The sequence below is a fragment of the Leucopleurus acutus genome, assembly GCF_964270905.1.
Source record: "Leucopleurus acutus genome assembly, chromosome: 12".
NCBI lineage: Eukaryota > Metazoa > Chordata > Mammalia > Artiodactyla > Delphinidae > Leucopleurus > Leucopleurus acutus.
In genome coordinates, this window is record NC_139154.1 from 29,650,433 (window position 1) to 29,722,139 (window position 71,707).

General features: G+C 47.2%; 1 protein-coding gene across 1 annotated transcript; it reads left to right on the forward strand.

The window, feature by feature from the left end:
• Nucleotides 1-1,111: 1,111 nt before the first annotated feature.
• Nucleotides 1,112-47,130, forward strand: LOC309969575 (doublecortin domain-containing protein 2C-like; the record flags this gene model as incomplete). Its single annotated transcript, XM_082851421.1, is given in 12 exon segments — nt 1,112-1,214; nt 3,893-3,930; nt 3,934-3,972; nt 4,859-4,960; nt 4,964-4,990; nt 14,138-14,526; nt 23,929-23,980; nt 37,360-37,436; nt 42,138-42,207; nt 42,211-42,266; nt 46,757-46,827; nt 47,081-47,130. Coding segments are annotated over 12 exon segments (1,074 nt in total).
• Nucleotides 47,131-71,707: the final 24,577 nt, after the last annotated feature.

A 71,707-nucleotide genomic window follows, 5' to 3' on the forward strand; every position in this document is an offset into this window, starting at 1 on the left:
GATATGGAATGATGTGGCCATCAGAACCTGAGCAGGCTGCCCACGCACTGGGACAGAGGTCCAGGCAGGCCATGTGTGCAGGAGACATGCTGGAAAGGGTTCACGCCAACCGTAAGGCGGGGTGTCTGTGGGGAGCCGGGCTTGGGGAAGTTGGCGAGAGAGAGAATGGGCCTTATTTCCTACACTCCACTCTAGTGTGTATATATATATATATATTCTCTCTATATATACACACTTACATATGTTCACACTTACAGACCACTTAAGATGTGTATGTATGTATATATATGTGTGTATATATATATACACACACACACACACACATTCTCTTATTTGAAAAGAAAAAGGATATTACAGGTAAAGCTAAAGTCCCTTTCACCACCAATTCAATGCCGATTGGCTCCTTCCCTTTGTAGAATTAACACTCTGATAAGATTGGCACATTCTTCTAATATATTATGTACTTTTAAACACACAATATGTGCAAGGGGCTTCCCAAGTGTTACTTCAACTTGGAAACAGTCTTCGGGGGATGTGCTCACCATTGCTGTCCTCCGGTTAAGCGGTGGGACGCAGCCGTTTGTCTAAGGCTCCACGAGGGGCCGAGCTGAGCCTCCCCCGGGCCCGCCGCCGGCTTCCGTGATGTCAGAGTGTTCGCTTTCACACGTGGCCACAGAGCAGCTCAGAGCGCGGGGCGCTGGGTGCTCAGCTGGACCCCAGCATCGAGCCTACTTTTCCTCTGACGTCGGCTGAATTCCTGGTTACGTGGTCTTTTCGGGGTTGCTTTGGGAATCCGACTGCCCTTTCTCGCTTTGCTCGACAGCCTTTTGGGAGGCACCTAGGTTGCAGTCGGGAGTTGCACCAGTGACGGGGCTCGTGGAATGAATCCTATGTGGTCTTACCTTTTGCTGTCAGTGGCTAATTCTGTGAATAAAAGCCCACAGAGAAGTAGGACTTCTTTCTCTGAAGGCAATACAGAGATAAGGAGGCACCCACTGATTTGGAGCGGGTTCCCTGGGCGTGAAGGTGGGGCAGACACCACTGCGCCTGCTAAGGTCTCGCCTAGAGCCCGTCTGCACTGCCCATCTGTCCCTTTAGCCTGGGCTCTCGCATGGATGTTAGCGATCCTCTGTCACACGTCTTTGCTTTACACGAGCACACGGAGTTTAGGAAGTGGATGTCTGGACGGCGGACCAGAGGGAAAAGGATCCCAGGTAAGATGATGATGACTGTTCATTCACGCTTGCGAAGTTTAATACCAGGGGCTGTTGGAAAGCAGTGTACGTTTGGGGTCGATTTTAACCTGGGGCCCTTGGAATGCTCTGTCGCCTCTGATGTCCCTTCTGACCATCAGGCTCTAAGAATTCAGGAGAGGTCGTGCGAGCCCTGGTCATCTGTGCAAATAAGAGGGTGTAAACGCTTCGTTAGGAAAAGGAAAAGATGATGAGGGCTGTGGATGAAGGATCTGAGCCGCGCAAACATCATTTGGTACATGCGCTGCATTCGGCTTCAGCATCCCTCTCTGAAGCAGGTGTTCTTGTCCCGCCTGATTGCCATGGAAACAGCCTCATTCACTTAGCCCAGGTCACATCACTGGTAACGTAAACTGGGAACTGAGCCAAGTTCCATCCTGTCTTTTATGTAACCTGAAGATGCTGCTTTCGCTCATCGCTACTCATCAACCAAAATACAGTGAAAGAAACGCCTGTAAGAGGAAACCAATCCGGCATTGGGCTAATTGGGTTCTTTTCGCTATCATCTCAAGTATCACACAAATACTGGATATTTCTAATTTTCTATATTTCTGTGGTCCTCCAGACCTTATGAGGTTCTAATACGTCTGGACGTTTTAAGGTGGGTCTGTATCTGACGGCCAGGAACCAAGAACAACACAGCGACACACTGATCAAGAGTTCTTAGACTTAGCTGATGCCAAGGAGGGTGCCTGGCTGGGGCTGTAGGAAACCCCTGAAGCTTGAGATGGCAAAGAGCACGATGTTTCTAGGAGACCCAGCTCGATACCGAGCGCCGGCCGAGCTGGGCTGCGTGTTCCCTACGTCAGAGTCACAGCTAAACTTTTTGTGAGTTTGTTTTGGCCATGCAGCTTGTGGGATATTAGTTCCCGGAACAGGGACCGAAGCCGGGCCCTCAGCAGTGAAAGCGCGGAGTCTTAACCACTGGACCGCCCGGGAATTCCCACAGCTAAACCTTTTGGAAGCCAATCTTATCCTCGATTCACAGTGGAAGACCTGAGACTCAGAGAGGTCGATTTGCCAAAGACACACACAACTCAGGAAATGATGAGTTTGGAATCAGAACTGCTCTCAGAATCCAAGGCCTCTTCACGTTCTGGTCGGATTAGAGTTGAGGATTCACGCGGGAACGGCGGTCATGTACGGCCACGTCAGGAGAGATCTTGAAGTCACGGTCAAGAAGGAACCCACACACGTTTTTCTGTGACGGGAGGAGTGCGTTTCTGGTGTTTTATTTTCATTGTCGTTTTGCTCAATCATGTGCTTCGTCTGCCGAATTCAACCTGAGGTGGGTGTTGCTGCTGTCTCCAGGTCTCGACTGGTGTATCGTCCAGCTGGGAGTACAGGGGGTCACCGGGGCTTCTATGTGGACACTTCTCACTTCACATGAGGAGATTATGCTCCTCGAGTGTCGACTCAAGTGGCAAACTTTGAAGAAGGTGCCTCGGGAACCAGTGGCCCTACCCCGGGAAGGAGCATTGTGGGGTGGTGAGGCCCATCTGCCCCCGACCGCACACTTCCCACTCAGACAGGCTCAGCAACTTGTCTAGAGGCCCCTTTATTGCCACGGGAGCTTTACAATGAGATTCCCACTCAAGTGCTCTGTGAGTTTTGATTTTTAGCTTAACAGTGTTCTTCAACCTGATTTAGATTTCATTATTCCCACGCTCTGCAAGCCACGCCTCCCCACCCCATGGTGCCCCTGCACGTCACTGTGAGGTTTGGTGAGCAGGTTGCTGGGGCAGGTGGCAGGAGTGGGCTGCCCGGACCACCTGGACGATGTGAAGCCAGGTCTAAGCCACCTGTGGGACCAGCGTACCTGCCCCCTTTTGGCTGCCCTGGTCTGCGTAATGACACGGCAGCCGTGGGCTTTCCAGAAAGGGTTCCTTTCCACACCCTGGAATAATGGGCCATGTGACTCATAAGGCTCTTTAATTGGCATCCTCCAAGGTTGGTCCCAGAGTTAATTTTTTGGAAACATGTACCATTAAGTGCATGTCTATACATGTACTTGGGAAAGAGAAATCATGTCAGTTAGCAAACGTATTTTGGAAGCACTCTGTGCACAGCACTGTATGAGGCTCCTTGGACATGAATGGGCTCACCTCCTGGAAGACAGCTGGGGAACCCAAAAAGTCACATGATGATAGGAGGGATGCTCCTTTACAAGCAGGAACGACTAGCAGACAATGACTAAGATGCCTTCAGCAAGCCCTTCAACTGTCCACGAGTGCTTCTATTTCTGAATCGCCCATGTATCAATTCTAAGGATGCCTTTGGGGGAAGTAGTGTCTCTGGAATTGACTTACAATATTCCAAAACTTTACTAATCAAGCTTTCTGAAAACTCTACTCATGTGATAAATTTGTTGAAGTTTGAACTTGGAAACGATATTTATTATTTAATGAACAGACGTACCACCATATGTTCTGCACCTCTTTTTGAAGTTACCATCGGTAATTTAAATACTGAGGAACTTTAACATGTGTGTCTGTTACTTTGATCATCTGATACATTGACTTAAGAAACAATGTCTTTAGTGTTATTTGGCAAAATGAAAATGACCACACAATCCGCTAAGAGGGTATATATATCCTCTGATTTTGAACACGTAACCCTAACAGTCACTCTAACTTCAGATAAACAACCAGAAATCCCACAACGAGAAGTCAGGACATGAGCCACAGCCAGCCCTGAGGAGTCTGAAGCCATTGCTAAGGTATGTCTCCCCAAGGAACGGGGTCTTGTCACGGGCTGTTATGACAGCAAGGGAGCAGCCCTCCTTGCCCGGCCATGCACTCAACCTGGCACAGCTCGTGCATGTGTACTTGCCCTGTGTGACCCTGAAGATGTATCTGGAGAGGTTTGTGCAACCCCTGTACCACGGCCTATGCGAGGTCTAGGGCTCTGCTTCCCACAGGGCGGTCTGCTCACAGGGACCCCGCTGCAAAATGATGCCCGAAGAGGTAAATACAGAAATTGACGCCTTAAATAATTTGATAGCAATTGGACAAAGTAACGTTATACCTGATGAATTTAATACAATAAACAATTTGGCTTGTGTTTCGGTACATTCTTGTTTTTCCAAGTTTGTCTAGTAATTAATTTATATTGTGTTTTACGAAAGCGTTGATCCAGCGCTGGCTGGGAAATACATAATGGTAACAGCAAATGGGCCCTTCCAGTTGAGGAGCACTGATCTAGCGAAACTGTTGAGAGGTTCAGGCTGACCCATTTAAGCCACGGTCCATGGGAAGAGCCCGGGTTTTATGTGAACATTCACAGCACATTCCGGCTGCTTCTTTCTGTGAGCCCTCAAGGTGAAGGCCTTTGGAGGCTCTTTCCCAGACCTCCCTGTCCATCCCCTTTCACCACCACCCAGTGGCTATTTTGACCAGGGTGAAAAAAAAAAAAGCAGGCCTTTATTCTGTTTATTAAAACTGACACTTGATCCTTATTAGTATTTTTATTAAAGTGTTCCATTAGGCATCCATCATTAATTTTTATTACAAAATGTCCTGCCCTGTAAGCCCCACACGGGCATTAGAATGAGAGAATTTATTGTTGCCTAGAGCCATCACTAACATTTTTATATTTACTGCTAGCTGAAGTCCAATGATTGGAATTGTTTGGTTCCCATGACAGAGCTTAAACCGGGAAATCCTGCTTCCAGCTACAGTTGTTTTCCTGTCAACTCGCGGCAGAGGTGAGGTCACATACGACTCAACCTTTCCCTGGTAAATATGATGTGGACCCCTCTACAGCGCTGTGGCTTCTTTAGTTAATGTTGGCAGGTTTTAAAAATACAAAATGAAGTCACCCTTTCCTTCTTGCTCTAGCATTTTAGGGTTATAATTTGCCCTTTTAGTGCGCTAGGAAATCCTTGTCTTAGTGTCCCCATCCATAGGGAGTTAGGAAAAACTCTCAATTAAATTAGGATGTGATGGGACTAAGTTGTATGGGGCTAGATATCTCCTAACAATGTCTGTTTCACAGGTCCATTAGTTGAAGTGCTATGTACAAATAACCTTCAGCTTTATTGTAATTCACATGACATGCGATTCACCCATTTAAGTGTACGATTTAAAGTCTATGTAAATGATATATATGTGCAACCACCACTGCAGTGCACTTTAGGACAGTTTTTATCACCTCAGAAACAAATCTGATACTCTCGGCTATCAACCTTCCTCTCCCCCAGCCCTAAGCAGCCACTAGGCTACGTTCTGTCTCGATACATTTGACTACTCGGGACGTTTCACATAAATGGTCTTTTGCGACTGTCTTCTTTTACTTCGCATAACGTTTCCAAGGCTCATCCGTGTTGTAGCACGTGTCAGTACTTTATTCCTTTTCGTGGCCGAATAATGTTCTGTTGTATGGATAGAGTGCTCATTCATTCATCAGCTGATAGACACTTGGGTTGTTTCCACCTGTTGAATACTTATGAATAATGCTGGTAACATTCCTGTACAAGTTTTTGTGTGGACATATGGTTTGCATTTGGGTATACACCTAGGGTTGGAGTTGCTGGATCATATAATAACTCTATGTTTTTAGTTGTTTGAGGAATTATCAGACTGTTTTCCAAAATGGCCGCACCACTTTACATTCCCACTAGCATCGTGTGAGGGTTCCAACGTCCCCACATCCTCCCAACACTTGTCATTTTCTGAATTTTTGATTACAGCCATCCTAGAGGATGTGAAGTGGTATCTCACTGTGTTTTTTTTTTTTTTTTTTTGAGGTACGCGGTCCTCTCATTGTTGCGGCCTCTCCCGTCGTGGAGCACAGGCTCCGGACGCGCAGGCTCAGCGGCCATGGCTCACAGGCCCAGCCGCTCCGCGGCATGTGAGACCTTCCCGGACTGGGGCACGAACCCGCGTGCCCTGCATCGGCAGGCAGACTCTCAGCCACTGCGCCACCAGGGAAGCCCCTCTCTGTGGTTTGGATTTGTATTTCCCTCATGACTAATTATGATGAACATCTTTTCAGTTGCTTACCTGGCCATTTGCATATTTCTTTGGAAAAATGCTTCTTCAGATCTTTTGCCCATTCTTAAATTGGGTAAAAATCCAATGTTATTATTTTATTATTAGTCTTTTATTACTGAGTTGAAGAGTTTTTCATATATTCTAGGTACAAACCCTTTATCAGATATATACTTGCAGGTACTTTTTCCCTTTCTGTGGGTGTCTTTTCACTTTCTCTAGAAAGCACAGACAGTTTCACTGTCTCTTGAAGCACAGCAGTTCTCAATTTTGATGAAGTTCGACTATGTGTTTCTGTTGCTCATGCTTTTGGAGTCATACTTAGAAAATCATTGTCAAATCCAAGGTCATGAAGAATTACCTCTAGATTTTTTTCTAAGAGATTTATCATTTTAACTCTTAGATTTAGGTTTTTGATCAATTTTGAATTAATTCTTGTATATGGTGTAAGGTAAGGTTTCAACTTCATTCTTTTGCATGTGGATATCAGTTGTCCAAGAACCATTTTTTTTGGAAAAGACTCTTCTTTCCCAGTTGAATGATTTGGGCACACTTGTGAAAAATTAGTTGACCCATACATACATGGGTTTATTTCTGGACTCTCAATATTATGTGTTTATCTTTATGCCAGTCCCACACTGTTTCGACTAATGTTGCTTTGTAGTAAGTTTGGAAATCAGAAAGTTCGTCTTCCAAATTTGTTCTTTTGGAAGATTGTTTTGGTTATTTGGAATCATTTACAATTCCGTACGCAATTCTGTATTTCAGAATCAGCTTGTGAATTTCCAAAGAAGTCAGTTGGGATTCTCATAGAGATTTTTGCATTGGATCTGTAGATCAATTTGGGGAGTATTGCCAGCTTAAAAATACTAACTCTTGGGCTTCCCTGGTGGTGCAGTGGTTGAGAGTCCGCCTGACGATGCAGGGGACACGGGTTCATTCCCCAGTCCGGGAAGATCCCACATGCCGCGGAGCGGCTGGGCCCGTGAGCCATGGCCGCTGAGCCTGCGCATCCGGAGCCTGTGCTCCGCAGTGGGAGAGGCCACAACAGTGAGGGGCCCGCGTACCGCAAAAAAACAAAACAAAACAAAACAAAACGAACTCTTCCAATCCACGAACATGCGATGTTTTCCCATTTGTTTACATTTCCTTAATTACTTTCAACAACATTCTGTAGTTTTCAAAGTATACATTTTGCACTTCTTTGTTAAATTAACTCCTACACCTTTTATTCTTTCTGAATACTGTTGTAAATGGAATTGTTTTCTTAATTTCATTTTTGGATTGCTCATCATAAGTGTATAGAAATACAATTGAATTTTGAATATTAATCTTGTGTCCTATGACTCTGCTGAACTTGTTTATTAGTACTAATGGATTTTTAGTGGAGTCCTTAGGATTTCTACAGACAAGATCATATTATCTGTTAATAGAGATCGTTTTACTTCTCCCTTTCCAATATGAATGCCAGCTTCCTTCTTTCTTTCCTTCCTTCCTTTCTTCCCCCTCCTCTCTCTCTCTGTTTCTTAAAGTCTCCAGTGCAAAGTTGAAAAGAAGTGGCAAGAGCAGAATCCTCGCTTTTTTCCTGGTCTTGGAGGGAAATCATTCAGTCCTTCACAATTAGATATGTTGTTAGCTGTGGGTTTCACAGATGCCCTTTATTAGATTATGAAAGTTCCCTTCTACTCCTTCTTTGTTGAGTGTGTTTATCATGAAAGGGTGTTGGATTTTGTTAAATACTTTTTCTTTGTCTATGAGATTATCATATGGCTTAATAACATGTCTTTTGTTCTGTTAGTACAGTGCATTACATTAATTGATGTTCAGATGTTAAACTTGCGTTCCTGGGATAAATCCCACTTGGTCATGGTGTCTACTTGTTTGTAATGTGTTGCTGGATTTGGTTTGCTAGTGTTTTGTTGAGGATTTCCATGTCCCTGTTCATAAGAGCTATTTGCCTGTAGTTTTCTTTTCTTGTGATATCTTTGTCTGGTTTCAGTATCAGGGTAATACTGGCCTCATGAAATGAGTTGGGAAGTGTTCCCTCCTGTTTTATATTTTGGGAAGATTTTGTGAAGAATTGATATATATTTTTTGTTTACTAATTCAGTCTATTTACTTGACATTGGTCTATTCAGATTGTCTGTTCTTGAGTCATTTTCGGTAGTTTGTGTCTTGTGAGAATTTGTGCATTTCATCTAAGTTATCTGATTTATTGGTATATAATTCCTCTTTTATAATTCTTCTTACTTCTGTAGGTCAGTAGTAATGTCCTCTCTTACATTTCTGATTTTAATAATTTGAGTCTTTTCTCTCTTTTTTCTTAGTCAATCTACCTAAACGTTTGTTAATGTTTTCAAAGAACTGGATTTCAGTTTCATTGATACTCTCTATTTCATTAATTTCTACTCTAATCTTTATTATTTCCTTCCTTCCGCTTGCTCTAGGTTTAGTTTGCTTTTTTTCCCAGTGTCCCAAGGTGAAGGTTCTAATTTTTTAATATGGGTGTTTATAGCTACAAATTTCCCTTCAATCACTGCTTATTGGACACCATAAGTTCTGGCATGTTGTATCTTCATTTTCATTCATCTAAAAGTATTTTCTATTTTACTTTTTGATTTCTTCTTTGACCCAGTGGTTTAGAGTGTGTTGTTTACTTTTCACATATTTGTGAGTTTTCCAAATTTCATTCTCACTGATTTCTACTTTCATTTCATTGTGATTGGAGAACACACTTTGTATTATTTCAACCCATTTGTTTATAACCACATATAGGGCCTATTTTGGAGGATGTTCCATGTGTACTTGAGAAGAATGTGTATTATGCTGTTGTTGGGTGAAGTGTTTTATAAGTCAGTTAGGTATAGTTGGTTTATAGTGTTGTTCTGTTTCCTTGTTGATCTTTTTTCCAGTTTTCCTATCCGTTATTGAAAGTGGAGTACTGAAGTCTCCAACTATTATTGTTGAGTTGTCTATTTCTCCTTTCATTTCTGTCAGTTTGTTTCCTTTATGATTTGGGTATATGTTATTAGGTGCATATATGTTTATAATCATTATAGTTTCCTGAAGGATTGACCCTTTTACCATTATAAAATGTTCCTCTTTATTTCTAGTAACATTTTGTTGTTGTTGTTGTTTTAAAGTCTATTATGTCTGTTATCAGTAAAACCACTCCAGTTTGTTTGTGGTTGCTGTTTGCATGATCTAATTTTTCCATCCTATTACTTTCAATATATTTGTATCTTTGAATATATAGTGTGTCTCCTGTAGGCAGTATATAGTTAAGTTTTGTTTTTCCACGCAGTGGGACTATTTTTGCCTTTTGATTGTTTAATACATATTTTGTTATTGTTTGTTATTATATAGTTGGAGTTACAGCTACCATTTAACATTTTGCTTTCTGTGTCTCATGTCTTTTTTTATTCCTCTTTTCCTCCTTTACCACTCTTTTGATTTAACTGAAATTTTATAAACAGCATTTTAATTTATTTAGTAATTTTTCCCACTATTTTATTTTTACTTTCTTTCAGAAACGTTACTCTTATATAGCTCTATTTCCATTCCCCCCTTGGTGGCGTTGTTGTTTTACAAAGCACACCTATAAATGTTACAAACCCAACAATACACTATTACAATTATCTACATAATTTTATGTCTTCTGAAGAAGCTGAGAGAAGAAAGGACAGCAAGTTTATTTACATTTACTTAAGGTTTGTTATATTCACCTTCCTATTTATCATTTCTGGTTGTCTTCACTTGTTCCTGTGGATTTAAGTTACCATATGTAGTCATTTTCTTTAGCCCAATACAGCTGTGCTCCCAACAACCTCCTTTGTGCAGTTACTGGTAAATATATTACACATAGATCACATTTTTATTTATCAAAAGCCCAACATACAGTATATACATATTATTTTATACTATTGTTTTTTAAATCACTTAACAGAAGAAGGGACAGGAGCTGTGTATTTATACTGTCTCTTACAATAATTATATAATCACCATTACAGGTGCTCTTTGCTTTTCCATGTTTAGCTGCTGGCCGTGTTACTTCAGTGAAATCAATTTCACCCTCACAGTGTGAGCTTCTGGTGCTGCCCCTTGGGGGGCACAACCCTGGGGATGCCCACAGTGGCCCTGAGACGACAGCTTGGGTAGAGCTCTCTTTGACTATCTCTTTCCTTAACCACATGCACAGTTAGCTCCACTAATTGCCGTCCGATTGCTCTATTTTTTCAACAACGCCCTGGGCATAAATTGCTCCACATACCAATCCAATTAAATTTGGGTTTCTTTGAAGTGATAGTTTTTGAGGTCAGAGTTTTTTTTTTGTTTTGCGGTACGCGGGCCTCTCACCGTTGTGGCCTCTCCCGTTGCGGAGCACAGGCTCCGGATGCGCAGGCTCAGCGGCCGTGGCTCACGGGCCCAGCCGCTCCGCGGCATGTGGGATCCTCCCGGACCGGGGCACGAACCCGTGTCCCCTGCGTCGGCAGGCGGACTCTCAACCACTGCGCCACCAGGGAAGCCCGAGGTCAGTGTTTGAGATTTTTTCTGATCCCAGAAAGGCTTCTTTGAGCTCTTTCCCTGCTCTTTCCAGCCAACTGTCTCGCTTACAGTTTGTACTGCAGTTATATATATGTGTGTGTATCTGATGAACGTATTAGTCTCAGTCTCCTCTTATAGCTTTTCACCATCACCGCCATCGTTTCTGAGAGCACCTTAGCCTTGAACTTCTCCATACTCTGTTCCACGTGGAGCCCATTTACTGGGAAGAGATCTGGAGCTCTCTGCTCTAGGGCCCGCCTCTCCCTGATCTCTGGGCCCTGGCTCTGGGGCTGGGGGTGGGGGCAATGGTGCGCTTCTCTCTGACCCACAGCCCTGCTTTAGGACTGGGTGCTCAGTGGGCGGGGGCAGCAGCCTCAGGGTCTCAGTGGGGCTGTGTGCAGGGCAGAGCCCCATCTCCTGAGTGGGGGCTGGGTGGAAGGAAGGTGCCCCCCTCTTCTCAGCCACACTCACCTGGAACCTAGCCTCACAACAGGTAGATGGGGCACAATGAGAACCCTCCTGGGAAGAAAGCCCCCAACTGAGATCTGGGGACCAGCCCTGCGTTCGTGGCTGCACCTGTGTGGAGGGGAGACTCCACTTCATTGTAGTGGGAGGAGGGAGCAAAGGTGCTGGCCTGGTTCACATACCATAGACTCTCCCTGGTCTTGCTGAGTTTTAGGAGATTTTTGAATAAATGTGGCTTCATTTTCTGTGTGCCCTTAGGACTATTCCCAGAGACTTTAAGTGGTTGCTTTTTTTTTTTTTTTTGCGGTATGCGGGCCTCTCACTGTTGTGGCCTCTCCCGTTGCGGAGCACAGGCTCTGGACGCGCAGGCTCAGCGTCCATGGCTCACGGGACCAGCCGCTCCGCGGCATGTGGGATCCTCCCGGACAGGGGCACGAACCCGCATCCCCTGCAGGCGGACTCTCAACCACTGCGCCACCAGGGAAGCCCTAAGTGGTTGCTTTTTTCCTAATTTTCACGAATTCCCTGGGGAATGGGTCAGCAGAGGTCCATGTGCCGTCATGCTAGAAGTGGATCTCTTGACCCTCACTTTAGATGCAACACGTTTCTGGTTATCATGCTTTAAAGTAAGACACCAACATGTAGAGACTTGAACACGTTTAGTGATATTGATTGCTCATGGAAACCATCTGTTCTAAAATCAATGGAAGCAACTGAAAGACCAAAGCCAACAGGAGAGATTTAGGACTTCTCACGTTTGCTAATTCAACAAACACTTATGGTATCGCTGTGTTGAGCTAGGGGCTAAGCGCCGGCCGTATAATCACTTCCCAGATGATGAGTAGGGCTGAGGCAACAGAACACAAGCTTCCTGAAGACAGGGGTCATGTGTCTGGGCTGTCCTTTGCTCACGCCCACTTCCTAGCACAGGCTGGGGGGACAGAGTAGATGCTCAGTAGCCATTTGTTGTTAAGACTGAACCGACAGGGTCCTCGCCCTTACAAAGTGAACCACCCAGGTGGGAGATGCACAAGAAAAATCCTGCAAAAATAGTGATAAGTGTCACAACAAAAGCACTTAGTAGAGCCCTGAGAAATTTCTATTTGGCAAATTTTGATAACTGAAATAGCAACTTCCTATGTTCAACCCAGTGTGTACAGAGCTTAGGAGTTGAGGGAGCGTCTGAAAAGGTATTGGGTGGGAGCCCTGCTTTGTGGGATTGGTCCTTGGAGTTTCCTGCACACTTTAAGTCTCGTTCTTGACTGGCAGCCTCCACGGATAGAAGGTGAGGGGTGGGCATGTCTGTATGCAGATTTCTCCTCCCCATCTCCCCCGCTGCACCTTTAACTGTTCCATGAGGATTCTACCCGCATCCAAGTTTAAAAGGGAGCGGAAGCAGTAGGAGAACCCAATGGGACACCTGGGGTGGGCATGGAGTGGCTTTATTGAGTCTCCCTCAAAGGTACCAAGAGGCATATCTAATATTCCAGGACAGTTTTGATAAAAGGGAGGCTGGATATTAATTCTGTAAAGAAGAACCTCATTTTTTTAAAATGTAAAACCAGCTTTAGGTTAACAGACATTAACATTCTACACCATTAAAGCAGATCATAACGTTCAATGAACCAGAAGAGTGTTGAGAATTAGTCCCGCTAGTATATTTTCTTGGGTTTTATGCCAACACAGTCTGGTTTCATTTACTGTAAATATCAAGGCTCCCACTGTTCCACTGAAATTTTTTCAGATCACTCAATTTCACCAAATCGCTCATGTACAGATAGATAGGGCTGGCTTCAGCAGAATACTCTGATGAATGATTTTGAGCTTCTGTATAAAAAAGCTTGGCTTCCACCTTCTAGGAAATAATCAAGCAAATAAAAAGCATTCATTTTATTAGAATCAGATAATGTGAATGGATCTTGGTGGCTATTTTCTGCTCTGCAGACCTAATCTCAGGCTGCTGTGGTTCTCAGCAGCTATTTGATTTTGAGAATATTAGCTTTAGTATTCTCAATTGCATTGCAAAGCAATGTGTTGTAAAAATAAAAATGTAAGGCTCTCGTGTGAGTCGGTGTAGGATGTAGCAATGCTGATTTCTGGCACCAAACATTCATCTGTGGTGAATTTCCCAATTGCTTTTTGGCCTTCCTGGAGTTATTAGTTCAACAACAACAAAACAATGCAAGCACCTACTACGCGCCATACAAAAAGCAAGCAAGGGCTTCCCTGGTGGCGCAGTGGTTAAGAATCTGCCTGCCAGTGCGGGGGACAAGGGTTCGATCCCTGATCTGGGAAGATCCCACATGCTGTGCAGTAACTAAGCCCGTGCACCACAGCTACCGAGCCTGCGCTCTAGAGCCCACGAGCCACAACCACTGAGCCCACACGCTTAGAGCCCATGCTCCGCAACGAGAGAAGCCACCACAATGACACGACGGCACGCAGCAACGAAGGCCCAATGCAGCCAAAAGAATAGGGCACGACTCTCCCAAGAACATACAGGCCCTTGAATTGTTCTTCCCCCAAATGAAGGTGCGTCCCGAAGGCTACACCTTTGCAATACCACGTGCCAGCTGCGCCTAGTATTCCAGTTTCTCCCACGCTCTGCACGGTTCCTGACAATTCCTCCCTGACGCAGTTTTAATTGTCAAGACGGTGCTGCCACCCGCCATCTCCCCACGTCTTGCACGTCGGAAGGCGGAGGAGTAGTGGGAGGGGTCGCGGTGGGTGCCCAGTGCCTCGCCCCCTGCCCTCCCGCCGCCTTCGCGGAAGCCGCGCCCCGTCCCTTTCTCCAGCTCTGCCGTCCTCACCTGTCCGGACTCTGATGCCCCGTCACCCGCCCCGGCTCTGCTTCCCCCTCACGTGTCCTCTCCCGGGCGGCAGCGCGCTGCGGTCGCAATCGCCGGTGGCGTCAGCGCGGGCGGTGGCGGCCGTGGCCCAGGCAGCCCGGCTGTCAGGCGGCGGAGCGCATGGGCGGTGCGGGCCGTGAGCTCGCGCGCGCCGCACGTGCTGGTGGACCCCGCGCCCGCCAGAACCATCGTGGTGTACCGCAACGGGGACCGGTTCTACGTGGGCCGCAAGTTCGCGCTGTCGCGGCGCCCCGTGGCCACCTTCGAGGCGCTGCTGGAGCAGCTGACGGAGCAGGTGGAGGTGCCCTGCGGTGCGCGGCGCCTCTTCACGCCGACGCGCGGGCGCCCGGTGAGCGAGCTGGACGCGCTGCAGGCCGGCGGCAAGTACGTGGCGGCCGCGCGCGAGCGCTTCAGGAAGCTGGAGTAAGTGCCGCCGCGCCCCCCGGCCTCTGCGCCCGCCCCCCGGCTCCATCGCCTCGGCCCGCGGGGCTGTGGACCGCGACCGGGTCTGCCGCGGCCTGGTGGCCCGTCCTGTCCCCGCGGGGTCGGGGACCGCGACCCGGGTCTGCCGCGGCCTCGCGGCCCGTCCTGTCCCCGCGGGGCCGGGGACCGCGACCCGGGTCTGCCGCGGCCTGGCGGCCCGTCCTGTCCCCGCGGTGCCAGGGAACACGACCCGGGTCTGCCCAGGTCTGGTGGCCCGTCCTGTCCTCGCGAGGCTGGGGAACGCGTCCCACTTCTGCCCCCGCCCAGCGCCGCCGTCCTGTATGGACTTTCTTTGCGAGGCCTCCTCGGGCCGCAGTGCACCCTGCACGCCCCCGACATCACCCCTGCTCGCCTTGTGGGGAGGGCAGACCAGCTACTATCTCCCGACCCATCAGTATTGGAGAGAATTAGAAAGAGGATGGGGAGAGGGGGCGGCGGGTGTGGCAGTGAAAATAGGGTGCCCAGGGTCGCCTCTTTGAAAAGGTGACCTCTTCGCGAAGGTCTGCAGGAAGAAAGGGAGTGGCCACGCGGAGGGAGCCTGGGGAAGCACGCTGGCAGGCAGAACAGCCAGCTGGGTTACAGCTTGTCCAGGCTGGTGTCCCCGGGACCTGGGCACGCCTCCTTCCCTGAGAGCACTTACTGAGCTGTGCTGTCGGCCCAGCTCGCTGCTCTCTATCCTGCCGGTTAAGACCCTACAGAGGACAGGCACCCGTGATTTCTGAAACCCTGGCACCTGACGCAATGCCGGCCTACAGTACAGCCTCTGAATGCTGGCCTGGGAGCAAGGACACCCGCCCCAGCGTCTGCTGCCATCAAGACAGCAGCCGCGGACAGATGGCGGCTGTCCTGGTGGAACAGGCCTGTGTATCAACGTCCGGGCCACTCAGAAAGCCATAATGGAGATTGGCCACGTTCAGGCTGTCAGTTGTACTTGTGGGTACCCACTGAAAGCGTCGATTTAATTCTTTTTTGTTTAGCCTGGGACTGGTATTGCATTCTCTTTGAGATCTTACTGCAAATGGGGTTATAGCACACTCTTCTGTTTATACTCTTACTTTTCTTCCCAAGAGTACCTCAGTCTTTTGTGCACTTAGAATCCTTGTAACTTCTCTAAGCTTTCTTGGTAACTGTCATTATACAAATGTCATTGCAGACCAAAGGTGTCTTGCAGGTCCTTAACAAAAGCTATTGTGCGCATCTCCCTGTAGGGCAGCCTCGGGGCTGCTGCAGAGGGCCTTACAGTGTATGTTTTGGGGAGATAAGAGACAAACAGAAGGCACCACAAAAGAGAAAGTGGTAACGGCTAGGACAGAAGCACAGGGTTAATTCTGTCTAGGTGAAGGACCTCAGAAAAGGCTTCCTTTGCCGAATGGAAGGGAGAAAATTGTTCTGTTTCTTAATCCTCTGTGCATTCCTGGGCTGCCTTGGCTTCACTCGTTTCTTGTGTCTGCCCCTAAAGATGTTATTACCGATCCTTACATTGTTGTTAACTCTTGTTTCTTTTATTGTGAGATGTATCGTATATACAGAAGAGTGTCTACAGTTTTATGTACAGTTTAAAGCATAGTAATAAAGCAAGCCTCTGTGTAAACTACAGCCCAGATTACGCAAAAGAGCATTACCCGTGTTTTAAAAACCTCCTACCTCCACTCTCATCCTTTGCCCACAGGTAACCACTACTTTGGCTTTTGGAATAATCATCTTTTCATAGTAATCTATCCCTGAAGGGTAGATTTTTTTCAATGTTTTATGTACTTTATGTAAATGCAATTATATTGCATATATTTTGTTACTTGCTTTTTCACACAATAATATGCTTTGGAGACTCATCCGTGTTAAAAGCACATAGCTGTAGTCATTCTTTTTTACTGTTATGTATTATTTCATTGACTGATATACCAGTTTATTTATCCAATCAGTTGATGGATAATTTGGGTCGCTTTAAATTTTATGCTAAAGTAGCAACGCTGCTGTAAACATCCTTTTACCTGTCTCCTGGTGCACACGTGGGTAAGACTTTCTCTGGGAGAGCATGTGAGTTCTCAGTTGGTGCATATCCCATTCGTGCAAGCTTATTGGCGTAAAAGAGCATTTATTATCTCATAGTTCCTGTGACCAGGAAGTCCAGAGCGGTTCTGGCTCAGAGACTCTTGTGAGTTTGCAGTCAAGATGCCGGCTGCAGTCATATCTGAAGGCCTGACCCAGGTAGGTGCTTGCAGTCTCACTCACGTGGCCGTGGCAGGAAGCTTCATTCCTGCCGTGAGCCTGTCCATGGGAGATCTAGCAGCTGTCTCTCCCTAGCGTGAGTGATCCGGGCTGAAGCCACAGTGTCTGTTGTTACAGCTGGTTCTCCGTTGCGCTGTCTTCTCTTCTCCTCTGCCTAGTTACCTCTGTGTGCTGGGCATTTTTACTCTTAAAACTTATTTGCAGGGCTTCCCTGGTGGCGCAGTGGTTGACAGTACGCCTGCCGATGCAGGGGACACGGGTTCGTGCCCCGGTCCGGGAAGATCCCACATGCCGCGGAGCGGCTGGGCCCGTGAGCCATGGCTGCTGAGCCTGCGCGTCCGGAGCCTGTGCTCTGCAGCGGGAGAGGCCACAACAGTGAGAGGCCCGCGTACCACCCCACCCCCCCAAAAAAAGTTAAAAACAAAAAACTTATTTGTGGAAATCATTTGAGGCCTGAGGTGATATTAGCTTTTGCCAAAGTGGCAGCTTTGCTTGGCCAGCTGCCTGTTCATCCCAGTTCACGATCACCTGATACAGCTTCGGCGCCCAGCTCACGATCACCTGATACAGCTTCGGCGCCCAGCTCACGATCACCTGATACAGCTTCGGCGCCCAGCTCACGATCACCTGATACAGCTTCGGCGCCCAGCTCACGATCACCTGGTACAGCTTCGGCGCCCAGCTCACGATCACCTGGTACAGCTTCGGCGCCCAGCTCACGATCACCTGGTACAGCTTCGGCGCCCAGCTCACGATCACCTGGTACAGCTTCGGCGCCCAGCTCACGATCACCTGGTACAGCTTCGGCGCCCAGCTCACGATCACCTGGTACAGCTTCGGCGCCCAGCTCACGATCACCTGGTACAGCTTCGGCGTGTGGGATGTTTCGGACTGACCAGGTGTCTGGAAGCCAGGAGGCTGCTCACTCCTCAGGTGCGGCCAGTGAGGTCCCAGTTCACTAGGAGGGTGGTTCACAAGGGCCCCCGTTGTTGGTGGGTCCTGAACCAGTGCTTTTCCTGTGGCCACAAAGGCTGTCAGAACCATGGTTCACCCTCTCAGCTCTCTGTTCCCTGGACCAAAGTGGCCCCAGATGTCGGCCTCGTGGCTTCGGATTGCCTTTCTTTCCTGGAGTGTGGGAATTCCTCACTATCTTGATAGGTGTCTTATGTTTCAAAGACATGTTTTTCAGTGTGTCCGGTTTTGTGTTTTAGTGGAAAGGTTGACTGGGGTTACTTCGTCCATGGTTCCCAGAGCAGAGGTCTCTTGCCCTTTTCCTTCACGTATGTTTTTGTTATGTTTCTGTGGATGGCCGTGTCCTTTAGACCATGAGTGGTATTTTTCACTGTCTTCTAACTTGGTGGTTGCTGATGAGATATCAGCTATCATCGTTCACTTCTCTGAAAGTAATATTTTATCTCTTTTAGCTTCTTAAAATGTGTGCTGTTTGATTCTGGGTGCTGTGCTTTAAACGATACGTCTCGTGCAGATTTATTGAATTATCTTGAGTCTCTGGTGTGGTGACTCAGCCATTGCCTCTTCAGGTGATGCCTCTGTCTTATGTTCTCTCTCTTTGCTTTCTGTATCTGGGTTGATGTGGGTTAGCGTACTTCATTAGCTCTAAGCTCCAAGAGTCCCCCTCTTTTTCACGTATTTCTCTCTCTCTCCTTTATCTTTGTGCTATAATCTGGGTACTTCTGCCTCATGTATTTCTCTCTCTCCTTTATCTTTGTGCTATAATCTGGGTACTTTAGATTTGATTAATTTTTTTCTGCAGTGTATACTATGCTTCAAACCAATTTATTGAATTTTATATTTAAATCATTCAGTTTTCCATTTCCAAACATTCTATCTGGTTCTTTTCAAACCCTCCATGTTATTCTCTTGAGTCTCTTTGTCCTGCATGTATTTTCAAGCTTGTCTTTTATTGAAATATTGTCTTTCTGTGGTCTGTGCCTGTAATCCCAGTATTTGAAACTCATCTCTGTTTTCTCTTATTTCACCTGGTTTTCTCTCATGATCCTTTCTGTCCTTGTTAGTTTACTTATTTTTTTGACTGCAAAAGACTCCCTTTCTATGGGTTTTTTTTTTTTTGAGGAAATTCTTCAAGGGCTGAGATAAAGGTGAGATTCTCCAGAGAGGATTTCCATTTTCTTTTCCCAAATGCCAGGAATGCTTCCTCTCAGGATACTCCAAATGAAATCAGTAGCTTGAGTTTTTTTGGCCCACCCAGATAGTGTTATTTTGTGAGTTAGCTGGCTTGTGATTCAAATTCTTAATGGCATCTGCAAGGATGCAAACTTGACATCTTATTGTTTTTGAAGAAAAATCATAAGTCACAGACGTCACAGTTGCTAAGAGGTAGAAAGTTTGGATTAATGCCATGACATTTTAGATTTACATTTATTACTGTGCTAATCCTGGTGTGTATGAGAATTCACTGCCAGGGATGTAGTCCTTTGTAGATGTTTGATTTTGTTATTATGTTTGCAAGGTTAGTTGCTGCATGCTACACACTGACTGTGTCCCCCTGAAATTCGTATGTTGAAACTGAATCCCTCATGTGATGGTGTCGACTTGAAAAAAATGCACAGTGTAAGAGCTGTGAGTTAAGTTTATTCAGTGTCGCACTGAGGACTGTAGCTGGGAGACAGCCTCTCAGACAGCCCCAGGGAACTGCTCTGGAGAGGGTCGAGAAGACAGTGTTCCCGTGATTTTGGTGAAGGAGTATGTGCACTCAGGCACCCGTCACAGGAGAAGGTTGCTGCTAGTCGCGAGGAACAGACATCTCAGTTAATGATTTTAGTGCTTTTCTAAGTATGGAAAGTTGCAAGAATCCAGGTTCATAAAAAATTTCTTTTTTTAAAAAAAAATTAATTTAAAATTTATTTTGGCTGCGTTGGGTCTTCGTTGCTGCGTGTGGGCTTTCTCTAGTTGTGGCAAGCGGGGGCTACTCTTCGTTGCAGTGCGCGGGCTTCTCATTGCAGGGATTTGTCTTGTTGCGGAGCACGGGCTCTAGGCACATGGGCTTCAGTAGTTGTGGTGCCGGGCTCAGTAGGTGTGGCTTACAGGCTCAGTAGGCGTGGCTCACAGACTTCTCATTGCGGTGGCTTTTCTTGTTGCGGAGCATGGGCTCTAGAGCGCAGGCTCAGTAGTTGTGGCACTGGGCTCAGTAGTTGTGGCTCGTGGGCTCTAGAGTGCAGCCTCAGTAGTTGTGGTGTGTGGGCTCAGTCGTTGTGGCTTATGGGCTCTAGAGCGCAGGCTCAGTAGCTGTGGCACACGGGCTTACCCCTTCCTCCAGGTGAGGACACAGCGAGAGCACACTGTCCATGAACCGGGAAGGGGGTCCTCAGCAGACACTGACTATATCAGTGCCTTGATCTCAGACTTCCAGCCTCCAGAACCGTGAGAAACGAATGTGTGCTGTTTAAGCTCCCCCTACCCCAGTCTGTGGTACTTTTGTTAGGGCAGCCTGAATAGACTCAGACATTGCGTATGCTGGATTCCGATTTCCTACCAGAATCCGGTCTTCACTGTTGTTTTATGACCACAAAAGGTTTCAACAGAAATTGACTTTAAAATCCTTTTCAACTTAAGTGTGATGAAAAGTTTAATTTTACCCCCAAAACGTTTCCTCGTAAAATTGACATGTGTGATGTCTGTGAGCAGGTGAGGAAGGAAGCTTGTGAAGCACCGACTGTCAGGCCTGAACCAAGATCAGGAAATTCTTTCCTCTTTCTGTGGGTTGAGGCACTTTCTAATAGATCCTGTGAGACTTCTAATTTGGTAGGGAGATTTTCAGTGTTTATTTAAAAAGTTTTGGACATGTGGCAGAGATATTGAGAAAGACTTTGAGGTGTTTCTCTTCCCAGATTTCTTAATGTTGATTATTATTTTCTGTAGGGAAAGGAATGTGATCCAGTTCACTGAGCAGGAGGGGAGGTGGGATTCCCACGTGGTTGAGACCCTCTGTTATTTTGCATTTTCCAAGTACCTTCATTGCTATCAAACGGATGGGAGAGATTTGCTTATGAAGTTCAACGTGGAGAGGCATTTGGATTTCGTTTTCTCCACTACCTTTTAGATCAATGAAGTATGAAATCGGAACCCAGACGTTGATGAATAAAGCTCTGATTTTAATTTTGGCTTGATTTATACTGGTATCAGTGAGCTAGCACTTGTTGGAATGTATGTTCTGTACTTACTGAGCCATTGAATGGTTAAAATTAATTTTCACCAGCAAATAATCTTCTAATTGTGCCACCAGCAGATGAACTTTGAAGTGCAACCTGATGATATATTAACCGTCCTGGAGGGTTTCTCATGGTTGTAAAATGGTACATTGAGAAGACAAACACCATAATATCTTCCCCAATCCAATCGTCATTCAAACATTTCCTACATTTTCTGGAATAAATTAATTTGAGAAGAGAAACATCATTTTTTGTCTATAAAACAAAATATTATAGGCTAATAATCACTTTAAAAATGTGTCCCGTAAAGCCTGGAATTAATGATTTCTTTTGTAGAGAAAGTCATATTCACAACAAAATTTATATCAGGGCATTGTGTGTGTGTGTGTGTGTGTGTGTGTGTGTGTGTGTGTATGTGTATGTGTGTGTATGTGTTTAGGTGTGTGTGTATGTATGTGTGCGTGCGTGTGTATGTGTATGTGTGTGTATTGTGTGTATGTGTGTGTGTGTTTCAAGAGACCCCAAAGAATTTGAAATATAGTAGGAATTTTTCCTATTTACCTTAGGAGTTTGCTGTTGAGATTCAAAGTGAAAATGCTATTTAAATCAAACTATGGCAGCTCCTTGACACCCCAACCTGTACTTTGACTCTCCTTACCACCCACTTGTACCCGAGGACTAGTGCGTAACCGGGAGAGGGGAAAAGTGTGTGGACAGACAGCCACGCCCGAGGAAGAGGAATGTGGTCTCAGAGCCAGAAGACCTGGGGTGAACAGAATCCTGGCTTTTCCCATCTGGGTAGCACTTAGCAAATCAAACCACCTCGCTGAGACTCAGCTTCCTCATCAATAAACCAGGGCCTGGTTAGTATCTGCTCCAATAGGGTGTTGTCAGAGTGAAATGAGCACGGTGCTTTGAAATGCCTGCCTTGATCTGGTGGTTGGCTTCTTCCTTTCCTTTAATCTTGGGAAGCAGCAGGAGGAACACTGCACATTAACATCTAGTCTCTGCTTCCAGTTCCTGCCCCCCACACCCCCAGGGAGACCCAGGTCCAGCCAGGAACCTCCTGCAGACACCCGGCTTAAAGACTTGGGGCCACTGGCTCTCTGAGGAATTACTCGTTCCCTCTTTCCATTCTACTTCTGTGTCTTTTGGAAGGCAACATTGAAACAGTAAATAACATTTTGTGGGTTTGTTGTGATCTTTTTATGCCTTAATTTCTGTATTTATTTATGCCTTTCGTTTCCATTTAATGAGAGTAAGTTGTCTCATTTGGGGGATTAATGTGCGTCATCAAATATGGAATTTGGGAGCTTAAGACTAAAATACCTATTTGAAGATGAGCACAGGGGATGGAGGGGAGCTGTAAGCCGAGGCGGTGATTTGGAGATTTGCAGGCGCTTTGGTTCACATAGTTTTCGAAGGTTTGAATTGGCTGCCACATTTTATAATGGGGGTGTTCGTGTAATATGAAATTTTGGTTTCCATTTAAAAAAAATAGAGGATTTTTGGGACTTCCCTGGTTGCACAGTGGTTAAGAATCCGCCTGCCAATGCAGGGCACACGGGTTCGATCCCTGGTCCGGGAAGATCCCACATGCTGCGGAGCAACTAAGCCCGTGCACCACAACTTCTGAAGCCCGTGCGCCTAGAGCCCGTGCTCTGCAACAAGAGAAGCCACCGCGATGAGAAGCCTGCCCACTACAACAAAGAGTAGGCCCCGCTCGCAGCAACTAAGGAAAGCCTGTGCTTAGCAACAAAGATCCAACGCAGCCAAAAATAAATAAATTAAAAAAAAAACAAAACAAAACCAGTGTAGTTTAAGAAAAACAAAATAATAAAAAACAGAGGATTTTTATTGTTTAAAAGGACTTAGTTTTATTTATTTATTTATTATTATTATTTTTTGGCTGTGTCAGGTCTTAGTTGCAACATGCGGGATCTTCCGTTGTGGTGCACGAGCTCAGTAGTTGTGGTGCGAGGGCTTAGTTGTCCCGCAGCATGTAGGATCTTAGTTCCCCGACCAGGGATCGAACCTGCGTGCCCTGCATTGGAAGGCAGATTCTTTACCACTGGACTACCAGGGAAGTCCCAAGGACTTAGTTTTTAGTAGCCTGCATTTCCACAGGAAAACAGTGCTCTGCAATTATGAGCACTCCCACTAGCCACAGTCCCCACCATTCCCTAATACCACCCTTTGCGAGCATCATTTACTTGCCCAGCCTCTGTAGGCATCTGAGCTTGTGACTCTTGACTGTATATTAAGTACTTAAAAATGCCTTTTTCCTTTCGTCTACCGACTCTTAGTCAATCCTTCTCTGACTGTTGCTAAAACCATTGTCAAGAACAATCTCAAATACATTAAAAAATTGTTTTAAATCAGGAAGAAATCTTAACACATATAAATCTTAACATACTATTTATTATCATTAAAAATATCTGTTCTGTTTCTGAGGCACATGGAAGGCTCTCCAAAAGCCCCCAAGGGTCACGAATTCTGCTGGCGGGGCTCATACACATTTTATTCCAGTAGCTCTTTCCCAGCATTCAGTGTTGGCAGAATGGGGACAGTGATGGCATTCTGTGAGACAGGAAGGGACAGCGCAGGTGAGAGGGAGCTGGGCGAGGTGTCTGGGACTCTGCTCTGCCTTTGGCCAGTGGTGGGCCCTGGAGCCGTTAGTGATCCAGTAAAGTTCTCTTTGATTGGTCTCCAAGGTTCCTCTTTGATTAATAGTGTTGTATGAGGAAAAGCAATGCCACTGAAGGACGGTTTTCCTGGGTGTTGCCCACGGTAACCAGTATGAACATTTTCCTGCAATGACATTGCTATTGTATATTGATGTGAGCATTTATGGTGCTCTAGGTTTTAGTTTTAAGTTGCTGTGGAGTGGAGTTACCTTCTAGTTAGGTTTTTCTTTCTTTTGCAGTTATTTTAATATAGTTCCCAGCAAACCTGCAAGGATGAGAAAGTTGAAGGAAGGAAGTGTTCACTACTAACTACTAAAGGTGGGATATATTGGATGATTTGGTAAAAATTAAAATGTCAATATTGAATAACTGAAGTTTGATAAAAGCAGCATTTGGTAGGGAATGCCTGTAAAGGCGTGCTGCTCTTGAAGCCAGAAGTGGCCGTGCAAGCTCGTTCTGTTTGTCAGAGCACTTAAGTCACTAAGATGATGGAAGTCGGTAAGAACGTTTGAAGACCACGGTTAGGGAGAGCTTCATCTTTGAGATGCAGAGTGCTAGCATTTATTAAGACTTTTTCCTCCTCTTTTGTTTTGGGGATTTGGAAAGACAGGTGACAGGAAAAGTTGTTTTAAGTTACACGATGTTGAAGCTAATTATAATGTTAAATTTAAAGATTTGCTCTGTGTTCTCAACATTTTTGTCCTTGATAGACATTTGAAAGACTACAAGATGGAACCTTCCATCACTCTGTTCACATCACTTGAGTCTTAGCAAAACAACAACAACAACAAAACAACCCAAATTTCCTATGTAAGTTAAAAGAGATCCACCTTTTAAATAAGCGACAAAAATCAGGTTTGAGCGAGATAGCCTGATGATGATGTTTAGAATGCAAGATGATCTCTACTGTTTAATTTTGTAAATGGACTGTTCGTGGAGTGCTTCGAAGGTGAGCTGTTTTTAGGGTATCTACGTCTCTAAGTGGTAGTTTTGCTATTAAGTTCTCTCCTCTATGGAAAGGAGATGAGAATGTGTCTTAGAGGATGGTTGTGAGGATTACATGATAAGCTAGACATAACGTACCAGCACTAGATAAGTGTCGGTTCTCGTCCCCCATGTCTTAAAGAAGCAGGGCCTCTCTGTGTCCTTGGACTCCCTGGTGCTCCAGTAAAGGGCAGTCTAGCAGCTCTTGCATCGCCCACAGGCACCAGCCTGCAGAAGCATTTAGCTGCTTCCTTGCCTCTGCACTTTAAGGCTGTGCGATGAACCAAATCAAATTTATTACCTACCCACCTTAGACTGTAACTTGCCAGGGGCAGGAGGGTGAGTTTCCAACAAGAAAGCAATTCTGGCAGTCGTTGAATTTCAGGGCTACTACCTTAATAAATAGAGAGGAAATGGTATATGATTATCCTTAACATCTAAGTCCCTGCATCCCCCTGTCCTGGTGGGGCGGGAGTGGGATTGAACAACAATTCTGAAGCGTACCCCTCGAGAGACTCTGTTCAAGTTTGAGTCTATGTTTATCCTTTGTACATGTCAATGATTTAAAAACATTAGACATGATTATAAGGTAACATTTAGCATTTTAGGACAGGAAGGGAACTTCTAGATTATCTTATCAAAACTCCCTGTTTTCTAGTTGAGGATGCGGTGATGGGAGAGGTTACGAGGGTACCAGCATTGAAATGCCCACAGGAGCCTCAGCCTCCCAGGGTCGGTACTAGATTGCCGTGCACTCATACTAATGAGACTATAGTTGCCCAAAGAGTTTTGTAATTGTTCTTTTGAAATTTACACTCTTTTCCTTAAAAAAAAATCTGATTTTACAGTCGTTCTTGCTGAGAAAAATGTCAAAAATGCTGTGCAGAAAAGCTCAGTGAGGAAAGTGAAGATCACTTACAATCCTACCTCCCAAAGATCAGCGCACTCTGCATTTTGTCATGTCCATTTCCAGTTGTTTTCTCTGCACAAGTTGCAAATATCTGTCTATCTATCTATCATCTTCACAGATACACACATATATACAATGCATGCATTGATATGTATATATTTACAGAAATGGAATCCATCAATACGTACTATTTTCTTTTTCATTTTTTTAAACTTTTTATTTTCTATTGGAGCGCAGCTGCTTAACAATGTTGTGAGTTTCAGGTATACAGCAAAGTGATTTACATAGTATTTTCTTTTCTGCTTTTTATTAACTATGTATCATGACAGTTTAACATAGTAAAGGATCTTCTGCCACGTGATTTTTAGTGGCTGCAAAATGTTCCATCACGTGACTCTAGCATAATTATTTAACCCATTCCCTGTCAACAGATCTTACATCCTTCTTCTTTTTCATTATGGTAACTAGGCATTGGGATGGACCCTGATAGAGCCATCATGATTGTTTATAGAGAAGAGGAGTTACACGCACAATTTTTACCTCTTTAATATTTACTTCCAGAAAGTTTCTCAGAACATGTATTCCTTCCAGTGGTGCCTGGGAATGCCATCACTGCCCTCGGGTGCTGTGGGGTACTGCACGGTGTGGAGGCCTGCGAGGTGCTTGACGGTCACTACCCCGGCCCCCTCTTCTTTGGTGGCAGAAGTGACTCCCTAAAAGTGGCTTGATTACTGCTGCTTGCTGTGTAGTATCTTCGTGGACGTTCATCTGTGATGTAGCCAAGACCTCTGCTGGTCCCGTGAGGAGCCCATTTGAGCAGCCGGCAGTTTACATCTGCGTCCTGCTGCCCCATATGAGGATGTAGAGTTGCCGGTCGCGGGGCTGAAGTTCCTCAGTCACTTAGTGGGTGCCTCTCTTTTGTCCTCCATACCGCTCACGTAACTACTAACTTAAACTCTCTTTGTCGCCTCTCACTACTCACTACCACTTACTAAGCCACATTGGTGGATTCTTAACCACTGCACCCTCAGGGAAGTCCGGGGGAGGAGGTCTTAATATCTGCCACTTAAAAGATGAATCAGGAGTTCAGGACAGGTTAAGTGACGTGTACAGAGTGAGGCAGCTAGTTAGTAACAGAACTTGGTGTGGAACTAGAGATGAATCCGGGGTCCCCCCACCCCCTTCCTTGCGGAAAGCCTCATTACTGCACTGTACAACCTGTGCATATTAAATGGGTTTCTTCTGTTTAGTTCACAGAATTAAATTCCGTGAATTATTTCTGGTGGATACATGAGCGCTCACCTTACAGACAGAGCCGCACTTTGTGCACTGGGGTGGGACAGACCGGATGGTGCTACGCTGCGTCGGCGCAGCGCAGGCTCTGCTGGGGGACCGGAAGCAGAGGGTCAGCGCCACGGGGCACTGGTTCTCCAGGATCTGTGCAGACGGCTGTGGGAACCGATGCCCCGTAGGAAGCGCTGCAGAAGGGGGACCTGGCCCTCCGCAGCGCCACCTCATTCTAGGACAGTGGAGAACAGCTTTGCAAGGACTAAAATCTCCCCAGGCCTTGTGGGGTGTCGAGGCCACGGGCAGCCCCTGCTGCATCTGCTCCAGTCGGCTGGTTCAGTTCACACACTGGGCCTTAAGGACGTTTATAGCAGCATGTTCTTTTTTTTAGTAATTACAAAAACCTGGGAACCACGCGAATGTCCATCAGTAGAGGAATGGTTGAATGATTCATGACTTGTCGTACTGTGATTAGATCTATAGGTATTGATCTGAAATAATACCTCTCGGAATGTTGCTGGGATTAAATGAGATGGTGCTGGGCATATTGCAAGAGCTCAGTAAATAGTTGAAATTAATACTCATAATGCCTTTAAGTCTGGGTAGCTCACCCTATCAGAATTTGAGATCCATGAATGCTACCGATTTGAATACCAGTGCAAACTCTTAGAAACACTAAATATACTATACTGTAAGCTTTGGCCAAGTCCAAATATTCAATGTTTAAGTGTTTTACTAAGTTATTCCGCCTTGTTTTGTGATAGCGACACAGAGTAGAAGTACCTAGTTTTTGTAGAGTATTCTTTCACAGAATTCCCGTTTTGGTCAAAATATATTAGTGGGAAAATTGAAGACACTTCTCAAGAGACCTTGATTCAGTAAAGAAATTTACTTAAAATTAATTAGAATACCATAATAATATACTTCATATAACCATAGAAATGACTTATAAAATGCTTCAATATAATGAATTTGGAATTACGTGTCATTAAACGGAGGAGCAAAGGGAGAATCAGACTCGAAAACAGTGCTCTTGGGATTTTGAGTTTCCATGACTGTGTCTCGTTGATTTAATGAGAAAAATGTCCTTGGTCTCAGTTTAATTCAAGGAGTTCTGTTGCTGCATCTTAGAGTTTGGGTGTGTAATGTCAAATTGTATAAATTTAGGCAGAATTTAGAAGACCTCCCCTGTCCTTTTCTTACAGTTCTAAGAACAGATGAGCCCCAATTCAATATTCTTTTTTGCCCATGAGGATGGTTTTCTGATTCTGTCCTTCCAGTGCATTCATCCTGGTAAATAGCGTACTAATGGTAAAACAATTAAACCACTAGTTTAGACCTTAGTTATCTCAAGTTGTCATGGAAAAGAAGGGAGTGAGTCCCTGAGGTGAATTTTCGAATAACGGCCGTTACTGATGATTCTAACAAAAAAGAATTTTAAAATTAACTTTTAATATAAATGTCTGTAATGTGTTTTATGTGATTCCCTATCTGACTGAAAAGCGAGGGGAAGGAAATTTAACTGTGTTTTGACTCAAGATTTGGCTGAGGTACTTTGCACTGACTGAGCCGATACCCAAGTGCATCGTATTCTCTCAGTGGCCTTGACATTGGCTCTCCTTTTGAACGGTCCTGAACACATTTTTGGAAGCTTCTGTTTCTGTTAAAAAAACTACTATATAATTCATGCTCGTTGTAGAGAAATGAGAAAATATATGTAATTTAAAAGGAAACACACACATAATCCTATCAGCCAGAAATTAGCCACCATGTTTTTCTAGATGCTTCTAACCTATGTGGACATATATGCGTATATATACAGTTGACCCTTGAACAATGCAGAGGTTAGGAGCACAGACCCCCTGCACAGTTGAAAATCCATGTATAACTTTTCACTCTTTTAAAACTCAACTACTAGTAGCCTCCTGTTGACTGGAAGCCTTACAGATAACAGAAACAGTTGATAACATACTTTGTGTGTTACTTGTATTACATACTGTATTCTTGCAGTAAAGTAAGATAGAGAAAAGGAAATGCTGTTAAGAAAATCATAAGGAAGAGAAAATACATATAGAGTACTGTACTGTATTTATTGATACTGTATGCTTTTGTCACCTGTTTACATGAATCGTCTGTCAGTACAGTCAATATTATATGATGCAAAACACCGTAGGTGTTATACATGTTACTAACACCAGCCATCAAAATGAAAAGATAACATGAGAAGGAAATTCATATTTATTTACATGTGTAACGATTCGTGCATTGATAATGAAGAAGCAGCAATACGATTGCTTTATGGTAGCCTAGCTTATACACCAATGAATAACTTGTTATAAAAATTTTATGGCACACATTATTACAGTCATATTCATAATACAGTATTGGAAATATTGTTGCACTAAAAAACCCACTTCCCTGTGATGATAGGCTGATGTGCAATTTCTCCAATTATGAGAGAGAAAGGCCTATGTACGGTAATGTAACTTGTTGAAAGCAAAGTTGTATCAATAAAAACAGAAAGAAAGCTAACACATTATTAATTTTATATTAACTATCACACACCTTATGCCTATATAAGGATAGACTAGTATCTACATATATTTTATGCATTTGTGACATACCTTTTTATCGTTTTGATATTTCTAAGCTATGAAGTTTATGAGCTTTTTCAAAATGTCACAAATGTCCAAAAAATTCTCCAATATATTTATTAAAAAATTTGTATATAAATGGACCCATGCAGTTCAGACCTGTGTTGTTCAATGGTCACATGTATATACTTCTTACTTTACAAATATATTAATTTAAGCACAAAGGAGAGCATATTCTATGTATTATTATTTTTTACAAATCCCCTTTTACTTAACAATGAATCATGAAATCTTAATGTGTCAACAAATATGCTCCTATAATAATTTGTAGTGGATTCAGAGTATTCTGTTAAGTGATATATACCATATTTTTAGCTTTATTGAGGTGTAATTGACAAAAGTGTAAGATATTTAAAGTGCACAGTGTGATGATTGGATGTACGTATACATGGTGAAAGGATTCCCTCCATCCATCAAGTTAATTGACACATCACCTCACATATTTATCTCTCTTTTTCTGTCTTTTGTGAGAACACTTAAGTTCTACTCTCTTAGCAAATTTCAATTATGCAATGTGATGTTATCAATTACAGTCACCATGTTATCCATTAGATCCTCAGACCTTATTCATCTTGTAACTGAAAGTTTGTACCTTTGTACCAATCTCTTCCTATTTCCCCCGCCCCCAGCCCTGGCAGTCATTTTTCTACTCTGTTTCCACTTTCTGCCACCTGCCCCCCAGATTCCACATATAAGTGACACCGTGCAGTATTTGTCTTTCTTTGGTTTATTTTACTTAGTATAATGTCCTCCAGTTTGACCCATGTGTTGCAAATGGCAGACTTTTCTTCTTTTCTATGGCTGAATAATATTCCACTGTATGGATATAACGTATTTTCTTTATCCATCCATCCATTGGTAGACACTTAGGTTGTTTCCATACCTTAACCATTGTGAATAATGCATCAGTGAATACTAACTGGAGTACATATGTCTCTTCAAGAAAACGGTTTCATTTCCTTCTGATATATACCCATAAGTGGGAATGCTGGGTCATATGGTTGTTCCAGTTTTCAGTTTTTGAGGAGTCGCCATACTGTTCTCCACAGTGGCTGCACCAGTCTACATTCCCACCAACAGCGCAGGAGGGCTCCCTTTTCTCCACACCCTCACCAGCACTCGTTATTTGTTGTCTTTTTGGTGATAGCCATTCTGACAGGTGTGAGGTGATGTCTCACAGTGGTTTTGATTGGCGTTTCCCCGATGACGAGTGATGTTGAGCACCTTTTCTTGTACCTTTTGGCAAGTTGTATGTCTTCTTTGGACAAATGTCTATTCAGGTCCTTTGCCCATTTTTAAACGAAGTTGTTTTTTTTTTTTGCCATTGAGTTGTATGAATTCCTTTTATATTTCGGATATTGACCCCTTATCAGATACACGGTTTGCAAGTATTTTCTTTCAGCAGCTTTTGCCTTTTCATTCTGTTGCTGGTTTCCTTGGCTGGGTGGAAGCTTTTCATGTATTAAGTTTGATGTGCTTATTTTTGCTTTTGTTACATCTGCTTTTGGTGTCAAATCCAAAAAATTCTTGCAAAGATCAATGTCAAGAAGCTGACTCACTCCCTCTATTTTCTAGGAGTTTTATGGTTTCAGGTCTTATGTGCAAGTCTTTAATCCATTTTGAGTTGATTTTTGTGTTTAGTGTAAGACAGGGGTCCAGTTTCTTTCTTTTGCATGTGGCTGTCCAGTTTTTCCAGCATCGTTTATTGAAGAGACTGTTCTCTCCTCATTGTATATTCTTGGATCCTTTGTGGAATATTAATTGACTATATACACACGCGTTTATTTCTGGGCTTTCTATTCTGTCCCACTGGTCTATTGGTTTGTTTTTATGCCAACACCATACTATTTTGATTATATAAAAATATGTTGACAGATTATAGATTATAAATGCCTCCATCTTTGTTCTTCATGTTAAAGATAGCTTTGGCTATTCAGGATCTTTTGTGGGTAAGCTGATAATGGGGGAGAGAATAGGGAGAATTGCTCAGAACGATCTTAAGTGGATGAGAAAAGACAATAAGAGTAATAAGAGCTGCCTCTGGATCTGCCTGTTCTGGACAGTTCATATAAATAGAATCATACAATATAGTGACTTCTTAGACTTGGCATGTTTTTACGGTTTATCTATGTTGTAGTGTGCATTGATTTTTCATTCCTTCCTATGGCTGAAGAGTATTCCATTGTATGAATAGACCACGTTTTATCTATTCCACATCTGACGGACATTTGGGCCTTTTTGTTTACAGCTGCGCTGGGGGGTGGGAACGGGTCCTTTTTCTCATTCTTGGAGTGATTTCTCTCCTTTTGTCACCTGAAACCCTGCTCTCTTCTTATTCCCTCCGGTTGTTTCTCCTAAATTTTTCTTGCGGTGTTAGTGTCATTGTCTGTCCTTGGAGTCCCCACTTCCCTCCAGGTGCTACCCCGGTTCCTTCCCTCTTCTCGTTCGGGCAGTGTGCCTGCCTCATCCTCCACCATCATCCCTGTGCCCAGGGCACCCAGGCCGCTCTCTAGCGCAGGATTCACATCTCTGTCTACAGGGCACTGTCACTTGGATGCCCCAAGGATGCCTCAGATTCAGCATGTCCACGTTTGAACTCACTGGCCTCTCCCCGCAAACCCAGTCGTTATTTTGTGTTCCTTTTTTCAGAGAGTGGGGCTGTGTGCTCAACTCCGAAAACCAGAAACCGAGATGATCGCCTTAGCTTTCACTTCTCGCAGCCCGCCCCCCGCCCTGTCCCTCCTGTGCCTTCTCTCAAGCCCATGCAGTTATGGGCCCCCATTCTTGCTGAGGACACCCAGAGCTGCTCCTAGAAAGAGTCGTGTGCCTTCCACCTGGACTTCCTGCATATCCAGCCCCTCCCTTTCCAGTTGGATCTCATCAGTTCCCTGGTTCAAACACTTCAAGGCCTGCCTCTTCTCCAAGGGGATGGAGTCTACACCGCTAACAGCGGGTGCGAAGGCCCTCCTTGATCTGGCCCTGGCTTTCTTCTTCAGCCCCGCCTCTCACCACCCCTCCCTCTGTGTCCAGTGTCTAGTCTAGACTTTTCCATTTCCCAAAGACCTTGTATCCACGAGGATGTATCCAAAGTCCTCTAACAGGATTTTGTGTATGCTGTTTCTCCTGCCTCATTTGGCATTTCTTCCCATTCTCAACGGACCGACTCCTGCTTATAAATCAGGTCTCAACCTAAAGGCCGCTTCCACCAGGAAGCCTGCTTTGTGTCGCTGTGAGGATGGAGTGCGCCCCGTGCTGGCCACCAGAGAGCCCTCATCACAGAGCTGCGTGTGCTTGTCTCCTTGTTTACGGATCGCTTGTCCAGTGGTCTGTGTCCCATGCCTCGCAGCCCTCCGAGGCCAGGTGTGATGACGGTCTCGCTCACCTTTGCGTCTCTAACACTTAGCACAGTTCCTCCCACGGAGGGGTGTCCTCCGCAAACAGGGCTTAAATAAATGAATGGAACGATGACCGAGCGCCTTCCGGGAGTGTGCAGCCGGGCAGAATTTGGGGAAGGTACTCTCCTCTCCTTGGGTTGGTTTTATTTGTGATCCTGCTTCCGAGTAGGGACTTCCTGGGACGGCCAGTAGGCTCCGTAAGTCGCGTGGCTGTCTGTTGCTGTGGGATGGTTCCTCTGGGGGGTCAGCAAATTTGGAGTCATTCAAAGCATCAGTTCCAACCTATAAATCCATCGTCAGTGGGGAGCTGACATCCTTTCTACACGGGGCACATAAATCAGCTATGGGCCTTTTTTATTTGATGTTTCGCGTGGAAAAGGCCGTGAGGATGTTCACGGAGGGCTGTCGGAGAAGGATGATGGGGCAGAAGGAGCAATGGCACGAATAACAACCACTGCTGTCAGCTGAGCTCCTAACTCACTGCAGGCACCTTGCTGAGCACTGGAGAGCGAGTTCTCTCACTTCGTGTTACTCATATCGCGAGCAAACCTATAGCATAGGCACTACTTTTTTGTTTTTTTTACCTTTTCCCTTTAGCCAAATTTTATGTTATATCTGTATTTTTTATTGAAGTAGAGTTGATTTACAATATTGTGTTAGTTTCAGGTGTACAGAAAAGTGATTCAGTTATATATATTTTCTTCAGATTGTTTTCCATTATAAGTTATTACAAGATATTGAATATTGTTTCCTGTATTATACAGTAAATCCTTGTTGCTTATCTGTTCTACGTATGGTAGTTTGTACCTGTTAATCCCAAACTCCTAATTTATCCTCCCCCTGCTTTCCCCTTTGGTAACCATAGTTTGTTTTCTATGTCTGAGTCTGTTTCTGTGCTGTGTATAGATTCATTTGTATATTTCTTTTTGAGATTCCACAGATAAGTAACATCATGTAATATTTGTCTTTCTCTGTCTGACTTACTACATATACACCACTTGGATCTGTGTTGCATGCACGGAGAAACAGGTTTAGGGAAGCGAGACAACTTGACCAAGGTCACACAGGGAGAAAGTGACGGAGCCAGTCCTGGAATCGTGGATGACTCAAAGTAGGCTCCTAGATGGTGTACTGCTGTAGGTTCAAACCTCCGTTTTGCTAAAAACTATCATACAATATTTTTTGATGGCTTAGCCTGGCCAGGACGCTTGATAGCTGTGTGTTCTTGGGAAGATGACATAACGTCTCTGATCCTTTGTTACCTGGATATTGCGCCTGGTGATTTTGAGGATTGGGTGTGAGTGCTTATAAAGGTCTGAGTGCAGTGCCTGAGACACAGCAGGCATCCAGTAAACCGTAGGTGCTACTTGGGGAAACACACCTTTGGCAGCCTTGAGTGTCTTCCATCACTGAGGCAGATTTGGTTCAATTACCCTGGACCCTTGTTAAAGAGCTCTAAAGCCCGTTACGTCCTGCCTCTCAGGGCAGGTGAATGACACGAGTCTTGAAACTGTCATCACTGTCAGACAGTAACAGCAAAGCACGTTTGCTTGGTACTTCTTCGGAGATTATTATGTGAGTGCAGGGGGAAAAGCCCAGAAGCGTATATGCATTTAATTGCTGGGGTCATTTAATTAGGCAGGTGATATCAGGGTTAATGAATCATTAACATGTAAGAAAGCAGTTAGTTCATTGTTTCCATAAATTTATGCAGTCAAGAAAACTGCCTCTTAGGGTAGCTGTGCCTTAATAGAATTTTGCAGAGGATAATTTCTGTTGTTTTGTTTTCAAACTAGGTCTGCAAATTCACGGTCGTCGTTGATATTCGTGGCATTGATTTTGTCACTATTAGTACGCAAGTATATATAATTTTATATATAGTATGACAGTAGGGTAACAATGGATGTAGGTGTGCATTGCCACAATCCTCAGCGGACTCACTTTTTCTGGGATTCTTTCCAGAGTATCAGAGCTGTTTCTCACTTGTCATTCATTTGTTCATTCTTCATTCATATTCATGAAATACTTATCAAACTCCTACCATGGGCAGCCCATTGTTCAGGCAATGGGAGTACTTTGTTGAACATGACAAACAAGGTCCCTGCTTTCAGGAGGCTTACACTCTACAAGGAGGAATCAATAATAAGCAAGTAAATAAACACACAAATATTAGGCAATATCGAGTGCTGTGGTGAACGTACATCAAGGTGCGTGATCATCAGGGAAGTCCTCTCTGAGGAGCTGGCATCCGCGTTGACTTCTTAATGCAAGAGGGAGCAAACCGTGCAAAGATCTGGGAGAACATTCCAGGGTCCAGGTCTTGTGCTTGTGGGAACAAGCTCGGTGCTTAAAGAGCTGAAAGAAAGCAGGCATGGGAGGTGCTGTGGGAGGGACGAGGGCACAGAGGCAGCGGTGCGAGCCACATGGCCGCGTGGGCTAGCTGAGGAGTGGGGACCTACTGGAAGTGTGGGTCTTTCCACCACTGGGGCTTTAAGTCTGACAGTGATGGCGTCCTGGCTTGTGTTTACAGAGGCTCCTCCGCTTGCTGTGAAGAAAGGGCTATGGGGGTGGGGAGATGAGTCAGGGGAGGGATGGGGAGGCTTGGCCAGCGGGGTGGCAGGAACAGGGTGGCCCAGGGTGCAGTTTTGAGGTAGAACTGAGAGATGGGCTGATGGCTTAGTTGTGGGTGTCAGGGAAGAGAGGACCCACCGGTGTCTCCCAGGCTTGGTAGTTGAGCAAGTGGGTCTAGGGTAGTGCCGTGTTCTGAGATGGGGCGTCTGGGGACGAGCAGTTGGCTGTGGGTAAAATCAGCAATTCTCTTTGGGCTGTAATCCAACTGAGATGCCGAAACGGTCTCTCTCCCTCCCCTCCCTCCCGGCCCAGATTCTGCGTGTCTGTGTGTGTTGGGAGACTCTCATATTTACTAGACCGTGTATTTATCGTATGTGATAATAGGTATGGCATTGTGCCTTTTATAAAATGTTATCTCATAAAAACCCTGCAAGGTATATCATCCCCATTCCCAAATTAATAAATTGTAGCTCAAAGGTGAAATGCTTCTCTGAAGTCACACAGGTAGTAAGGGGTTGGGCTGGAGTTTGAACCCTGGTCTGTCCGATCCCAGAGGCTGTGGTTTCTCCTCTCCCAGGCTGCCCCCAGATTTGCTCTGCTCCCTCCGTGACTGAGGCACTCCATGCTTACAGCGAGATGCCGGGGCAGGCTTCTCCACAGCACCTCCGTCTTCCCCTCTTACCCGCGTCGTCCCCTTTAGAAGACAAGGTAACACCGCTCCCAGCTCCTCATTTAAAACACAGCGCTGGGGGCTTCCCTGGTGGTGCAGTGGTTGGGGGTCTGCCTGCCGATGCAGGAGACGTGGGTTCGTGCCCCGGTCCGGGAAGATCCCACATGCCACGGAGCGGCTGGGCCCGTGAGCCATGGCTGCTGAGCCTGCGCGTCCGGAGCCTGTGCTCCGCAACGGGAGAGGCCACAGCAGTGAGAGGCCCGCGTACCGCAAAAAACAAACAAACAAAACACAGCGCTGGGAAAGCGTGAGCTGCCCGCGTCTGCCTGCGCTGATGGTGGGCCGCACAGCTTACCCCTGCTCCCGTGGGGAACCCCGAGGATGCTGCTTGGGTGTTATTCTCGGGAAAGGAACTGCTGTAGGTGACTTTTACTCAACTTGGGATAATTCAGTGGCACTGCGCCAACATTAGAGTTGGCTGGCCTGTCTGTATGTGACCGGGCGGCCTGGCAGGTCAGGGAGGTGCAGGGAGACGGGCCGGTGGGAGGCCTGGGTGGAAACCCTCTGCCGCGGGGCCCTCCCTTCCGGGCCAGGGGCCAGGAGGCAGGCCAGCCCTGACGTGAGGAGGGGGCCCGGGGCTGGCGGGGGGCAGGTCTCGGGGACTCTTGCCTGCCTGGGTGTCTGGGCCCTGGTGGGTGTGAGGCCGAAGTTGAATGGGGCCCCAGAGCCGGCTCAGCCCCTCAGGTTGGAATCACAGAAAAGAGAAGAGAAGGGTCAGGACACGCTGGGAAGGCGTTCTCACCTGCCAGGACATCCTGGCTTGAACCCCATGGCCTGAATTAGAAGCCCCTGTCCCGTCTCGGGGCCCCAGCGGAGCTCACCAGGCTGTGGGGTGAGCTGCTGTGGGAGCATCCTCAGCGGGAACCACACAGCCCCTTGCTGGGCACCTTCAGCGGGGACCCTGCCGCCCCCTGGACCGCACGGCCCCTCAGCGCAGCCGCCCGCATCGCCCCGGCTGGACTCCTGGCCACCGCCCGGCACGGAGCCCAGCGCTGCCCGGGCCCTGCCCTGCGGTCTCTTAGCGAGGCTGCCCCACCTTTATCTTAGGTTTGGGGTCGAATGCTGTGCCTACTGTTGGTATTTAACAAGCGTTTTTTAGCTTGAACTGAATTCTGAGGCTTCTTTTTTCTTTTTTTCAGATTGAGCCGGTGGTTCATTGTGACATAGACGTGCCTCCCAGGTGGCAAACATCCCATCGTTTATCCCGACAAATCAGGTGAGTACAGTGGGGGCGGGGGTGGAGCTCCTTAAAGGCGTCGCGCCGCCTTCGCCCCGCTTCCGCTCGTCCCCTCCCCTCTCTGGCGCTCGCCCTTCGCCCCGGGAGCCTTCTGTATGGTTCAGCTGCACGTTCTTCTCTCGTGAACCTTGATTTTGGAGAAGCAATGCCGTTGCCCGCCGCGGCTGCCGGTTCACGTGGGGCGGAAGTGCACGGCTTAGTCTTGGCTTTTTGTTTATTTTTGGTAACCTAGCCCTTGCAGCTGCTGGATGGTGAAAGGAAATGTAGAAGTTATGTTCCCACCAAAGCCCCTTGGCGGGGGAGACGGGCTGTCTGATGCTCAACGCGCCCTGGTCAAGGTTGCCTGAGGGCTGGCCACCCCGGGACGCGGCTGGTGGGGCAGGTGTAGAGGTGCCGGGGGACTCAGTCCCGGTTAATCGGGACCCCTCTGTGGGCCGGCCCGCGTTATGCTTGGGGCTGTAGAAGGAGAACACACTTGACTCAGGTCAAACGTTGGTTCAAATCCCGCTTTTCACCTTGTTGGCTTTGTGACCTGCACACTCTTCCTCTCTCTGAACTGGCTCCTCATTTGTAAACAGGGCGGTGACGTACACCTGCAGAGTCCCAGGAAACCCCGCCCAGTGCTCGTTAAGGGGCAGGAATTCTCCACATGGCAGCCATTTCCTCCCAGTCCTGCATATGTTGTGCCGCTTTGATATTATAGGGATGAAAATTCCTGACTGAAGTTCCAGGGGGCACCTTCCCTCTTACCCGGTTCTGTTCCCGGCGGAAGGAATTTCAGTGAGTTTCCAGGGTCCTGGCTCTATGTCTGAGGGGCGGCAGCAGCAGGCCAGCCCCAGCCTTGGGTAGCAGAGAGCCCACATTCCGACGAGTCATCCTTCACGCCCCTGCTGACCAGCAAAGGGCTGGGGGCCCAGGAGGCTGGGAACCCCCTGCCAGACACAGTGGAGCCCCCGGCTGGGAAGCCCAAGGATGGAGCAACCATGACCTGCTTATTAGCTAAGCTGTCCCTTTCACTTACCTTCCAGAACCCAACCATCGTTTCTTTAAAATACTTCTCCTTAGGCCTCTGCAAGGGAGCCACTCAACACACCTGAGATCCTTCCACTGTGCCTTTTACACATCTGAGAGCTGTTCTGAAATGATGAGAGACACAGTATTTCTAAATTTTATGAAGGACACTGCTTTCTGAAGAATGGATAGAAATCCCAGGGAACATTATTGGCTTATGGGTCCTTTCTGGCAAAGACACGTATCACTAGACATACATTTTTGGGGGGAGCCTGACCCACACTGTCAATGGTTCTCACTTATTTTGACAGACTTTTTTTTTTTCTGTTATAAACCAGTTATTCTTAAGGCATGTGCTCTATTCTTTATACGGTGTGCTAGAAACTCCACTAGATGGACCCAAATACCCGTCCAAATGCAAGGCCTTTTCTCCCAAGGGAAGGCCTGATCATGTTTGCTTGGAGACCTTGTAACTTAAAAACAAACGGAAAATAGTTACGATGGCTTTCAGAGTTTTTGATGTTCGAGGTGACAGGTGTTTTGACCCTTCCCGGTAAGCCGGGAGCTGGGGTAGAGGGAGTGGGGGGCTGCTGAGTGTGAGTTCTGTAGCAGCTGGATGGTGGAGAGAGAAACTGTTCCCCCTGACTGTCTGCGTGTCCTCAGAATTCAGCTGGTCGAGTCCACGTTCAGGAGAAGCCGCCAGCCTGGAGGCGGAGGCTCAGGTCTGTGTCCTGGTCTGTCATTAACTAAGCTGTGTGCTACGGTAAGTGGCGTCCGCTGCCACTACCACCACCGTCACCGCGTCACCTGGCAAAATCCATTCCTAGATCCAAGTGCTGTTTCCTACTTTGAAAAATTCAAAACATTTCCTATGTAAAAAATTTAAAGTATGTCTTACTTAAAATATTTAAAATATTACCTATTAAAAATTAATGAGCACATCGGGAGGTGTATTGGCAAAGCTGTTTTATGCCTTTAACCTCTCTTATTTCAAAGTAATTTTTAAAAATTAACTATTTTTTATGGCCAGAGTAACTTACACCCATGGTAAATATATCGTTTTAAAAGGTATACATTAAAAGTAAATCTTCTGCCCACTTTATATCCCCAGAGGCAACTGTTAAAAGTTTCTGGAGTGTCCTTGTAAGACAGGCTTCTCATGTTCAAGCATTTAGAGGCGTATGTATGCGGCAAGCGTTGCTGTGTACCTTCCTTTTTCTTTCACAGAATTTAATATGGCTTCTTATTAGCACATATAGATACGTTGTGCTTTTAAAAATGGCTACCTAGTATTACAAAAGCGGTCTGTACGTAATTAACAATGATGGGCTTTCACTGTGTGTCCAGGGGCTGTGCCTGTCCATTACCTCTCTGTCACGGACTTTCTAGGAAAACAATCTTTGGGTGTATTTCTTGGGGTTGGTCATCCATCTACCTGGATCGTCAGGTGGAAGACGGGCCGTCTGATGCTCAAACGGCACAGACCTAAAACCTGGCAGAGCGAGAAGGGTCTAGTTCATTCTCCAGCTCAACCGGAAAACTTCTGGGGATGTGTTAAGTCCATCACTCCCTCTAAACTTGAAATTTCCTAATTTCTTTATTGTTAACATTTCTTTCTTGATCGTTAACAATTTAAGAAATCCTTTTCTCCGTATTTACATGCTTCGTATAAAAAAGTGGACATCTGGAAATGTGTTAAGAATAAAATCAAAATCGCTCGTTATCCTTCTCCTCAGAGACGGCCTCTGTTAACTTTGAGGGCCACTTACTTTTAGTTCTCTCTGTACTTGCTGGTGTGTTTTCTTACAGCATTAATTGTATTTGATCATTTTCCCCCTAAATACAAATTCTGCATAAACAATTTTAAATGGCTGCATTAGTTATTATTGTATCCTGTGCTATGATTTGTTTCACCATTCCTCTGCACTTGGACATTTAGGTTGTTTTTATATTTTAGTTTTTGTAAATACAGGCAGACTTTCTACTTTGTTTTATCGCTCTCTGCTTTCTTGTGTTTCGCAGAGAATGCTTTTTTTCTTTTACAAATTGAAGGTTTGTGGCCACCCTCTGTTGTCAGACGATAGTAAACATTTTTTTTTTAGCAATAAAGTATTCTAAATTAACGTACGTACATTGTTTTTATAGACTACAGTATAGTGTAAACGTAACTTCTCTATGCACTGAGAAACCAAAAACTTCGTGTGACTCGCTTTGTTGCTGAGGTCAGGGGCCAAACCCGCGATGTCTCTGAGGTTTGCCTGTGACCCTGCGAGAGACGTTTCTACAGGTTCACGTATACGTGCCCACATTTCCGTGGGTTGGATTTCAGGGAGTGGACAGACTGTGTCAGTGATTCCTGGTCCCACGCGTCTCCATGTCTGTGTCCCCAAGTCGCCCTTCAGGAAGATCGTGCTCACTTTTACCCACGTCAACAGTGTATATGTGTGTGTGTATCAGCCTGCGAGGGCTGCCAGAACTTGTGGGGGACACAGTTCAGTCCATAACAGCGTGCTTATTTCCCCACACTCAGCGTGAGAATCTGTGTTAAATATCTTAAAAATGCAGACAAAAACACAACATGGACTTGTCTCAACATTTATTTCTTGTATTATTAGCCGTCTGTGTTTGGAGAGACTTTTGGCGTGCACCATTTAGGAACACGGATAGGTGGAAACCTTGCAGCAAATCTTCAGGGTAGCAGTAACATCGCAGATGAGCTGTGCTACGACTTGCACAGAATGCCCCTTTCGAGGTTTGTTTTGGGGCAGAGGCTTTAAGTACGGAAAAAGGTGGCCTCTGGGGTGATGGCAAGCCTCTTTCCACAGACCCTTAGCTGATCCTTTTTGTTGTGCACAAACGTGTTAACTTAAAATTTATATTTACTCTGAAACAAGAGATGTATTTCTCCAATTTTAAATTATTTACATTTAAGGAAAAACAACAGTAATCATAAATAACAAAGTAACAGACTGAGAGTCAGCACCGTGAAGTTGAGCTCCTGTCTTGTTAAATGCTCTCCGTAACTTTTAGACTTAAAGAAATAGCCTCACGTTTTACAATATTTTAATAAGAGTTTGAAACTGTTGCTAAGTGGCTTTGACTGTAACACTAGGGAACTAGTAGCTTTGCACTGGGTTTTGTGTGGACCCCAGCCGTGTTCCCAGCCCCAGTCCATAGAAATAAGAAAACAAACCCACCAGGACCGCAGGGAAGCTGCCTTAAACTGTGAGAGTGAAACCAGTGGTTTCTATTATCTTTCCAGAGGATTGCACGTTATTTCCTCTGGGACACTCTCTTGGTGCCACGGAGGGGACAGCAGCTGCATTTTTAACGCCAAATTTCCCCGTTTGTTTTCCAAATGGACACAGTTTTCTTCCATGTTCCCCGTTGTCACGGAGGCCTATTTTTTAAAGAGTAGAGTTTAGTCCTGTTCATCGGGGTGTGTTCTATCCCGTGAGGCCGTGTCGCCAGCGTTTCTGGCCCCTCCCTGGTTCTGAGCACTATGGGGCTTGGGGACTGTCCTCCATGCGGTGGCGTGTGGGCCACCAGGGGCTGCTCAGGGCTCCGTGTGGTCTCCATGCTTCTGTAATTGGGTATCTTTTGTGAATTCCCAGCGTTTTCCCCCAAAGTGTGAGGCCCTAATGGAGGCTTTTCCTCTGGTTCCTGCAGTGTTTTCACAAATGGAAGATTATTTATTCCACCTGTAAAGATTATTATACCCAAATTCAGCCTGACGGAGTGAAACTGCGTGCTGGCCATGATCGGAGAGAAGGTCTTTCCTCTGGGAGGCGTTCGAAAGTAAGGCTCTGGTCCAGCTCTGGGGACCCGGAAGGAGGGACTCGTTCTGTGCTTTTCAGTGAGAATTTCCTGCCCGTCCAGCAAGGTCTGAAATGATTTCTCGTGAACTCTGATTTTAATTCTTCAGGCAGACAATAGTTCTGCAGTCTTTGGGCCATACTTATTTTTAACAGTTTCATTCATTCATTCCAAAAAGTTTAGCGAGCATCTGCCTCACCCTCGGCGTGGTGAATACAGCTAACAAGGCTGAGATGTGGTCGCCCCAATCCCCCGGGTCCCCCGTGCCCCTGCCGGGTGGCCAGTGATTAACATTCAGTTAGATGCTCAGGTGATGTAATGAGGCCTCTTGGGCAGGAGAATTCGGGGAGCCACGCAGGGGAGCTGGTGTCCGAGTGGTGACGGGGCCCGTCACGGGGGGATGGAACCCTTGGATGGAGGAGATGGTGTGCTGCACTGGCCGAGCAGTGTTGGGGGCCCGACTGGCCTGGACCCCGAATTTGCAGTGGGACACGCTGCAGGGCTATGGTTTCCTCCGACGCTCGGCAGCCTGGGACTAGGGAGGGGCAGATAGACTCATCCATGGCCGAGGGACCAGCAGAGGAGGGGTTCGGTGTGTGCAGGTGACTCTAGGGACGGCCCGGTGGTCTCAGACCCCGGCCTGGCGGTTGGAGGAGGGCGGGAGGGAGGGAGTGGAGAGCCACGAGGCTACAGGCTGTAGTGGGAGGTGAAGAAGACCTGGCCTTGGGAACACACGGGGTGATGAGAAGGCCCGGGTCTCGCCACGGGAGTGGGTGGGAAAGCGCAGGAGGACACAGACCTTTAAAGCTGGGAAGTCGGGTGATGTGGAGTGGGGCCGCAGGACCATTAGAAGCGTCGTCCTCATGGACAGTATGGTTCCGGGTGGCTGGCACTGGGAGGAAGAGCAAAAACGTTCAGTCCCTTTTCACTTTTGTGTCCATTAACTCTTTCTCGGGGGTGGATTAAAACACAGAAGATCTATTGACAGTCAAGAGTTGTGATACCAACAATGACAACTGATGTGTCTACTAGTGAGCAGGACATAACTGTTGGGACATTTAGAGCAATGGGATACTCGCTAGCCTAGTGAGGGTGGTGAATAACAGTGAAAACCAATGTTCCAGGAAGACCGCTGTTCACATAATAAAAAGTCCTGTAAGTGCCCAGGTGACTTCAGGATGCGGTTATAAGTATTCGTGTTTCATCCTTAAAGAAATAGGGACAGTTGTCTGGAGCAGATAGACTTGTACGTATTTTTGGAAGAAGCCAGAAACAGTCGTGGGATTAATCGTAAGTATCACGTCTAAAATCACAAGTGTCACATAGTGTGACAGGAAGACGCAAAATCTTTGCGAGGGAGAAGCAAGCGAGGAAGTGGGGCGTCTAGAGGGAAACAGGGCACGAGATCAATGCGCTCCTTTCTTTTCTTCCCTGGGCTTAAATTAGTTCTCTGTGGCTGAGTTTAGAGAAAGTACAGAGCTTGGAAATAAAGGAAATGCTCAGAAAGTACAAATATTCAATAGTAAGCTTGAAAGGGTGATGTAATAGGCACATTACAGGTTTTTTTTTTTTATTATCAACGTACATGTTATCTTTGAATGGAACCGACAGCTAATAGTCAACATACGTTTGAGAAGTCGTTTGTATCTATCCGTATTTATCGTTCCTTAGATAATGTTAATATGGTTCAGTGGAGGTTTCTACTGTACCTTTTTCTTGTGTCCGTTAGAGACTTAGCCAAGTTCTCAGTGGTATTAAAATTGGTTGATTTATTGGATAGTTTTGAACTTTCTGGGATATATATATATTCCAGAGAAACCGTTAAGATTGTGTGTGGGTCTCTGTGTGAGAGATTATTGCTGATCTCGGTGTTAGAAAAATGTGCTTTTCGCAGACGTGTGTTGCGTGCTGATTGCACGGTGGGCACCACGCTGTACGCGGGAGGCCCAGCCTGGTCCGCTCACCCCTGTTGAGCTTGTGGCCCCGCAGAGAAGGCAGAATCAAAAAGCATCACAGTGGAGGGCAGAGTGTGTAGGAGAGGAGCACACCCAGGTGTGCAGCGCAGTCTAGGAATAGCCCAGAAGAGGTTCGCCTTGAGGACGGCAGACGAGTAGAGGTCGGGGTGTGCTGGGCTTGGGAGGAGATGCTGGTGCACCCCTGAAAGCGGGCACCCCTCAGATCTGCACCCCGGGTGCTTCTCTCGCCTCACCCTGGTCCAGCCCTGGTTGGGAAATGCAGTGTTATGGGTGATGCCTGGCCGTGAGGCTGGCCAGACGCGGTTCCGGAAAGAAGAGTCGTTAGCACGGGGAGGAACTGAAGAGGAAAGAGGCTGAATTTCCCACGTCCCGCAGCCCTGGGCTCTGTGCACCTGGCAGAGCTCTCTACCTGCTGGAAGAAAAGGGTGGTGAGTGGTCCCTGCCAAGTTCTGAGGCTCCGAGATACGACCGTTTCCACCCTCAATGCTTGATTCAATCCGCGTTTGTCGGGCACAGGTTGGGCAGTGTTGGTGAACTCTTCTGTCTGCTTTTTCACCTCCAGTTGGAGGTCTTCCCTCTTTCATTCTGTGACATGAATCTTCATTATTTCTACCCGTATTTCTTCCTTTCTGCTCCTAATTGAACTTATTTTGGGGATTCTTACTGTCTGGTTGATGGTACTTCTGCTCATTTTATTTCTTAACTTCTATATGTTCTATTATCATTCCCTGCTGCTTCCTGGGAGAGTTCCTCTATTTTATCTTCCAAACAAGAATTTGTGCTTCTTTCTTTATTTCATATTTCCCTTATTTCTTTTGTAACGTTTTCCACGTTTGTGTTAAGTGCCTGGTCCATGTGTCCCAGCACTTCTGCTTCCGGTGGAGTCTCCCAAGGAAGGCTCCACCCCCAGCGCCTTGCGGTCCAGCCTCCAGCACCTGAGCTCTGGGGGGAGGCTGTCCTCGCGGCCGCAGCCAGTCAGTCCTGCCGCCTCCCTGGGCCCCTCACTGCCGAGGGCGTCTGCAGCTCCCTGGCTTGCTCCTGGGGACACTCGTGCCAGCTGTGAGCCCTCCAGGGATGGGCACCGATTGTCCCAAGGTGACAACAGGAGAGGAAGGAAGTCCCAAGCCCTGCTTCTCACCTGGAAGCCCTGTGTTCCACTCCCTGGGGTGTCTCACAGTTGCCCTCTGTCTGGAAGTTCTTCATCTTGGTCCTACAGGGTGACCCGAGGCAGCAGGTCCAGGAGCTGCCCTTGTTAGAAACAGATGCTCAGGCCTCATGTTAGACTCACTGAATCACAAACTCCAGGGCGGGGGCCCGGCGCTGTGCGTGAGCCGGCCATCTGGTGGTTCCCTGCTCGCTGAGGTTGGGGGGTGCTCAGGGGAGGGAAGTTTGAGTCCTGTGGGTCCCACCTGTTCCAGGTGCCCTGCATCCTTCTCTCCTCTCCCTTCCTGTGCTCACTGCTGTCATTCGTGAACATGTCGTACGCCCTGCGAGAGCTCTGCGTCTCCTCCCCCAGGTGAGGTGCTTTTCCTCCATCACATCCCACCCACGATGGCCAGCCGCCTGTTGCTAAAACACTGTGCTTACCCCACACTTCCATGCAAATCCCCACTCACTCCGACTAAATTGATGATAAGCTCCTCCCCCTAGAATTCCAGGCTCTGGGATTCAACGTTCAAGTTCCATTTCACCCAAGGGTGCATTTCACCCTCCGGTGACCGTCAGTCCCCTGTGTTCTGGCTTTTTGCAGAGGCCCCTTCTGCTGCCCCAAAGGCTTCATCCCGTCTTCACCTGAGGAACTCCTTCCTGCCCTTGTGCATTTCACCTTAGTGAAGCCTACAGTTGCCTTTGCTCTCTCTCCTCTTAGAACGCCGGCGTTTTGCCCCTCTCTGGTCATACTTGCCTCTGTAGGCCTTTATACACTGCTTGGCTTGGGGAGCGGTGGCTTTCGTATTTCGGGTCTTACACAAGGCCTACCTCATTGGATGGCGCCTAGCAGATGCTCAGCATTGAATGAATTGAACGTTTTCTTAAATAAATGAATTATGAATTAATACACGCCAAAAAAGAGTGCAGAATAAAACATAGACAAATATTAGTCTTTTAGTGCTTACAAAAAGGCATATTATTTGCTAATAAATGCCGGGTTGTTTTCCAAGTATTGTTATAACAATATAAGCCCATTTGTATTCATTTTAACTGTTATTAGTTAAAATTAATCGAATACCAACCAACAGCTTAAATGTTCTCAGGGCCCTCTGAATACTTGTAGATAATTAAAGATACACTTTAATTAAAAAATCTAAAAATGGAAAGCGAGCCTAACCCTGGCAGAGCCGCTCCCGCAGGGCTCCGTTAGCCCGTTTTGGTTACGTTTGCTCTCAGCGCATCAGCTCTCCTGTGGTGCACATACCAGTCGCATTATGTACCGGGTGCCCCCAGCCTGATGTCATGGCTCTTAAGTCTCCAGCTCATTTTTTCTGTCTTTACTCACAGATTATTTACAATGAATGGGCATCTTCCGGACATGTACACACGAGCCCGAGTGTTCCTTCACACGACCGTCGGTACGGTGTTTTTGTTTTGTTTTGTTTTCTGTTTTATTTTTTTTAATTTTTGAATTTTATTTATTTATTTTTATTTATTTATTTTTTAACATCTCTATTGGAGTAGAATTGCTTTACAATGGCGTGTTAGTTTCTGCTTTATAACAAAGTGAATCAGTTATACACATACATATGTTCCCATATCTCTTCCCCCTTGCGTCTCCCTTCGGTACGGTTTGTAAGGCGGGCACTGAGCACTGCTCCCCGTCTCCAGGTCTTGCTGAGACAGCCAGTCTGGGGGATTTCGGCCCCGTGGCAGCGTAGCCCCCGGGGGTGCGTTTGACCCGCACTAATGTCGGGACTATTTGAGGGCTTGCAGGAGCCCTCCCTGTTGGGCTTCTCTGTCGTGCTCTTATGGTCACTGTGCTGAGAACGAGGTGTCAGTTTTCATCTCGCTGTGGGGCAGGCAGGTGGCCTCAGCCTCGCAGGTGGTAGGCTTTCACCCCACCCCGAGGTGCCCTGCAGGAGCTCTGGGTGCGTTTGGGAGACTTGAGACGCCACCGGGGGAGCAGTGTCTGGGGGCCCTTATGCCTACTTTGGCTCCTGTGCTCTTAGGTTTTCTACTTGAAGGCTCCCTTCGCCCTGTTGACGGATGGTGACCCCCCAGCAGTGTGACATGCAGGCAGGTGCTTAGGTTAGGGTCCTGCCCGCGCGCCTGGTGAGCGTGGATATTTCCTGACTTTGTCGACATCTTAGTCCGTTGCTGACGGTCCTGATAGCATGGCGGGTGGAGATATGGTGGGGCTGTCGGACTGAGTTGAACGGTTCTCTCTACTCTGTGTCTGCTGCTCCCTGCACGAGTTCCTCTGCCTTTCAGTGTGTTTTGTTTCTTCCCATCTTCTGTTCATGTGTTGAACCCTGACCTGAATCTGCTGGTGGCTTAAATAGCTTTCTCCCTCGCCAAAGAGGTTGGGCTTGGGGTGAGCAGAGTCTATAAGAGACTGAGGTCCAGTCACCACACGGGAAGTAGACCAAGCAGGTGCTGGGCTGCTGGAGACCCACGTTGGGGAGACCTTTCCAAACGTGCACGGCAGAGGTTGGAGTCGGTGAAGAATCAGAAACAGCACGTGGGTCTGCATGGCTGTCAGGCACGGAAGGAGAGCGAGAGCTCTGCGGTGGAGTAGAAAGAGGATGGACCGGGTTTTGGATCGGATTTTGGTCTCAGTCCTTCTGCTGATCAGCTGTGGGGCATTAAGTAAACCCTCATGTTTGGAGCCCGGGTTCTTTACCAGCCCAGAGGGAGCAGTAACGCTTGTTCTGCATGTCATCGTGAGGGCTGTGTGATGAAACTGTGTTTGCAAACGTGATTAATCCACCGTCAAAAACTTAAAAATGTTAGGGTTCCCCTCCTCGCCGCCCCAAGATCATATAGAAGCTTCGGGGCAGAGGTGCCTGTAAACGCATGGCCTTAGGTCAGACGCCCGCCTGCCTCCCGCCCCCCGTAAGTGAGGAGCCATTGGATTTTCAAGGGTTTCAGGGAAGAGCCAGGACCCAGGAGGCTCCAGTTGGGAGCCCTTGGGGACCAGTCCAGTCTGGCCAAAGGGGCAGACGCTCATGGCACAAGCATGGCTTCCCAGGCATTGGGGGTGTGTTCAAGGGCCATCTGGGGTCCACTTCACCTCCCTCCCCACCTACTGGCCCCAGACCTGCCTTCCAGCACCTACACTTGAACCTCTTCCCATTGTCACAGTCTTTGCCATTTGCACACCACAGTCACACACACCGGATTACCTCTCCTTTTCTTAAGAAACACACTTTTTAAACCTTATTGTAGGTTTGATCTGTGAGAAATGTTTTCGTGATGCAAAAGCATGTGTCAGCTACACTGCAGCCTGAGGCAAAAGGAAAAATCGGTCACACTCACCCTACTTCCATTTAAAATTCTTATATTTTGTTCACCGTGCATTACTTTTTGCATTTTGATTTTTCAAGGGCTGCATTCAAGTCGTGTTGATCTTGATGACCGGCTTGTTTGGTGTCCCCTTAAATTTTGCACCCAAGGCCAGTGTCTCACCTACCTCTCTTAGCCCCTTCCCTGCATCATTTAAATAAAGTTTTAAAATACTAAAAAAAAAAAAGAAAAAAGATTTCAGGGAAGTAAAGTGAACAGACTTCCTTGGGGCCCTTTCTCCTGAGCCTGGGAGCCGCTGTTGATGTGGGCTTGTGTCCTCTGGGGACAGAAAGCGCCTTCCTCGTGGTCGGTGCCTTCTGAGGCTGACGCAGCAGTCGACGTTTTTGTTCAGATGTTTCTGGCTGGGCTTCACACATTTCAAACTTGACTCTCTTTTGTTTTTCAGAAAGTACTCAGACATTGAGAAGTATTCGCGAAGAAAGAAAAAAGTGAGTCCTTGTTAAAAAGGGCCGATGACAGCCATGGTCGACCCTGGTGTCTTTTGTATGGCTGACTCATTTTGCTGTGCAGTGGAGGCTAACACAACATTGTAAAGCAACCATACTCCAATAAAAATTAATTAAAAAAAAAAAGGACACACGACAGGCCGGCCCCGCCATTGTAGAACGAGCTTCTCAGCACAGGCTGACTCCTGTGAATGGGCCGAGCAAGGCATCAGGTGTATCCCTGGAGCTCGGAGTCTCCAGGGCTGGGAGGCACACCCAGGTGTTAGCGATGCAGCACAGGGAGCGTGGGGATGAAAAGACACACAGGTCTTCTGGCAGTGGTAGGAGCAAAAGGCCTGGCAGGAGCTGGGAGGAGATGTCAGGCAGACTTGGCAACTGGAGGAAGGTACAGAGGGGTGTGCTTGTGTTCATCTGCACGCACAGTCTGACATTGCAGCACAGAGCACAGGCCGAGCAAGACAGGTAGAAACCAGACCTTGGCGGCTCCGAAGGGCCCTCATCACCTGTTTACATGATGAAAACATCCCAGACCAGCTTATAGAGTCAGTACTTCAGCGGCTCTACTGCGAGAACGTTCATTCAACAGAGCTGTTGAATGCGTACCATGTCCTTCCCGCCTTTCTAGGCCCGTCCTTCAGAACTCGCCGGCCTCCAGGCTCTCCAGGCACTCTCTGTTATTTTCCAGTATCTGGCAAACAGCCTTTGGGTTTGCTTGCCTCCAGTTGCAGCCCAGATGTCTTACCCACCATTTATCACCTTCCTGCAAGGAGCTTTGGCTTCCTTACCCCTAGGGGCCACCTTGCATTTGCCTGGTGAAAGCCTGGTCTTGGAGCCCAGCCCCTCGCTCTGTCTGCACTTGCCCTGAAGGAGCTCAGAGTCCCTGCAGGGAGTAACACAGCTGACCTGACCCTCTTCACACCGAGTTCATGGCCACAATCCTCACCCAGCCGGCCTGCACCTAAAAAGCCTCACTACTAAAAAAAATACTTTTCTGAATAAGTTTTGCTAAATGTTGTTAGGGATTTTTGCACGTCTCTTTATAAGTGAGACTAGCTTAGAATACCTCTTTCTCTTGTTGTCTGGCTTTTGGTGTCAAGGTTTTTCTGAATTGATTCTGTTGTTATTTTGGTAGCTTCTTGAGCTCAGTGATCATTTTATGTATTTTCGATTTTCTCTAAGGATTGCATTTAGTGTTAAGTGTTTGTTGGATGAATGAATGAGAACCACTGAGAACACAAAAATGATAGACTGATTCTGCCCTTGGGGTATGCTCCATCTGGTGGGGACAGACACGTGGAATTACGTCATGACACAAATTTTGTATGAATGAGTCACGTGCATAGGATGATGGTTTGTGGGCTGGGGAGTGATCCACACGTGGAGCTCAGCAAAAAGGTGCAGGTCGTGAAGTGTGATTCGGAGAAGGGGGCAGACAATCCCGGAAGGGAAGACGCCCGCATGAACGCACAGGGTTCTAGTCCCGCAGAGTTATTCTTTTCTGCCCTCTCCAGTGTTTTCATGTATGGTGTGGGCACCGAATTTTGAATGATGACTTATTTAGGAAAACGCCTGCATGAACGCACAGGGTTCTAGTCCCGCAGAGTTATTCTTTTCTGCCTTCCCCAGTGTTTTCATGTATGGTGTGGGCGCCGAATTTTGAATGATGACTTATTTAGCGTGAAGAGTACAAGCTTGAAATCCCATACTTCCGTGGTTTTGGAAGCCCCTGAGCACACAGGTAATTGAATCCGTCTGCTGAACCTGTAGTGTGGGTTTATCGCTACCTGCTTGTGTTCTGTCCGCATTTCATGGTGACGGGGTTTTGACTTTGGCTCCTTAGAGGTAGGGATGTAATTTTCTTTTCATTATAAGTTTAAAATTGGTCTAAAATGTGAGCGTGTTTGTTCTGATATTGTCTGCATTCCCTTTTCTCTTCTGGAAATGGATCACTGGAAAATTAATGGGTTTTGATGATGATATTTAATGCTTCGGAGCCTTTAACAGAATGATCACAAACATGGCATAAACTGTAGTGTAAAGATGTGTTATTTTAGGAAGGTTAGATCTATCGCTGAGATTCTCCTATGAAGTCAGTGTGACAAGAGCATATAGCAGGTACAGCAAGCACATTTGTTCTAGAAAACGGAAAGCCCTAGAAGAAAACAGAGGGCATTGACTTAACAAAGGTTGGTGTTCAGATACCTGTCAAGGGCTTTACGGTGTCCGTCGTCCCTTATGTACGGCTCGTGGATCTCAGAACTGAGCACTGGACGAATCCTTGCCCCATTTGAGGACTGGGCTGCATTGCTGAGAACGGAAACTGCTCCACAGGCCGGGCTCCTTTGTTTGGCTGCAGAAGCCTGGATTTTAGGATTAGTCACGGCAACTATATTACGACAAATATATTTGTTCCTTTATTTACTTGTTCCCAATTTTCCACGTCTAACTTATTAGACTTTCATCTGTTTTCTGCGTGAACTACCTCAGTATCCTTTTGGAAAGTGGGGGGAGGAAATTTAAAAATCAACCTGGAAACCCAGGACTGCCCCTCGAGGGGGACATTGCCCTGCAGCACGTGAGGGGCTGTCGTGGACCCTTGGTCATCTTCCCATTCTAAGGCTGTTAGGTGGGCAGAGTAGCAGCTCTCTGTAAGATCGAGTGCTGAGTTTTCTTTTAAAAAATAAGTCGTTTTTTAAAACATTGTTAAAATTGAAGTATAGTTGATTTACAGTGTTGTGTTGCTTTCATGTATATAGCAAAGTGATTCAGTTATACATATATGTGGACATGTATATTCTTTTTCAGATTATTTTCCATTATAGGTTATTACAAGATATTGAGTATAATTCCCTGTGCTGCACAGCAGGTCCTTGTTGTGTACCTATCATGTATATAGCAGTGTGTATGTGTTAGTCCCAAACCCCTAATTTATCTCCGCTGCCCACTCACTATCCTCTTTGGTAACCATAAATTTGTCTTCTGTGTCTGTGGGCCTATTTCTGTTTTGTAAATACATTGATTTGTATCATTTTTTAGATTCCACATATAAATAATATCATATGATACTTGTCTTTCTCTTTCTGACTTACTTTGCCTAGTATGATAATCTCTAGGTCCACCCGTGTTGCTGCAAATGGCAGTATTTCATTCTTTTTTATGGCTGAGTAGTATTCCATTGTATATACGTACCACATCTTCTTTATCCATTCACCTGTCCATCAATGGACACTTAGTTTGCTTCCTTGTCTTGGCTGTTGTGTATACCACTGAATGTATCTTTTTGGATTAGAGTTTTGTCTGGATATATGCCCAGGAGTGGGACTGCAGGATCACATGGTCTAAATCTGCAAGTGTTTTCTTAAATGTACTGACAGTATAAAGCAGAGACTCTGTCCTGACTCTTCTATGAACGGAACACAAATACACACAGAGCTTTTGACCTGCAGACTATCAGACTTGAATGGAGGCATCCGTTGATGTGTCTGGTGGTCCAGGAAACCTTCATGTGCTGGAGGTACAGCGATGAGCTGAGTGTGAGTTTCTGCGAGTGGCGAAGGCAGACGTGCCAGTGAACAGGACACAGTGACTGTAACAGTCCTCACCGGGAAAATGGAATCTGTTCCCTGGCTCAGCCCAAGCCCACACGTCATCCTGGATTCCACCGGCATCAACCCCTCCTGCTTGCATAATTCCAGTAGGGCAGCAATCCCTCTGCTATTAAACTGCCCAACTTTCAGGCGCACCTGTATCTCTCCATCAGCACTGTGTGAAGAGTCAGGAAAACCACAGTACCTGAGATGGGAAAGTGGGATGCAGGTGGCAGCCTGGGAAGGCAGGCTGGGACCGTCATGAGGGCTGGAAGGGCAGGTGAGACACTTGTATTCGTAGGGATCCTGACCTCAGCAAGGGAGTGAAATGAACAGATACGCACTTGAGACTCACTGCTAGTGATGGAATAAAATGTACGGACTGAAAACGGAGCCAGAATAGCAATAGCGGAGGAGAGGCCCGTCCTGAGGCCACTGCAACGCTCCCAGCGAGGGGCAGGTGGGGCGCAATTGGGTTCAAGAGCTGCTGCGTGTCACTGATTCTGTGACAGGCATTTTCCCCATCTTTGAGGCTCTGAAGTACGGGCACATCTTAGGCTGATGGCACCTTGGCTGTTGTGCTGCAGGTTCATCTGTCGTCACGGTGAACTTGGCCACAGCTGCTCACGTTACTGTCTCTCCAGTTGAGGAGGTGCCTGGCTGACACTGCACATGGTGAGCTTACTTGCTGTGTAAATGTCCTCGAAAGGATTTTGCTGTGATTAGGAACTGAAACGAAAGTTATTATATACGTATGGAAATTCATAAAGATAGAAATAGAAAGATGTGCTGTTATTTGTTATTAGTGGGGTATATTCTCCTTCAATTCCATATGTTTTTGCAGAAGAACAGCCAATTCTTTTATGGACCCAGGAAAGGGAGATACCCACACATAGCGGAGCTATCAGCTTCAGTAACCTGTTACTGTGTAAAGAGCCATCCTGGGGACTTCCCTGGTGGTGCAGTGGTTGAGAGTCCGCCTGCCGATGCAGGGGACCCGGGTTCGTGCCCCGGGCCAGGAAGATCCCACGTGCCGCGGAGCGGCTGGGCCCGTGAGCCATGGCCGCTGAGCCTGCGCGTCCGGAGCCTGTGCTCCACAACAGGAGAGGCCATGACAGTGAGAGGCCCGCGTACCTCAAAAAAAAAAAAATAATAATCCACCTGCCGATGCAGGGGACATGGGTTCGAGCCCTGGTCCGGGAAGATCCCACGTGCCATGGAGCAACTAAGCCCATGTGCCACAACTACTGAGCCTGCGCTGTAGAGCCTGGGAGCCACAACTACTGAGCCTGCGTGCCTATAGCCTGTGCTCCGCAACAAGAGAAGCCCCTGATCGCCGCAGCTAGAGAAAGCCTGCGTGCAACAATGAAGACCCAACGCAACCAAAAATAAATAAAATTAAAAAAAAAAGAGCCATCCTCAAACCTAGGGGTGTAAAACAACAATGATTTGTTATTTCTCTAGGTTCTGTGGGTTGGCTGGGTGGCTTGGGCCAGTTCCCCGGGTTACTTATGCAGCTGCATCTAGCTGGAGGATCCGCTGGGCTGGGTTGTGTAAGGCCATATCACCACGTCTGGAAGCTGGTGCTGGTGGCCGGCACCTCTGTTTTCCTCCAACTGGTCTCAGGGTCCCAGGAGGTGGAGAAATAGGCTCTCCCTCGGTGGAGAAGTGCGGCCGTGTATTCACTTTTCATACTGCCTGTGCATCGGGGGAGGGCTTTGTGGCCAGGGGCAGCCCACCACGCTTGTTTGCGTTTTGTTGCTGAGACTGGTGCAGAGGGTTGCCTCCCGTGCTCCAGGCAAGAAAGCACCAGCCTCAGGATGTGCAGAGCAGCTCGGAAGAGAATTCCAGGGATAATGGAGGAGCCCTCTTTCTGTCCCGTGGAAAAGCACAGGTGGCTTTGAGGTGGGAATAGTTCAGAAGAGCCAGACTCAAGATGTAAAACCTTGGGAGGATGCAAGTCATTTATTTATGAACTGTCTCCCCTTCCTTTTTGCACAGGTGTGATATTGATAAATATCTATGTCTAAGTAGTTCCAAAAGGCCTTTTTCAGGAAGTATAGATAGAAGAAAGAACTTCTAGGTAATAAGGAAGCACCATGACATGGTTTAAAGGGCAGGTTGATTTCTTTATTAGCGACACAGGTCATGACCACGTGTCTTACGATTCTTGGCATCTTGATTCGGTGAAATGGGAAGGAAAACAATGGGAAGGAACACGGGTGCGTCTAGATGGCCGTGGAGTGTGAGAAAGTGGAAAAGTCAGGGAGGACTCCAGGTTCCCCGGGGCAACACTGCTGGATCGTGGCGTCAGCAGCAGAGACCTGGGCCCCCGGGGAAGGTGGAGGAGGGTTTAGGTGTTGGTCCGTGTGTGCTAGCTTAGCACACTCACCAAATGAGAGGCAAGGGGAGATGTGCGAGATGATGTTCATGCAGGAAGGTTTTTGTTTTTGTTTTTTTGGAGCAGAGAAAGGTTCACCGCAGGGCCAAGCAAGGAGAATGGGTGGCCTGTGTTCAGAACCCCCCGAACTCCCAGAAAAGTGTTGTTGATGTCAAATAGAATCCCGTATAATGTGTAGTAGAGGACAGACCTGCTCCTGTATTTGCGTGGGATTATCATTGTGGATTCTTTAATGAGTAAAAAGACGAACTTTCTCTGGATCTAACTGGATGCCAGTGGGTGAATCTTATCTACATATTATGATAACAGATTTTTTTTTTCCTGGTAAACCAGTGGCTCCCACCCAGGGAAAGCCCAGGCCTTAAGAGTAAGCGTTCTGGACTCTGACTTCCTTGGTTGGAATCCTGCCTCTGCTGAAGCTCTCAGGGTCTCTGTCAGTGAAACCTGGTTCCCCTCTTTTGTTTCCTATTTACCCCCCACCAGGATTTCTGTCATCAGACTTGCCTCAGTGGGCATGAATTTCTAATTTAAGCTAATATAGACACCCTAACAGAGTTCTAAAAAAATTGAAGAGTGAAGCTGTTTGCTTCTTACATCTAGATTTCCACTGAGCACAGAATGAAAGATTTAATCTTGATTTAGCAGAACTTTAAATCACACTTATGAAAATGCCCGTTTCCAAGAAAATGGCAAAGAAATCATATGGGTGCATTTTAACTGATTAGCACGCTTGAACCGTATTTGGGCTGTAGTCTGCCTTATTTGATTGGCTCAGTTCACTTTATGGGTTGATTCAAATATTTGAATGTTGGAAAACATGTCATTAGGAGGCTGCCAATGCCTTAAATGGTCCAATTAACAGAAGCCATGACTCTTTGAGTCCAATGAAAGTAACTGAATGCAGCTACTCTCATTTGTTACATCAAATTCAGTTTTATAGCAACTGCATTTATGGTGCAGTTACCTTCCGGAGAGGGTATCTGTTACCTTCCAGAGAAGTTAAGGTTAATTTAATAAGTGCTTAGAATTGCATTCGTATATTAAAATGAACATTTTAGGGTGCAAGCCTCTGTAAAATGTCAGTAAGTAGTTAATAAGCATTGTGTTTATATCATACCCGCAGTCAGAATGTTAATATCACCTACCTCTCTTTGGCTGTAAAGCCCAAGTGTTGGTGGCAGACGGTAATGAACTGAGATCAAGCATCAGCACCCTAAGTGTGAGGGCGTGTGGGGTCTGACACCCACGCTTTAGTAACCGGGTTGAGACTGTGAAGTTCAGTGTGAGGTGTAACTACTTTGGAACTGACGTTTGCAGGCTGGTGATGTCAAGTCCACACCACATCGCACAGCAGTCAGGCGGTGTTTGTCGTCATCTTCCAGCAGCCTGGAGATGCAACAGTCAGGTTTAAGTGTTAGCAAGTCTTCTATGTTAATAATTCTCAAAGCAGGGACTGGTTCATTGGTGGAAGACTTGACCCGCGTTGGAGCCAGGCCGCTCCCTTGGGAGCCGGGGAAGTGCCTTTTGCCAGCAGGCCTGTTGTTTTCTACCTGAGGATGGATTGACTCTGAACTGCCTTGTTATGTTCATCAATTAGACGCTGTCTGATTCATCCCAGTTACCTTGGGAGGCTGCCTTTCATGTGCCGGAGCCAGATGACCTGTTACAGTGACATTAAAACAGCTAGATTGATTGACGGGGGCTCTGGAGAAAAAGAATATTTCTTAAAGCACCACAGAGAAATAAACCCAGTGTGCCTCAGGTATATTTTCCAAAAATACTTTTAATAGGAAGAAAGGTGAAGGAAATTGAAAGGAAGTACTGTGGCCTTTGTAACTAGAGCCCACGATGATGTCAGAGGGGCTGGGATGTGAGGACGGAGAGGAGGGGTCAGAGGCGTGACGCTCATTTCCTCGTGTTGGAAAGCAGGGGATTCTGATTCCCGCTTATCTGCTGTTTTCCAAGAATGGCTGTAAATCCGTGTGGCTCTGACAATTAAAAGACACCACAGTGTCCACACGTGCCAAGTGCCGGGCGTGTGAAGATGCAGGCGCCCTGCCTCGGTCCTTGGGGAGCTTTCGGGCAGAGAGAGAGTTACATAGTGGAAACTGCAGGCCTGTGGCTGTGGAGCTGTGGACACAGCAGGCTGGGAGCGGGGCCGGCTTTCTCTCTAGGGACAAGATGACACTGGAGTTAGGATCTGCAGGTGAGTTTGCCAGACCCCAGAGGAGGGAGCCCTTCTGGAGAAACACAGGGATTTGGAAGCGCTGGCCTGTCGGGGAATAGCACGGCGTGTGGGCCTGCAGGTAGGGGCCCCTGTGCCTGGGTGCGGTGCTGGGAGTTTGGGCTTCGTCCCGAGGGAAACAGACCTGGAGGGCCTGCAGAGGAGGTGTGCATGCCGTCCCCTCCCGGACCTGTGCCCCTTCCCTGGAGACCCCCTCCTTGCCTCCCACTGGTCCACCACCATTTCCCCACGGCTCTCAGGACGCAGACCTGCCCACCCATCACATTCACCTCCAGCATTTCATGGAGTGCTTCTCTCTGCCCCGCCAGGTTCTAAAACCTTTACTGGGGTGAAGCTCTGCAGACCTCATGACCACCCCAGAGAGGCAGTATTATCAGTCCCACGTCCTCGAGACGCCTTGGGACAGTGTGGTGGGGTGATGTGCTAGGTGCAGAGCTGCTGAGTGAGGGAGGGGACGGCGCTCAGTGTTGAGCACCTACTGTGTGCCAGGTCCAGGGTGGCTGGAGGGATTGTCTAAGAAAGTCTGAGACACCGGGCCTTTGGGCAAGGCTGCTTCTTCCCCACCGCCAAGTCCAGGATCCGAGGTCCACCCAGGCTCTTACGTCCCTTTCCAGTTCCCGTCACACCTGTGCTGGGGACGCGCTGGGTGTGGGCCTGCATACACTTCAGGTCCTGTGTGTCTCATCCCGCTCTGCTAGGTGTGGGTGGTCACACTTGCTAGGTATGTGGGTCTAGTCTTACACTTTGTAGGGTCTTGATGTATTTCTCAGGAGTTTATTTACACGTTTTAAAGTGGAATTTGTGTAAATATTTTGGTTTCTTTCTATACTTTTTCCAACTTACATTACAGTTTGCTCGTTTAAATAATTAAGATCATCTACTTAAATGTGAGTTACAGCTGGTTTCAAAGGTGAGCAGGTCAAGATTCATGCAGGAATGAAAGGGCAGTGCAGGGAGTTTGGTCAGAGCTGTCAGTTTGCTTGTCCTGCCGGTGGCGTTGGCTGGACGGACGAGGAGAGGCTGGTGGTCCCCGTCCCCAACCAGGCAGACAGTTGTCCTGGGATCCGGCTGTGACACCTGAGATGGGACACGAGTGTGTAGGATCCAGTCAGGGACACGTAACCTTCACCTAATTATGCAGAAACACCAAGCCAACCTCAGATTCTTCCTATAAAACAAAAGAAAACAGGCCTGTGTTCTTCAAAAATTCAGCGTCACGCAAGACGAAGAAAGTCTGAGGACTGGGTCCAGGTAAGAGGGAATGAAGGGGACGCGACGCCTAAACACGGTGTGTGACCCTGGACTAGTCTGTGCTCGAGGGAAGGTCCACAAAGGATGTCGTTGCATGGAGACCAGATGGAGTATGGATGGCGGATTAGCTAGAAAGCCTGCGTCAAGGCCGACTTCTTGAATGGGGTGACCGTCCTGTGGTTCTGCAGGGGCGTCTGTCTCTGTTGTCAGGAAACCACCCGACAGTGTAAATGGATCATGTGTCTTCAGTACTCAGTCTAAGGGACTTAGCCGTAAATGTGCGTGATTCAGGCAACTTCCTCCTAAGTAGTTTAGAGAAAATACGTGTTTAATACAAACATGAATGGAAGCTACTCCTAGCAGCCCCTCACCTTTCCTTGTCTGGAGAATGCCAGATTTTCAGCTGTTCTTCTCCTCCTCTGTCTGCATCTTCCTGCTCAGAGCGTTGAATCGGCAGACATTTACTGAGCAACTGTTACTGTTAATTGAACACACGTCCGTATCGAGAGCCTGCTGTTCGCTTAGGGCCAGGAATGCGCGGACGGTGGGCCTGGGTCCTGGAACTGCGTGTGGAGGTGTTACGGGACCCGGCAGGGGGGCCCTGGAGGTCAGGCGTGGACGGGGATTTGAAGGATGAGTCTTAGGTCAGGAGGCAGGGCACCGGGGTGGGGGGGGGAGTTCCAGGTGCAGCTGAGCTCTGTAGGAAGGCGTGGGGTGTGCAAAGCCTGCGGTGAAAGGGTGTGAGGAGCGGGCTATGCAGGCAGGTAGGCTTAGAGCTTGAAGGGCTTTGGAACATCCTCATAAAGTTGGGACCACTCCCTGAAGTGTTTGAAAGGTGGGCGTGATCAGATTCACAGCAGCCCTGTTCACTTATGCATTCAGCAGGTACTTACTGAGTGCCTACTCTGTGCCAGGCACTGTCCCAGGCTCTGGGATCCATTATGAGAAAAGCAGACACACACACATAACCCCTGCCCTCATGGAGAGTCTAATGCCTCATGGAGACAGGTGAACAGTGAACGTATAAATAAATTATCTGTAGATTGAGTTAAGTGCTGGGGAAAATATGGAGAAGGGTAAGGAAGGGAACTTTTTTTTTTTTTAAGAAGGGGAGTCCAAGGTATTTTATGCTTCCATATTTTTTTTGTTGTCCTGTCGGCATACGATTCCTCTTGTCTGATGGATTGCTGAGGTCAGTGGTAGGGACGTGCCCCGTTGTGAAAGGGGGGACAGAGCACTGGCGGGAGAGAGAACTGCTGCAAAGTGTCCCAGGGAACCAGTGAGTTAGTGCATCCTGCCAGGTCTAACTCTTGAAGGATGGTACCTTCTTTGTTAATTCAGAGACATTTAAAATGGGGGGAAATAGGGAGGGAGCCGTCAGGGTGGCTCTCGCCGAGAAGGAGAGGTTTGAGCCAACGCTTGACAAGAGGCCAAACCCACGCCGCTCTGATTTCCCTGGATTTCACAGGAATGAGGTGTTTTAGAATCTTGCATTCCCTTCATGTGCTTGTTAGGCAAAGTATGAGATTAAACAATAGAACTGGCTTAATGACGTGACGCCCGCCTTCACCTGCCGTCCTGCTCCCCCAGGAGTTCTTGTTTCCACATCTCCTGGGGTGGTCAAACCGCGATGGGTGTGGTTTGCTCTGTGCTCTCTGCACAGCATCCTCGCTGCTTTTGTGTCCTCGTAACGAGGCTGGGTAATATTTCCTTGTCACTGTCCTCTGAGTGCTGTTTCAGAGATAATAAAATAAATATATGGCCTCTTTATCTTAGAGGCCAAAGATACGGAAAATGCTTGTGACAAGGAGATGTGAGTAACACCGAGAAGAATCTAGTAGGTTTCCCGAATCCCAGCCCCCAGCTGCCTCTAAGGCACAAGCACCATATATCATCTTCTGTTTCTGAAACCAGTCCTGCAAAGATCTTGTTTCCTGTGTTCATGAGCATGATTTCAACTTGCAGGAAAGCCTCCTAAAATAGGTAGAAAGATTTTGCTCGGCTCCTATATATGTGGTTGAAGGACTATTTTCACACTTTAATTTCCACAAGGAAAAAAAACCCCTAGTAGTTTGCATAATACACTATAATGCCATATATAAATGGCACAAGGTAGGTGTTTTTAGTTTGACATTTTCTTAAGTGACACAGAGAGCTCACAAGAAATATCTATTTATATAGTTTTGCCTGTATTCATTTCCAAATACTTCAGTAAAGATGGAAAAAGGGAGAACTAAAAAAGATGGCTTGTATATAAAGATGGGATATATCTGGGATAGAATTGGAATAGAATTGGGATGGTGCTAAGAATTAGTTCATCTTACACTGTGATCTAGTTATGCTTTGTTATTATAGTTTATAGATTTCTTTAGAAATCTAAGTTCCCCTCAATTGTAACCCAAACACACCTGCCACGCATCAATTTTTTAATCAGAGATGCTCCATCCTGCTCTGTGGTTCCAGCAGTGATAGTTTGGTGGTTGTCATGGAAGCGATTTTTATTAGGCTGTAAGGAGTATCTCTAAAGCCCCAGCGACCTCTGCAGACCTGCCTGTCCCCCTTCTAATGCAGACCCTCCTTTCCCAGGCACCACGCGGCCACCTTCATTTGGGAAGAGAATAGCTTCCCTTCCTGGTGAGCTGCTGCCCCCTGGGAGGAGGGAGGGGAGTATTTTTGCCACTTTACAGAAGAGAAATGGAGGCGACAGCCTGGTCCAGATGGTGCGAGAAGGGGGGCCTCTTGGAGGCATCTGGGTCCCATCCCACTGTTCACTCGAGGAGCGTGTGCTTTCCCTGGGCCTTCTCAAAATAACCGATTAGACTCGCTGTACGCCTCCGTCCCAACACGCTCTTCATTCTTTGTTTGTACCTTAAGAGGATCCCAAGGTGAAAGAAACTCATAAATACGACAGCGTTCCACCCAAAGCACTGGATTCTATTTTTTACGCCAAAGAAGGAAAGAAGAAACCAAAGGCAGAACCTTTAATCCACAGCGGGGCAGGTAATGTGTCATTCTGTGTTGCTGTTGGCAATTCGAAATGCTGCCGGGTCACGAATCTGCTTTTCCAGACCAATTTCATCCTGCAAAGATATGACTTGTAACGATCTGATTTAAAAACCCGACTCGTAACTGTCTGACTTGTTAATAAATTGTTCGGCATGTAGGGCCATGGTAGGGGGAGTAGAAAAGTAAAATTTCAGGGCTGAGGGCGACGGGATTCTCCTACTAGGAAGCCCTCCAAGATAAACGCAGGATTTAAAAGTAATTCTGGGGGCTTCCCTGGTGGCGCAGTGGTTGAGAGTCCGCCTGCCGATGCAGGGGACACGGGTTCGTGCCCCGGTCAGGGAAGATCCCATATGCCACGGAGCGGCTGGGCCCATGAGCCATGGCCGCTGAGCCTGCGCGTCCGGAGCCTGTGCTCCGCAACGGGAGAGGCCACAGCAGTGAGAGGCCCGCGTACCGCAAAAAGAAAAAAAAAAAAAGTAATTCTATCATCTCTGTGGACCTCTGGGAAGGCATATTGTCCTTTAAGGACCAATGACACTGAAAACAACCAACAAACATATCAACCTTTTGAGGGAAACATGAACATAAAAGCCATCAGAACCCACTGTTTGGGTTTACTTTTTGAGTATGAGAGACATTTAAAAGATTGAACTTCAGAAGTGATTTTAAAACGAAATAATTTAAAATACACTCCTTTCAGTCCTACTCCTATTCTTACTACTACTGCTACTACCAGTAGTATTACTGTTACTACCATTATCAGTACTACTGTTACTACTACAGTTAGTGCTACTGTTCCTACTATTATGAGCTCTGACTGGGGGCCAGGCTCTGAAGAAGGTGCTTTCTGTGACTGTGTCATCTGCAGGTGTGATGGATACCTACAAGACTTAAGTCCCCTGGTTGGTTGTGGAGAAGAGAGGGAGATGGCGGGAAGGAGGGCTTCCCTTGCCTTCTCCACAGCATCTGACAAGTTTGCAAGTCATTTCTCTTAAGCTGTCTTCTCCCTCGGCTCTCAGTACCACACAGAACGACTCAGGTTTTCTTCTCTTTGCTCCCCGTTTCTTAGCTTCCTGTGTTTGCTTCAGGCTACAGAGTGGGGCGTTTCCCTAACGCTTTTCTCTGGCTTCTCCCCCTCTCCTGGCTCTCCCCATCCCATGACAAATGCGTCATCCTGCTGTGCACCAGGCGCTGGTCCGGACATGCAGGTGTTCAGGCATGTTCCTTTCATCCTCGGAGCTCATGTCCTGGCAGGCGAGGCAGATGCGTGAGCACAGAGGCCACGCTGTTCTACTCCACCCTCACGGGGCTCATCACGGAGCCTACTGAACCTATACTACCTGAAATTCTGTAATATATTAACCGTAATAGAAAATTTAATCACCGAGTAAAATGTCTTTCTTGGGAAAACATACCCTCCAGGAGTGGCCTGGGCTGCCGGGGAGAGCGTGGCCTGCTGGGACTCAGATTCCAGCTGTGGCCCTCGTGAGCCTGTGACCTGGGCACATTCCTTACCTGAAAACGGATGTCGTAGGTGTGTCTGAGGATTGCCATGAGTATTAATATCAAAGGCATAGGTAGAGGAGCCCCTGGGACACAGTGGGTGCCCGCCCTCTCCTCTCCTCTTCCATCCCTTATCCTCCAGCCCAGGGCTCGGGGGATGCTTCTTCCGGAACCGGGGCCAGGAAGGGCCAGAATGGACCCCGTGAGGGGTGGGGAGGTCCAGGACTCTTGACTGAGGAATGGGATGGGCTGTGAGCACATCTGTCTCCTTTTGGATGTTGAAGGAACTGGCTAGCCCACTTCTTTTTCCTCTGCTGTCACCTGTTGCTTCTGATCGGGGTGAGGATAAACTTTTCAGGAACCTTGGGATTTTATAAGCATTTACTATTGATACATCCAGTTGTAGTGCTAATTAGATGATTTTGTCTGTCAGCCAAGTTGAGTGGCTTACAGTGTACAGATTCAACCCCTGTGTCGTTAAAGCCCGGTTCTTGAATATATTTTGAAGTACCGCATCTGTGTGTCCTTAAAATCTGATGTTGGTGTCTCGTGGTTGCTTTGCGTTTATTCCTAACTGAATGAACCGAGCGCACACTTGTCAAACATTCACCGTATTTTGTCTCTGGCCTGAGTCCCACGGGCTTGGGACACAGGGATGACGGTGACTCCTGGGGTCTGGGACCTTTGTGGAGACAGTGCAGGTGTTGAGGGCCACTGAACCCAGCACCTCGAATGACGCAACATCAAGGGTGGTCGGGAAATGCAGGGGAGGGGATGTGTGGGTCCCGGGGTCCCTCGGCCAGGCCGCCTGACAGTGACGCAGGAAGCTCCGAGGATGCTGAGTTGCAACTCTGGTTTGGCTCAGAAAAGGTATAACGAACACCGGTTTGAAAACCCTGCCTGCATTATTTTTCTCCAGATGGTGACGTGTATGAAGCCCAGACTCCTAACAAGGAAACCCAAGGAGCACCAGAAGTTACGGGGGCCCCGGACGTGCATGTGGAGGTGCCTGTGGCCAGGTGGGTGGCGGGCACCGCAGGACTGTACCCACTCCTTCTTACTGCTGCTCCGTCAGCCCAGCCTGCATCTCATCCCCAGCCCCTCCCCAGAGCTCTCCCTGGCCTCTAGAATGTTCTTTGTCCCCTGCAGTTAGCTACTGCTCATCTTTTAGATCCTATGCTGTGCATTTTCTTGTCTGCCCATCTTTCCCCCAAGGCTCTTCTGCTACCAGGACCCTTCTTAGCACACGTCACAGTTCGTGACGGCACTTCAGCCTTATTTGGTTACTGTCCCTTTTCCGCGCTAAGCTGTAAGCTCCACAAGAAGGCCATGGTCTGCGCTGCTCACCTGTGTAGCCCCTGTTCCTAGCAGAGGTCTCGGCACGTAGAAGGCTCTTAGGAATCATCGGTGGAAGGGTGGGATGATGGTATAATCAGACCATGTGGTCGGGAATCATGCATCTGCCCCTTCCTAGCTTCCCGACCTCAGGCCTCAGTCTCCTTGTGCGTGTGGCGGAGATGATGTCACCGTGCAGGTCAGCCTGGGCACCAAGTGAAGTGTTAGTGTCCAGTCCAGGGCCTGGCGTACCGTGGACCCTCTCTCTCTGTGTCCCTCCTCCTGGCCTCATGGAGGAGAGAGGTGGAGTCCTGCGTGGGACAGGACGACTGGAGGGGAGAGGTGATGGGGAGAGGGGCTCACTTTGAGGCCTGGTGCCTGGACAGGAGCAGAAGCAAAGGGCCCCAGGCCCGAGTCGGAGGCCTGGGTTCCAGCTGGCTCTGCCCCGCCCCCCCCCAGTGCACCCAGCAGGTCTCCAGGGCCTCCGGGCCCCAATCCTGGGCCTCAAAGGGGAGTCTGTGCCGAAACGCATGACTTTGCCTCTGGTATCTACCTGGAGGCATTAAAGGTCCATTTCCAAATATAGGCTTTTGAGAAAATAATTTATATTCTGTATAAGGTCAGTCTTAGCATTTGGGTCCCATGTTTGTTCCTCGTAAGTAAAGTGGGTCCCAGCCCTGCGCGTGCCCCGAATCACAGGAACCAGCGAGCTTTCCTGCTCCGCTTTCAGTGCTAATCACTTTTAATCTTGTCGTTTATTTTTAACTTCTGCAATTTTTTCCCTGTGATATATTTTTAAAATGTCATAACTCTGTCTTAATGTAGCAGTAGCCTTCCACTTCCTCTTGACATGTTGAACACTTTTCTCATATGTCCTGTTGTATTCCCTAAATTACTAGCAATATTATTCTTTTCCTCGACATGACAAGAAAATGACCCAAAGATTTGGTCTTCTCTTAAAACCCAAACTAACAGTTTAAATATTTTTATGGCATACTTAAGAGTTTTATAGTAATAATATTAAGACATGTTAGGCAGTTACTTTTTTATACCGAATTTATCATCCACACTTCCACCTCCAACATGAATTATTGTTATTGATCTATTATTGTGTGTTTTCTGGGCTGTACGCTGAGAGTGTTTGGCACAGTTTTAAATGGAGGTAAAGTCCTAGTGTGTCAAATAGTGTTTCCATACTGTTTGGGAACAGTAAACGTAGATTTCCGTTGCTCGCATATTTGAGTTCCATTGCGTTCGAGGCTGTGGAGTGAGATGGCTTTCCCCAGACTGGTGTGTAGTCTGATGGGGGGAAGCGGTGTCCACACCACACGGCAGGGGCTGCGCACCTGGAGAGCCGCCCGAGAGGCGTTGGCCTTCATTTGTGTTCTGGTGCTAAGCTCTCGGAGCCACTGGTCTCCTTGTGGAAGGAGGGGAGGGTACTTGTTTTCATGCCCTTAGGACTTCCTGGTTCATAATGAAGAACGGTTGGTCTGTATATTAAACGATTGGATTGTGGTGGTGCCTTTTATCATAACCTGGAGCGCTTTTCTCGTGCTTTTGAGTGACTCGCTGTGAGCTGTGGGCGTCCCATCACTCCCTGAATGGCTGGTGGCTGCAGCATTGCGCTTTCTCCACTTCTGTGTTGCCGGAAGGATAAAATGTTACAAGATATAACATCCAACTAGTCAATTTATGAATTTGGAGTCGAACTGAGATGGACGAAGGGAGCCTCAGGAATGAGGACCCCTCCGGGTCCAAGGGGGCAGGTGTGGTTTGTTCAGCCTGTTGGTAGCTGATGACGCCTGTGAGTAACAGGGTCGCAGGTCAGGGTTGAGGCCACTCAGACCGTCCTGCAGCAGCATCGGCCTGCGACACCGCACTCCTGCTGCTGAGTGAAGGTTGAAGTTGAGGTTCAGGTGAGTGTGGAAGGCGGGCTGTCCCTTGTTCTTGCCGGGTGCCGTCGTGTAACATCCGCTTTTTTCGTGATGGTGAGCGAGGCTGACTGTGGCCTCTTAACCTTTCCTTCACTCCCGTACCTAGAAGCTTCCCCCCAGGACTTCTGAGTCGGTCAGGAACTCCTTGGAGCTGTGCAGAGAGGGCAGGGCAGCTGCGTTGGAGCGCGGGGCAGGGGTGTCGGGTGCTCAGTGGTAAGGAGAAGTCATCAGCTGTTTAGAGTGTTGGTCTTCCTGACAGTCCAGGAGGGCTGTTAATGCTGCCTTTAGACCTGCGCTCTGATTCCTAAGATGCTCCCACTCTTCTGGCTCTGCCTCCCGATCGTTTTCTCTTTAACTTACCCACAGAGCGATACATGCTTCCAACCAGACGTGTCACTTTTTCTGTCCTCCTACGTCAGCCACTTGGTTTTCCACCACCTGACACCTTTGCAGTTGATTTCAAAGAGCCGCTCATCTTCCTGCGTATGTTGGAAGGTGCGTGCTTACATTCCGGGGCCTCTGGTCGTAAAAGCTTATTCTGGAGAACAAACTTGACATTGGGACCCTTGTAGAATTCTGTTGACATCCATCTTTGGCTCATGAGAGAATCAAGATCGAGGTGCCGGGTGAGAGAAGCTGTGCTCTGAGTTAATGGAGTGATTTCAGTGCCTGTATCATGCATGGTGAAGCTCAAGCCACTGAACCCTGTTTGTCCTGAACCAAGTGGTTCCTGAACAGGACGAAAGGCTAAGCTGTGGAAAATATAATGAAAGTGAAAGGGAGAGAATGCTAGGGATTGGGACTCTGGCTGTGGCAAGACATTAGAAAGCGTTTTACTGATGGTCAACCATGGTGACAGGGACTATGGTCCGTGGGCGTTAGTCACCTTTTCCCTCTTCTATGCTGCACTGTCTGCTTTTGAGTTTTCACTTTTAAGAAATTATGATTTCCTTTCAGTGCCTCGTTTCTCATTGGCTTTAGTAGCGGTTAATGTATCCCCTTGCCATCCACCGCCCCCTCCAACCTTTGTTTATCCGAGCTTGAGTGGAGGACAAGGGTGATTGAGTTAACTGTCTGCTTTATCAGCCTTGATTCTCCCAGAGCGCTGACTTCTTACACCAGCTTCTATTTTAAAGTCCTGAGTTATTATACCTCAATGTTAAGGAAATGATTGTTAGCACTTGTAATATGCACAAAAGTGACATCCAGATATTAAGACATTGATGTTGAAGTTCTGTCTGATTTAAGGACTACATTTGTCACAAAGTAATATCTTCTGCCAGATTTAAGATTATTTATTTAATATTTTAAAATTAATTAATTAATTTATTTTTGGCTGTGTTGGGTCTCCATTGTTGTATGCGGGCTTTCTCAGTTGCGCCGAGCGGCGGCTGCTCTTCGTCGCTGTGCGCAGGCTTCTCATTGCAGTGACTTCTCTTGTTGCGGAGCACGGGCTCTAGGCGCTCAGGTTTCAGTAGTTGTGGCGCGCAGGCTTAGTTGCTCCACGGCACGTGGGATCTTCCCGGACCAGGGGTCGAACCCGTGTCCCCTGCACTGGCAGGCGGATTCTTAACCACTGCGCCACCAGGGAAGCCCCCTATATTTATTTTTATAAGTACTTTAAAAAGAGAAAAAGGCCCAGAATTGCAGTCTCTGTTTAGCCGGGACCCTGACCTTTGATTCCTTTTTGGGGGAAATAGTTCAGCATCTCTCCGCACATGCTCAGCTCTATTTTAGCAGAGTAGCTCTACAATATCATTTTGCAGCGGGCAATAAGCAGGTGTATAAACCCCAGGTCTGCAGTTGATGCATGAGAAGGCTTGACTGAAATCACAGTGGGCTGAGTCCAGGTCTGACCTCTGCTGAAATTCACTTATTTTCAGGGAGTCCCAGAGAGTCTTGCAGGAAGAGAGAGGGCTTTTCCTTAGATTCTCCAGCAGCTACCAGAGTGGTCACCCTCCACTGCACTTGCCGTAGTTCGCTTCACTCCAGAGATAAGCTAAGAATAAGACACTAACTGCAGTAAAACCAAAATAATGTGGACTAATTAGGAGAAGGTCCGTCTGAATTTGTGTAATCTCTGAATTGTTTAATTAGAAAAAACACAACGCAGCTTTAAAGCTTTGTTACTTTCAGCTGCAGAGTGGCTCAGACTAAGCTCCTATCTGTCCTTGGGGTTCCCACATTAATGAATAAATTAAAAAGTGTAATTAGCACTATTAGGATGCCTTTAGCTGTAAAGAACAGAAAACCTAAGGAGAAGTGGCTTAAACAATAGGAGACACTCACCACGCATGTACTAGAGGTCTAGAGGCTGCCGGCAAAAGCCGCAAAGGTTCCAGAGTTGCAGGCCAGCAGCTTGTGGGGTCGCTGAGGGCTCGTCTTCCCAGGGCTCTGCTGCCTTCCACAGCACGTTGACTTTCGGCCTCGGGCTTGTTTCCTTAAGACATTGCTTAGGTTCCGGGCGGTACATGGAGACGCGTGAACATCCACAAGAAGGAGGGAGAGACCGTTTCCTTCCCTGAGACTTTTGCAAATAGTGAGAAAAGTCTTTACTACCTATTGCTGAATCAGTGAACGAGTCAGCGATCCGCATCACATCAATTATTCTGTGAAAGAACGTGCTTTGGACTTCTCTTGAAGTGCAGTTTCATCAGCCCCAGCGAGCTTTCTTCGTCACGGCTCCTTCTCTGTGTAGACCATAGAGAGAACGCTCATGTAGTCGGGGTCTGAGTTCTCAGAAGGTTTGGGTGACTGAGGTCTGGGCTAATGGGATCGACTGTATCGAGCACACTTGTCTACACAGCCGCAGAGCTCAGCGCTGCACGTTCAGGGGTCAGCGGGCAGGAGCCGTCGGGTCCTTGGGGCTTGTCGCTAACATCAATTCTGGTCACTCGGTAAGAGCTGGCTTCTCCACCCACTTTAGCTCAGGTGTAGCTACGCGACCTGCCGTCACCGATGACGGGTGACACTTCCAGGCAGAGGCATTAAGAGCCAGCGTGGACTTGGCCACGTGCCTTCTTTGACTCTGAGGTCGAGGAAACAGCAGGACTCGGAGTCTCCTGGGTGACTGATGAACGGGGGGCCTTCACCAGCCCACCTGTTCCCACTGACACAGACACGTAATGGAAGGAGCCCCCGTGGGCACCTTTATTTTGGCCCCAGGACCACACGATTTTCCCCCGGTGTGGAGAAAGGTTCCAGGACACCAAGTATGGTAGCCTGCTGCCTTTTGCCAGCAAGTTATGACAACCGGGAGATTATCCACAGGGGGCGTGCGCACACGGCCGGGGGCAGCGGGACCAGCCAGGCCGTGGTGGTGCCCCTCGGGCCCAGAGGAAGAGGGTGCTGCTCAGGTCCCCAGGGGTGCGCTGAGAAGTGCAGAGGCGTCTGCAGTGACCACTCTCTCTGTTTTACACAAAAGGGATTTATAGTGTCTCAAAGTTTTCTCCAACAGTTTTATTAAACAGGTTTGTTACCAAAAGTGGCGTCTGGCTGTTTGCTGCTCGAAAGCCAGTACTCGAGGGCAAAGTTGGTGGAAAGGAAAGTTTGCTTTATTCTGGAGGCCGGCAACTGGGGGTGGGCGGTGGGAGGCTGGGCTCGTGTCTAAAGGCCGATTCCCACACCGCTCACCATCAGGGGGCAAGAGCTTTCCCAGGCGGAGGGAGGGGGCTTCCTGCGGGAACAGCACAGTCGGCTCTGACGGTCATCTTGAAATTGGTCATCGGTGCTCTGACCAGCATCATCCTGATTGTTTTAAGTACAGTTAGTCTTCAGTTCCAGGGTCGGTTTCTTCCCATTTCTTTGAGGCCAAGTCTCGGAATTGTGGCAGCTTGTGTCATGGCTACAGTCTGGTCATCATGGAGTTCACTTCTCCCACCTGGTGGGGTTTTCAGTGTCTACAAGACAGCTCCCAGGACATGGCTCACATTATTATCTATAGCCCTTGAGGAGGGACTAAAGGTCCTTGACTCTGCTAATGACTAAACTATTATTATTTTGTCCTGTTTGTTTTCCTTTGCTTTGCATTTTCTCACTTCTCTGGTTAAAGTTATTCTTCGGCTAGAGTTTTCCTGCAGACAAGGCAGCTGGAGGACGCGGATGGGGAAAGACTATAGGTCCCGCTCCGTTTCAGGCTGGCCCTTGGTTGGAGGAGCCAAAGGTAAAAATGCAGAGCAGACGCAGGCTTGGACTTGAAGTAACCACTGTGGAAACACTGGTGACCTTTCAGCTTTACCTGTAGAAATGGTCAGAAAGTCACGTGGCTTCACGCGCTCTTCGCTTCTTTAAAGGACTTTGACACAGGTTGACTGCGACTAAATCTAACACATGGCGCATCTTCTCCCCAGAAACCAGCCGAGATAGTGAAAGAAGAGACACATAGTCACATGCCTAATTTTGAAAGCAACGAAGTGAGTTAATTCTACTTTTATTTTGTACTTGACGGCTTGAGGCTAAGGCGCCTTTTCATCCTTTTAACATGTTGGGTGGAGCTCTTGTTTGATGGAGAAGGGGTCAGAGAGCCAAGTCACTCCAGGATACGAATCAGCACAGGGTTGGACCAGAGTGTTCCTCTTCTGCAGGCTGTACCTCACATCAGGTCTCTTGTGTGCCAGAAATTACAGTCGTTTTCATGGCTTCTACACTAGTCTTTGCCACCTTTTACTATACTTCCAGTCACAGACTGAAAAGCTCTTTTTTCCAACATCTTTCAAGATATATTTTTAGAGGGGGAGGAAGGAGAGGAAGGAAAGACAGGGGAACCATGGCAGCAGGCGTGGGGAGGCTCCGTTGTCCCGGATACCTTGGACATTGGTTTTGTGGGTAGTCAGTGTTGTGTAGACGGCACGTCTGGGCTGCGGACGTGTGCAGCACACGCTCTATAGATGGCAGCATGAGCTAGCGTGGAGCGCGCTGTGTGGTTTGTGTTTGTCCAGTTGCTCTATATGTGCCGTCAACGCGGGAAGCATGTCTTTCCACGGTACGTGACTAATCTGTGTAAAATATGTGTATTGGGAAAACAAAATTTACTTTAAATTCTTTAGTCGAGGGATATTTCACAACTAAAAGTTGTATATTTTTAAGGTGCACAATTTGATATACGTATCCATTGTGAGATAAGCGCCGTAATCAAGCTAATTAACATAGCCGTGTGTGTGTGTGTGTGTGTGTGTGTGTGTGTGTGTGTGTGGTGAAAACATTCAAGACAAAATTTACTTTA